This window comes from Rhamphochromis longiceps, linkage group LG20, assembly GCF_057381845.1.
Source record: "Rhamphochromis longiceps isolate RC_006_pf linkage group LG20, R_longiceps_female_GT1.1, whole genome shotgun sequence".
NCBI classification, from domain to species: Eukaryota; Metazoa; Chordata; class Actinopteri; order Cichliformes; family Cichlidae; genus Rhamphochromis; species Rhamphochromis longiceps.
This window is the reverse complement of record NC_140576.1, coordinates 28,122,190-28,194,278: the sequence shown is the minus strand read 5'-3', so window position 1 is coordinate 28,194,278 and position 72,089 is coordinate 28,122,190. Positions and strand designations below refer to the sequence as shown.

Genomic DNA, 72,089 nt, shown 5'->3' with positions numbered 1-72,089 from the left:
TCTGGGGGAGCCAACGTCTTCTTCATCATTATCAGCACATTTTTTAATTTTAGTACAAATACTTAAAAGTGTAGTAAAAGTAATCAAAGTGATAAAGTACAGACTCTGAAATGTACTCACAGTAAAAAGTCTTTAGAGAACATTTCTACTAACTATTTTTGTGCAAAGAGAACAAACAAAAATAACTATTTTTGTTATATTAGTATTTGTCTCCACATCTAAACAGACTCCACACAGCCACTCTGCACCAGGGCAACACAATGTTTGGCTCTAAATTCAAGACAAGCTAATCTGTTTGTCCTAATGTTACACGTGAGCTCTAAATTTCCAATTTAACAGATATTGCAGAGAAGTCCTCAACTTTAAATGTAACCTCTCTTCTTCCTCTCCTGTCCTGCCTTTCTTACATCTTTCACCTTCTGTGAGTGAAGCCATCTCACACTCTGTTCTCTTCCTGGGAAAAACAGCACCTGTAACTTTAGTTGGCAGACAAACTGTGTGAGAAATTGCACAATTCTTTGCTTTGTTTCTGAAATTTGTTGAATTGTTTGAACAATTGCATTTTAAATTACCTGCCACTTAAAAAAAACATTGCTCTCTTTGTGCTCGCTCCTCTTCTGTAGCGCTAGCTTGTTTTCCTCAGTATTCACTATTTTCCACATTAGTACCTCCTGTTGCTAGCCTGTCACACAAACTATATCTGCTGTTGATACAAGATAATTACTTGGATACAAAAGTGGTAATTAATTGGTAAAAACTTACACATTACTGCTCTCCTTGTTTCCACTTTATTACACCACTATTACCACATTATCACCGAGTTGTGTTGCCAGGTCCTTACTCGAATTAGAAAGTAATGTCACCACAAAGTCATGAACCCACAGTCAAAATATTTCCTTTCCACCTTCATTCCTGTCATTAGCTCAAGTGTTTGCATATAAAGAAAAATCACAGCCACCATACCCTGTTTATCCTCAGAATCTAGCAAACTAAGGATTTGATTGCTTTCCTGAGGAAGCAGGTTATTACAAATATACCATTTCATATAGAACATATAGAGTGAAGTATGTGATCTATGTTCCTTCACATGTTCTCATGCCAGGCAAAAAAGAAAATCTAAGGACAAATAAGCAAAAAAACAACAAGTCTGCCAGACAGCCGAAAGGCTGGATCAAAAAAGGCGGACCCAAAAGCAGACTCAACAGAAGGGAAGTTTCACAGGAATGGAAGGTTTATTACATCTTTTTCTCAAGAGACTGAATCACAGGGGAAGGAAAGAGACAAGAGTCTCCTTACTTTGTTTGGCAGAGCTGTGGAGCTTTGAGGGGGAAGGGGAGTGTCCAGGTAAGTGTTGAGGTGTCCAAACAGAGAAGGATACAGGAGGGGAATTCCTTCGACAGGTGTTTGCTGGAGCAGAGAGCCGGGCAGGTGAGTGATCTGGGGAATCCTGAGAGCAGGTGAGTGGTACAGGAGCCGTGGATGTTGCAAGAATGGCCAAAGGGACAGTGATCCAAGGAGTTATTGAAATGTAGGAAAATATGTCCTTAGGCGTGGAGACTGTAGCACAGGGAGACGGAATATTAACATTTGGAAAACAAACTTGAACTCATACATGGAGGCTGATTTACCACTGGGAGTAGCAGACGATCTGGCAAAGAGTGGAAATCAGCGCTGGCCTTAAATGCAGGACTGCTAATTGCTGCCAATGGCTTGCAGGTGAGACTGGGCTGGCCCTGGTGCCAGACTCCGCCCAAGACCAGCGAAGCCAAGGTGGAGGAGCCGAGTGGAAAAATAACAGAAACACAACACTTCCCCAGATAATGGCGAAGTAAGCTTGTTTTTTCTGTACAGAGTATTTAGTGACTTTTTCCACATTTCAGATCCAAACTTGATCCATGAATATCTGAGAACACTGATTGGTTTACCTGCTTGAGTTATCGGAGTCAGCCTCACTGGTTTGACAACAGGAGCTGAAGCAATGTTTGTAACTTCCAGCTGTTTCAGTTAATGAAATATGGCGTGACACAGCATGCGAAAGCATTATCCATAACTATTCATTATTTCAAGTCAGAACTATCAATTACTCCCGAGATAGATTCTATCAGGACCTAACAGCAAATAAAAATCTACTCTGTGCAACTGAGACAGTTGAACTGTCACACAAAGACGTTTTATACACAGCAGTTGCCCTCAGGTTGAATCCTGAGCTCCATCATTGCTGTTGGGAATGTTTTACAGTCATGGGCCACTTTCTTAGAACGCTTTTGCTTTCAGAACTGCCTTAATTCTTCTTGGCATAGATTCAACAAGGGGCTGGAAACAGTCATCACAGATTTTGGTCCATATTTTGACACAATATCATCACACAGTTCCTGTAGGTTTGTCAGCTGCACGTCTATGATGTGAATCTCCCATTGCACTATATCCCAAATGTGCTCTATTGGAATGGGATCTGGTGACTGTAGAGACTATTTGAGGACAGTGAAGTTATTGTGATGTTCAATAAATCAATTTGAGTTTTGCACATTATCCTGCAGGAAGCAGCGATCAAAAGATTAATATACTGTGTTCATAAAGGAGGGACATGGTCAGAAACAATATTCTGGGAGGCTGTGACATTTAAACAATGCTCAGTTGGTACTAAGGATACTACATTGATCTCTGGCATCAGCAAGACTCAATCAACTCTTCAGCAAACTGTGTCTTATTTAATATTTTTCTTTTTTTCTCTGGATCATTCTCTGTAAACCACTGTCATGGTCCTGGGCCATGTTGGCCCAGTATTCTTAGTTTTTGTGTGTTTTTGTATTTTGTTCCCTAGGTTATTTAGTTAAGATGTTCCTTATTTGGTTACCTCCCTGTGTGCCCCTGTGTATCTGTGAGCCCTCGTCTCTCCTTGTGTTTTATTCCATGTTTTCCCCAGCCTGTTATGTCTGTGTTCCCCCCGTGCTCTCTCTCCTCCTGTCTGAACCTCTGTGTACTTCCTGTTTTACTTTGACAGTCTCTCGTCAGTATGCGTCATGTTGTGTTCACTCCTGCCCTGTCTCGTTATGATTATCTGTGTCAGCTGTGTTCCCCGTGTGCTCCCACTTCCCTTGTTAACCCTCTGTGTATTTATGTGCGTGTGTCCATCAGGTCAGTGTCGCGTCGTCAATGTCTTCTCCCCGAACCTGTGTGTCTTTCTGTGTTCCCATGGTCTTCTGTTAGTATTCCCAGTTTAGTTCTGTTCCTTTGTGAAACCTGCAATAAAGCAGTGATTTTGAGTTCAGTTCCTGCCTCCGTGAGTTTTGCGTTTGGGTCCTCATCTGCCTCCACACAGCCAGTTCATGACAACCACAGAATGTAAAATACTCAAACCAACTCGCCTGGCATAAACAAAGTCAAGGTCAGCTAAATAACCTCTCGTCCCCATTCTGATGTTCAGTTTGAGTTTCAGCAGGTCAAATTACCGTGTCTACATGACTAAATGCGTGGAATCTTTTAAAACCGAGATACAACCAGTCTTTTGAGGTAGCAGCACCAATGTTTCCTTTATATTTCCCTCAAATGTTATTTAAATGTCTGCTAAAAACACATTTCTGTAAGTACATTTGTTCATGATCTATATTTTGGTTAGTATAAATTTGACTTTTCATGAACATTTACAGTGTTTATTGCGTCTGTATTTATGTCTGTACAGTGGTGTGAAAAAAGTGATCCCGTTTTTTTTGTATGTTTGTCACAATTAAATGTTTCAGATCATCTAACAAATGTAAATATTGAACAAAGATAACACTTGTAAACACAAAATGCAGCTTTTAAGTGAAGGTGTTTATTATTAAAAGGATAAAAAGTGATTGCCCATTAATCCTAATAAATGGTTGGGCCACCCAAAGCAGCAACAAATGCAGTTAACCATTTGCAATAACTGGCAATAAGTCTTTTACTGCACTGTGAAGGAATTTTGGTCCAGTCATCTTTGCAGAATTGTTGTAATTCAGCCTCACTGGAGGGTTTTTCAAAGATGAACCACCTTTTTAAGGTCATCTGAATTAGATTCAGGTCAGGACTTTGACTAGGCTACTTCAAAGTCTTCATTGTGTTTTTTTTAAGCCATTCAGAGATGGACTTGTGTTTTGGATTATTGTCCTGCTGCAGAACTCAAGTGTGCTTCAGCTTGAGGTCACAAACAGATGGCCAGACATTCTCCTTTAGGACGTTTTGATAGACAGCAGAATTCATTGTTACATTTACTGTCCTGAAGCAGTAAAACAGACCCAGACGATCACACTACCACCACCACATTTTACTGTTGATATGATGTTGTTTTTTCTGAAAAGCTTTTACTTTTATGCCAGATGTAATGGGACACACACCTTCCAAAAAGTTCAACTTTTGTCTTGTCAGTCCACAGAGTATTTCCCCAAAAGTCTTGGGGTTTACCAAGATGTTTCTGGCAAACCTGAGCTGAGCCTTTTGTCACGGGCTGCGACGGCAGACCGTGGAGTTGTAGAGAAAGTAGGGCCCAAACGCGAGACTCAAGTGAAGGACAGTGGATTTATTTATGGCGAGTGGACAGAAACGACAACTATATACAATTCAAGCACTGTGACTCCTGTGGCGATTCCTCCAAGAATCCCACACAGTGCACGTGTCCATAGCAGTGAAAAGGTGACAACTCCAAAAACCCGATTCCACTCTGTGATTTCCCCTCGTGACGACGTTCCTGACTCCCGACTCCTGGTGACACAAAAACACACACAGCTCAGCAGGCAGCCTTTAGTAGCGAAGCCGATCACAACACTAATCTACGGAGGTACTTAACAGGTTCGACTTAGTATAATCCCGCGCCGACTGGGGCTCCGCCACCTTCTTAAATAAGGCGCCCCTCATGAAGCCATCAGCTGCAGCTGGTGAGGGCTAATGGGCGGCAGGTGCGGCAGTCCCCAGTGCGGGAACACTTCCGGGTCGCAGTCCCCTCAGCGACCCCAAAACATCCGGGAGCACCCAGGGAGAAAGGACAAAAAGGGAGAGAAAACCACCATAACATATGGAAAAACATATACAAGAAATACATGAGCTCTGGGTCATCAGACCCAGACCATGACACCTTTATGTTCCTGTTGCTCAGGAGTGGTTTTTGGCTTGGAACTCTGCCATGCAGGCCATCTTCGCCCAGTCTCTTTCTTATGATGGAGCCATGAACACAGACCTTAACTGAGGCAAGTGAGGGCTGCAGTTTTTTGGATTTTGTTCTTGGGTCTTTTGTGATGTCTTGGACAGGTTGTCGGGGTAATTTTGGTCGGCCAGCCACTGCTGGGAATGTTCACCTCTGTTCCATGTTTTCGCCATTTGTGGATAATGATTCTCACTGTGGGGGAGAGATCTCATTTACTTTGTTTCTCATTTGTCCCTGAATTTCCTTGGATCATGACATGATGTCTGGCTTTTGAGAATGTTTTGTTATACTCCACTTTGTCAGGCAGGTCCTATTTAAGTGAATTCTTGATTGGTGACTGACAGGTGTGGCATTAATCGGGCCTGGGTGTGGCTAGAGAGATTGAACTCAGCTTTCCAAAGTTGTGATACATGTTGTACATGATGTTATAGCAGATGTGCTGGTGGAGTGGGGGGCACAATCACTTATTCACACAGCGCCACCTGTGGGCCACCTTCATTTAGAAACTGCATGTTGTGTTTACTTTTATCTTTATCTTAATTTTAAATCTTTTGATGATATGAAACATTTAAGTGTGATGAACATACAAAAAATAGGGAATCAGAAAGGGGGGAAGCACTTTTTCACACCGCTGTATGTACTGAACAGACACCTTAAAATTATTTTTGTTTGTTTTTTTTTACCTACCCTAATATCTCGATCATGGGTGCCTCTCTTGGCTTATTGTCTCTCTTTGTCTTTGTCTCTGTTTTTTTTTCCCTTTCTGTTTTAATGATATGAGTGCTGGGACAATCTGTGGTTTTTGACAAAAACCAGAAGAAAACAGAAATGGCTCCTAGGAATACATGGAGTGTTTTGTTGAGGAAAAAAAGAGAAGATTGTGGTCACATGTTAGTACACACTGGACTGTAACAAATCAGTAATCCTTGTGTCTCTCTCCAGCATGACTACAATAGGGCACACACTGATGCACTTCCCACGAGCTTGTCAGGGGATTGCTATTGAATAATCCATTTGACTTCTTATGATTCTTAGACCAATAGATGTGGAATCATCATGACTGAATGCATATTTTCAGATTTTGAGGCACCACAGCTTTTTCAAATTTAGCGTAGATAGTACAGAATCTTAGGTTGGAGAGTATTTACTACATAAACTATTTTCTGTTGTAATTATAATGCATCAGTGTGCTATGATAATATCACGTTTATCTGTTTCCCTATAGCAGCCATAACAGCTTAGTACAATATGTGTTTTTATTAACTTCTCATAAAACATACTGGTTCAAGGATAAATTACAGGGTTTTTACTAAAATTATAAGAGTTTTATACAGCACCTGAGCCAACTTTTTTTCATTTCTGGTTGCCTGGTTGTGTCTTATCTTTCTCTGTGTCACTGCAGGGTCAGGTAGGGCCCCCTCCAACCGCCGACCTCCACTACCCAGTTTCACAGAGAGAAAGAGAAACAAACATACAATGACAGTGAACCAGGTGCAGTGGAGATAACACACCTCTCAAGGCTTATGGGTATTTTAGTTGTGTTTTAGTGTTTTTCTGTAGGTTACATATGTTTTTTAGGTTCCAATTCTAAAGTTGGAAAATGAATTTTATTTTCATTGCTTTTTAAAAAGCTGTAAGTGCATAACTGAACGAACTTTCACACAATATAATGTCATGTAACAGTATTCATTGTGACATATACATATTCAACACCATAATAACATAATAATTGAAATAGGAAGATATGCTGCACAGACATTTGAGCATTACTATTATCCAGTGTAAGCTCCGTATCTGTGATTCCAACGTGTTTGTTCTCTGTTTCAGAAAGATAAATATCTTTGTCTTAAAATGGTCAAAAAAAAAAAAGATGTCAGAAGACTCCAGACTGAGAGTTGATCTGTGTTTAGCTATTCATCAGTTAAACAATCTTTCAAAAGTGGGGATGATTTATTACTGTGATACCGTTCCCTATGCTTCACTGAGCTGATTTCAAAAGAAAAATCTAAGTGTACGATCAGCTAAAAATGAACCACAGATTACCAGCCAAAGGATTTAATTAATATTTAGCCCTTGTAAACAGCTATGTGCATGATTCTGCCCTAAAACAAACCAATCAACAGGCATTATGCTGTGAAGACAAAGCGAGTAAGACAGAGAAAGAACAGAGAAATCCAAAACACAACTGATGAATGTTTTTGGGAGTATCGACTATGTGCCATGAAAAAGACACAATATACCATCATGAAAACATAATCCCACTAACACATTATGGTTTGGGGCTGTCTTGCACCAACTAAAGGAAAAAAATTCCCAGTTTTATTAAGTTAGGTGATTACTGCAGGTCGGGATGTCCTTAATTTGAAGCTGAGTGAGACTTGCGTTGCGACAGGAACCACCAATAACTGCAAACACTGAAGTCAAAGGAGTTTGCAAAGAAAAGCGTCTGGACTTCTTTAAGTTGCTTGAAGACGTTTCACCTCTCATCCGAGAAGCTTCTTCAGTTCTAAGATCAAATGGTGGGGAGTCCCAGATTTAAGCCTAGTGGGAGTGACCCCCCAAAGAGGGACAAAAGGACCCCTTGATGATCCTCTAATCGCCTGAGCCAAGGTGTGAAACTGGGTGTGGGTCCCAATCAGCCAGGGTTTCAGGTGAGCTCTTTGTGAAACCTGGCCCCACCTTATCATGCAAATTCCTGAGATCAGATGGCCCAGGATGTGAGTGGGCGTTAAGGCGTCTGGGGAGGGATCTCAAAACTGGATTATAGATGGCAGAGAGTTGGTGTCGTAAACCCCCGCCTCTGTTCAAAGATGGTCGCTCACAGTGGACATAGATGGCTTCTTTCACTCCTCTTTCAAACCATCTGTCCTCTCTGTCCAAAATGTGAACATTGGCATCCTCGAAAGAGTGTCCTTTATCCTTAAGATGCAGATGGACTGCTGAGTCTTGTCCTGTGGAGGTGGCTCTTCTGTGTTGTGCCATGCGCTTGTGAAGTGGCTGTTTGGTCTCTCCAATGTAGAGGTCTGGGCATTCCTCGCTGCACTGTACAGCATACACCACATTGTTAAGTCTGTGTTTTGGAGTTTTGTCTTTCGGGTGAACCAGTTTTTGTCTGAGCATGTTGCTGGGTCTGAAATGCACCGGGATGTCATGCTTGGAGAAAAACACTGAAGTAAATCTATTATAAAATGTCTTCAAACAAATAAAACCCTCCTTTTGTAGCCAGCCATAGGCCAGAGATGAACCCAGTACACATGCTGTAAAATAACCTTGAGACAAACACTTACAATAGAGAATGTTCTCCTCAGTATTGTAAAGCAACACACTCCACACACACTACACAGCTATCTCTATTTATTTAAATATTGTAAGGCTGTTGAGCAGACAAGGCCTGTGCATTTATTAAATCCAAGTGTAAATTTAATAAAAAATGCAATAAAAAGCAGCAACTGTCACCACTGAGCTATATATTCATATGTTTATATTTTTTCTCTTTTTGTTTCCATTTCTTTCCAAAATTTCCTTTTTTTACTTTTTTTTTCTTTAAATATTTACACTGAAAATGTGCAGAAGAAAAGGTGGGCGGACTAATGAGCTATAACTGCAAAAAATATGTTTGTTTTTTTTCATTCAAGTCGTTGAATTTGACCTGTCATCACCCATGAGGAACACTTTATTGACTTGGCATGGATGAACAGTAAACTAAGCGTTGGTTCTCACAATCATTGTCACTGTGTAGGCAGAGTGCTGCACACAAGCATGCCTAGAGCCGCTGAGATGTGTCAGCCTTTCTCCCTGTAACACGTAAAAAAAATGTCAAAACATTACATCCTTCAGAATAACAGTACTAGCACCATAATACACCATTAGCGTAACTAATCTGTCTTGGGCAAGTTTCCAACATGCACACAAGTTCTAGGAAGATATCACTCAATGCAGAAAAGCAGAACATTATATAGATTTGGAAAATGCCAAGCAGGCGATATACAGCTCTTTTATTGTGATATATAGACGAGCAATAACGTGGGCTTTGCACAGGCCACATACTGTAATGTAGTCATGACGATGATGAATTTGAATGTCAGTTCATCCAACTGAAACAAAGTGATAAATCACTAATTGAGTTTTACAACTTGACAAAGAGATAAGAGTGACCTTGCACTGGAGTAAACAAGCAAGCGTGTCCCGAGTGTGATCAAAGACACACACATGCTAATGACTAGTGTGTGGATGTGGATGTGCTCCTACATCACGGAAACATAAACATAGCTAACATTCTTTAAATAGTTATAGCAGCATAAATATCCTTAAGAGTTTGATGCATTTTGATAATGTACAGTTAATGTGTTTGCTTGACACACATATGCTTGTTTACGTGGTTGAATTTTTTTCTCTTTAAGTATACTGAGGACAATAAAACAAACAAACAAAAAAATCCCAACAAGCTTGTCTCAGTTTTTGTTTTTTCAACCACACCACATCTCAGTCAGTCAACCCTTCCAGAGCTTCTCTGCATGTTTTGATGATTATTTCTGACACTTTCTCAATCCTCTGGCTCATTTTCAGTCCATGTCTCCATGTCTGTCCTCTATGTAGGTCACACATGCTACTCTAGCCACTAATTTGTCTTATGTCAGATAGTTGGTTCCAGTTAATGAAGCAGAAAGCTTTGCATCTATAGTTTGTTTCTTTTTACCCTTTTAGAAAGAAGAAAATGTTAAGGACAGTTTGTAAAAAAAATAAAAATAAGGACGCTTGTGAGTAGGGATGGGTATCGTTTAGGTTTTATCCGATACCGGTGCCAAATCGGTACTTTTGAAACGGTGCCGGTGCTCAAACGGTGCTCAAACCGGTGCTTAAAGAATGGAGAACACAAAATTGGTCCAAAAACCTCTCATGTTCAGCTGTTTTTTGTAAAAAGATAACAATGTTAGCCTTTTCTGCAGCTATGGGGCATATATGTTATCACTCTTGGCTGGAAGCAGTGCTTAAACAATGGAAAAAACACAAACTTTGTCCAAAAACCTCTCATGTTTAACTGTTTTCCACTTTTTCTTTGGTCATTTTAGCCTTTTTGGCCAGGGTGAAGGGAGTATCTGCCATCAAACAAGAAGACATCATGTAGCTATGATGGTGTTTGCTAGTTCACCTTACATGCATTAATGTAATAACGTGGTTAGCCTACTCAACGTAAATTACACTCGAACAACATTAAGCTACTCACGCAGAAAAGAATGGCTGCTGCTGCATCATCATCCATCATCATTTCTGCTACACTGGCAGGGCTAGGGGCCAGGACTCTACTCTTCATGTTTTTGGGGGATGTTGCATAACAGCCAACCCACCCGCAGTAGATGTGCTCGGTGTGAGGTCTCGCAGCAAGCTATCAAATACGGCGCATTTCTGGGCTTTTAAAAAAAACGCTATGCGTCGCCAGGTGTTTCATCGGATTTGAGGTGTTACCTCCTTTGACAGTATCACAGTATCAGCTTAAAGCACTTGTTGCAGGCTGCTGAGTTTGCATATTTTGCTGTGAAGTACAGCCAGGCTTTTGACCGCTTCGCCTTGGACATTTTTAATCTGTAGCTCTGCTCTAAAAGAACGTACGTACCTGGCCCCGCCTACTATCCTCGGAAACGTAAAATGATTGGCTAGAAGTGTATCACAGCTCAGGAAAAAAAGCACCGAAATAAAGCACCGAAATGTGCGCTGCTTTTCGGTCTGGTTACTACCGTTTATGTCAGAACCGGTGCCATCATGGCACCGGACACCGGTACCCATCCCTACTTGTGAGTGGGTGGCAGAATGGTTCTGTGGTTAGCACTGTTTCCTTACAGCCAGGATGCATTGGGTTCAAATGCAGCCTGGGGCCTTTCTGTGTGGGGTTTTTATGTATTCATCGTGTCTGCATGTGTTTTGTCCAGGTACTCCAGCTTCCTCCCACATTTTAAAGACATGCACAGGGTTAGATTAATTGGTGAATGTGAGTGTGAATGGTTGCCTGGTGCTATGTGTTTGTGATAGATTGGCCACATGTACTTGGGTCTACCCTGCCTCTTGCCCTATGACAGTTGGGAAAAAGCTCTAGCTCAACTACTGTGCTGAATTCGGTAAACAGAAGAAAACAGATTGCTGGATATTTGTAAGCATTCACAGCTTTTCTAAGGTCTTGCCATAGGATGTCAGTCATGTTGAGATCTGGACTTTGACTGGACCATTGCATCGACTTGATTTTTTTTCTTTGCTGGCATTTTATTTATCTGTCAGACACACATTCTACAGCTAGTATAAGTTGTTTGTGCTGATATGCGGTGTTTGGATTTTGCCAATGTGCATTACATTGCCAGACTTGTTCAGTTGTTTTCTGATTGCACTCTAACATCCTAACTGAAGCCAGTAGAGTCTGAGATGTAGTCTGTTTTCTGTTTTCTTTGAGCATTGCAGGGTCTGACCTTGCAGTGAATTTGCAGGAATGTCCCCTCCTGGGAATATTGGCAACTTATTGTTTTGAATGTTTTTCCAATTGTAAATAATCTTTCTCACCGTAGAATAATGGCCTTCAAATCATTTGGAATGGCCTGATGACCATCCACAGACTGGTGTGGAACAACAATTGTTTCTCTGAGGTTATTGTTAATGTCTGGCATTGTTTTAAAACACACCGTAATGCTCCAAACCCCATAACCTCCCCAAATCACTGCTTTTAGAGTGGTGTTCATGCTTATTGATGATCAGCTTGTCAAGTATACAGTATTTGAACTACCAGTGCCTGTTTGCTACTTACCCTCTTAATTTCTGTGGAAGTTATAGCTGTAAGGATGTAAACTTTCGTGTGCATGCGACTGCATCTAATACTACTTATTAGCTTTTTGCCAGTCTACAGGGAGTCCCAGTTCCCTACTGAATCTTTGCAATCATCTGGATAATCATAGTCCTAAACATCTTGATTTCTCAGTGTTCTAATAAGAAACAACTCTCATATTGCATTTTTCTTTCATCTTGCAGTCCCCTGACTCCAAATACAACAGTGCATCTCCAGGCACTCCGTTCTCAGTCTCTGCACGTAACTGGATTGTTTGGTTGCTGCCTGTATTTCAGTAACAGACTTACTGTCTTATAGTTTTGTAAAATTTGCTGTGGACAATTTGCACTGCAAGCATTGAAAGCTTGATTTATGAAGTGAAAATAACTGACAACATTATCCTCTGTCAGTATGTGCAGGTGTCATAAATGAAAAAGCATATGGTGTCCTTATTGTGAATAGGGCTGTGTGTGCTCTTGTCTCTCTACTCTCGTGTAAAATACAACTCTGCTTGAGCACGTCTGGCTCTGTGTTATGAGTAATGTTGGGTGAAAGTTAATTCAAAGTTTCCCACTGAGCTCTAAAATGTTCTGTCTGCTTATCTCCACACCTACACCAGCCAGATCTGCACCTTTCCTTTGTTTCACTCACCAATTCACACACGCATACAGAGATTTTTGTTTTATTGTTATAAATTCTGTTGTGTTTTAATAACATGTTCTGAAGCCATCTCACTGCCATTTCACACTTTTTTCTATGTAATGTCATGGGTTAGCTCTAATATAATCACAACTGGCACCCATCATTTTATCAGATTTTTTACTTAGTATAGTGTTTTTAGGATTTCAAGACCCAGAGTTAATGATTTATGAGAATGATTAAGCCAATAAAGTGACTGGATTTGCATCTCTTTATAAATGAAAGCTCTACAATCTGGGTTTAATCTTTCATAAGTTTCAGTTATTAGATTTGGCAGTTCCTTAAAATTAAGGTGGTGGCTTTCATTTTTAAATAATATACTAGTAGTGGCTTTGCAGTACCTACAAAGCAGTATGAGTTTATATTTCTACTGTAGTGTACCATTGTGCAAAGGTCTTTTTACCTCAGTTTCCTTTACTTCTTAGTATTTTGCTTAAAGGAGACAGACTTTCTTGTTCATTCATTTTCAGTCCACTCTTTGTAACCAATCATTTTCAGGGAAGTATTTTTTGTTTGTTTGTTTTAAGCTACGTAAAAGGTACCCAAGTCAATGGATGAATCATTGTTTTGTCTTTTTATCTTTTGACATTTTGTTACTATTCAGTTCAATTCAGTTTTATTTATATAGTACCAAATCACAACAAAAATTGCCTCAGGACACTATATTTTAAGGAGTAAAGATCTTACAATAATACAAAGAAAACAGAGAAAACCTGACTAGTAATTAAATGAAGAGAGGTGTATAAACACACAGTGAGTGGAGAAGGTGACTGAAGAAGAAATCCTCCAGCAGCCCAGACGTATTGCAGCATAACTAAGGGAGGATTCAGGGTCACCTGATCCAGCTCTAACTGTACACTTTAGCAAAAATGAAAGTTTTAAGCCTAATCTTACAAGTAGAGATGGCGTCTGTCTCCCAAATCCAAACTGAAGGCCAAACAGAAGAGGGGCCTAACTAATAATTAAATGCAGAGAGGTGTTGTGACAAAGTGGGTGAGAACACCATTTGTCCAAAGTCTTAGTTAACATTCTCTTTTTGATTTAGCCATATCTCATATCTATACTGTGTTAGTGCAAAACATCTATCCCAGGTTTGTTTATGTTTTGCACTTTTACAGATATAACATAACATCTTGGTTTAAATCAATTCTGACAAAGTTTGTTAAGTTAAAATGTTATTTATTTTAACTGTTAATTTGTGCAGTCTGAACTCACCTTACCTACCTGTGTTCCAGGAACAAAAGGAGGAAATATGGTTTTATTTCCTATAGTACTTCCTGGTTAATCTGAGGTCACAGGAAGAGACCAGGTGAAGAAGGGAGAATCTTTGTAATTTAATAAAGCTGATTTTAGAGTGCTTGTAGAGAAATGAATTTGTTGTAATATGTATTGACTATACCTTAGAGTTTTATTGCTAGGAAGGAGTAGCAGTATAGGTTTGAGTATTGAAATGTTTGTCTCACCTACCTAATGGAATAGTCCAGGGGTGAATGGACTATTTAAGCAGATGAATGCAGGTGTTTAGGGAAACGACCAGGTCAGTGTAGCTGTGTGCATTTTGACCTTAGTTTAGTTTGGTTTAAGTTCAGTTATGTTTATTTGTACTGAGTTAACTATGGAGCTGAGCTTCTTATTTATTTTTGTAAATATTGTTTGGTCACAATATGGTGAATGAATCACTTTCTACACTGGACAGCATCTGTCTCCTGCACTTCTTTGGCTACTTAAGTCAAGTTCTACCACAGGTGTATAAACACATAATGAGTGAAAAAGGTGACTGAAGAAGAAAAACATTTAGTGCATTATGAGAATCCCCCAGCAGCCTAGACCTATTGCAACATAACTAAGGAAGATTCAGGGTCACCTGATCCAGCCCTAACTTCACGCTTCATCAAAAAGGAAAGTTACTAGCACCCTATAACAAAAACACAGAATTTGCTCCCATTTCCCACTTTAAAAGTGCCAATGCTAACACAGTTTGACAGTCATGAAGTATTATTTTTGCACCAACAAGGTGATTCCAAAAGAGTAATTAGCTGAAAACCTGGAATTGCACTGTGCCCTTAAAAAAATGAGGTAAGTGAAGGATAAAAGAAGAAGTGGCACCCGTAATAAACGATCTACACTATGAACAGTATCTGAAAGTCATGTCCCTGAAAATTCCAGCATCCTGACGCAGGACCTGAGAGACACAGTTGACCTTCAGTTGATCCATCTGCTGTTTGCTGAAGCCCCATCAGAAATGCTGAATCTTTTTTTTTTTTTTTTTTTTTTTTTGCCTGTCCCGTTTGGCTCTTTTGCCATCAGAATTGTTGTCTAAAGGCAAAGAAAGATGCCCAATGGATTTACTTTACCAAATTGACCATCCCAGCCTTGCCGTAATGGTCCATTTGATTCACCTTTTATTGTTTATTTTATTTTCACTTACTGAATACGGGACAGACTTGACTGGGGGAAAGAAGGGGAGAAAGAAAGAGGGAAAGAGAAACAGCTGAGAAGAGGGACGGGGGAGAAGGGCAAAAGACAAAAACCAACAGAACGGGCAGAGAAAAAAAAGAAAAAGAAAAAAAATGCATATATCAATCACCTGGATCACCTGCTGAGAAAGAAAAAAGAAAACAAGCAGAAGAGAACAAGAGTAATAGAATAAACAACATCACAATGATATATGGGAATATGACAGTAAATACTAAATGTTAAACATTATTGTGCAGCACATAAGATCAACAGAACACAGTGTGCTTTGAGGTAGGAGCCAAAAAGGGTGTAGTTTGTGGGTGTGATCACCCGTGTGTACACCTGTGAGCATGGACGCGCTTGTTTTTTTTTTTTTAAAGGTTCCTTCATGTAATAATCTGCTAGAGGGTGTGGGGGGGCCACAGCCCCGTCCTCCAGGGCATGAAGCAGGTATGGAGGAGATCAAAACTCCAGACATCCAGAGGCCCCCAGAACACAAGAGACCAAGGAAGACCAACAGAGGGGCAGCTGCGCCACTGTCCCAGAAAGAGCTGAGGAGAGTCCCAGATGAGGGCTCACTCAGCAGCCGCGGAGCAGAAGCCAGGGGGAGTTGCAGTGACGCACCCGTGAGCTCCGCCGGCAGCCAGCCGTGCCTGAGTGACCGAGCCCCAGGCCGAGAGGCCGGGGGCACCCCACCTCCGAAGTGGCCCGAGCGAGCCCGAGGCTCCAGGCCCCGATAAGCGGCCGCCAAGGAGTGAGCCGGTGTGTACCTGGACGCCCATCCCCGGACACAAAGAACCACCAACGCACCGATGTCTGAGGGAGTCCGCCACTGGCAGGGGAAGTGGTGGTAGGGGGAGATAGGCCTCCAAACCTTGGAGGGCCTGAGATGTCCCCAGAGAGGTGGCGCCTGACACCCAACCTGACATATAGACAGACATACAGGCACACACAGATACAAACATCCATTGCCACCCTCATGCTCTCATATGCACTTACTCCACACTCAACCAACGTGGAGACAGACATAAAGAGACGCTGTACACACGATCACACTCCCCAAGCGTACTCTACAAACCGGGTCTAGGTACCCTTGCCCCTGGAGGGGGGAACTGCACCCAGACCTTTTACCCTTTTCCCTGCGGTGGGGGGAGGCAGACCGCCCCGACTCCGCAGCAGCAGGAAGGCCCCACACTCCAGACCGCAGTCGGACGGCCAACTCCTCCTCCTAGCCCCCCCGCTCCAGCAGGTCGCAGAGAATGGGGGTGAGAGAAGACTCCAAACCTCCCTCCACCCGCTCATTGTAGTGTTGATGCATGTGTGTTCTAAGGTGCAATTAAAACCCAGGAGGGCATGGAGCTACCTGCCAGAGAGCAGCAGGTAAGCGCATGGTCCCTCCTGCTAGCCCTCAATGTCTACGTGTATTTAACATTGAGAGGTGGGCAACGACGCCAGGGGTGGGGTGTACACCCTGATGGTACTTTGGAGTCCGTGTATCGTGCCCACCCCCAAGATCCTATATGTATGTGTAATGAGAGTGTGAGTAATGTGAATGTCTAAGTTGTGGGATAAAATTGAGGCAGAGGCAGCCAGAAGGGGACAGAGGGAAGGGGTAGCCTCCTCTGCACCCTGGTGACATACCCCTACTCCAAGGTCCTGCATGTGTGGGTGGTTGTGGTGGAGCGGGAAGAGGGAGGCAGCTGGAGATGGGGAGGGAAGGAAGGGAGGGGCAAGTGACCCCTCCCTGGGGCCAGCTCCCCCGCTGACCCCAGTAGGCACCCCCATACTCCGCGACCCGCCAGGGAAAGGGGGCCCAGGCCCATCCAGACCGGGGCCCAGTGCAGCAGCGCCTCCCGGCCCCACAGAGCCCGGGACAGTCCACCCAACCCCACCACAGAGAAAACTGCACCCACCCCACCATCCACTCATCTTCCAGACTACATAAGACAATAAACACCCAGGCTGAGATCTTCCTCCACCTCTCCTTTATCTCCCCCTCCTGCAGAGAGAGCTCCTGAGGAGAGGAAAGCTCCTGCAAGATGTGACAATCTCCCCCACCAGTTGAAGAGCCCCCCAGGTGGCTCGATGCACCGGCGGCACCCTGCTCCAGGGCTGGGCCCCCATGCACCCATCCGCCCACAACCCCGGCAACACACCAACCATTACCCAAGCCCCCGAGGCCCGGTCCGGGTCCCAGCCCAGAGACGGAGCGCCCCCAGAACCTCACGCCCATCCCGGACCCACCCAGGGGCAGCCAGGCTACCAGGTCAGTAACCCACGTCCGTCAGCACAGACCCTCCCCTAACCCCGCTGCACGCAACCGCGAGGAAACAGTCACTTGAGAGCCAACAGAGCCCCTAACCGGACATGACCGTTACCCCGGGTTGAGCCCCCCAAGGAAGATGCCTCCAGGGAACCCCTCGACGCCCTAAGCCTGTCCCTACCCCCACACCAATCACAACAGTGAAGGCGGGACCAAACTATGACCCCCCACCCCCACTAGGTGATGGAGCTGATCAAAGGAGCCTAGAGCAATTGATCTGATGTGGTGGCAGAGGCTGTATCAAGACTAATGTAATCTAATAGATAATTTCTATATTGGTTAGAATTAAGATTGTTTTTATTTTTCCAGTTCATGAGGACTGTTTTCTTGGCTATGCATAGGGCAGTGAAAACCATATGGGCGATATTCTTTTCTGAAGTGACATTATCTAAGCTGCCCAGTAGACACACTAAGGGGGAAGTTGGAATGTTACATTTCAGACACTTCGATAAGTCTTCACATATCTCGCGCCAAAACTTCTGAACTGGTGGACAGAACCAAAGAGCGTGGATATAATTGTCCGGTGAATTGGTTTGGCAGTGTGAGCAGTTGTTGGTAGACGTAAAGCCCATCTTGAACATCCGATGACCTGTATAGTGCACTCTATGTAATATTTTGTATTGAATTAATTGAAGACTGGGATTTCTAACTAGATGAAAGGTTTTTAAGCAAATCTGAGACCAGAAGTTTAGGTCTAAGTTAACTGATAAATCCGCTTCCCATTTTGCAATAGGAAGTGATATTGATTCATCTGTTTTAGAAAGCATTCTGTATATTTTGGATAGTAATTTGGGGGTTTTAAGAGTAAGAAATTGAACCACACTTGGTGGTGTTTGTAGTTCAACTGGACCCGGTTTAAATTTCTTTTTTACTATGGATTTAATTTGTTGATATTCTAAAAATCTTTTCTTGTTGATCCCATATTGTGTAACTAGTCCGTCAAATGAAATAAATTCTGTTCCTTCTAGTATATGTTCTAAATATTTGATTCCTTTACCTTCCTTTAGAAATGCTGAATCTTAGTTACAATTCAAAAATTAGAGAACAATTATAAACTTAACCTCTTCAAGAAGTTATTTATTTGCCATTACTGCTGTTTCTTGCAGAACGAGGTCAAAGTGACGCTTCCTAGTGGCTCTAGTGTTAAAGAAATTAGAAAAAAGCTGCTCGCAGGCTTTACTGAAGAATAAAGTTGGGTCTAATAATAATAGAATAATAGTCTAATAATACCTCATTAGACTCATTTTTGCCTCATATACTATATTTCCATTTATGTTTGCATGTTGCTTCACCTATTCCCTATTTTCCTATCAAAATATAAAGAAAGGGTGATCAAGATTTTTGCACAGTTGTGTATATCCACGATAACATCTAGTTTCCAGGATTCTGTGAAGCTTTATTATTTTCTGCATTTCTAAAATCTACATAGGCTCACTATCTTTTCTTATCTTTTCTATTAGTCTTCCAGTCTGTAGTTGTTTATGATAAGGATTAGCCCTACCTCGAGCCATTTTATCATTTCCTATAATTGTATGTCAGTCCTTTTCACCTGTTGTTTTCATTCTTCCCCTGACACACGTGTATAGTGCAAGACTGTTTAAATCACTGATAATACCCTAAGCATTAAGGTGTAAAGTCATCTTCCTTTTTTCCACTACACTGAGAAATGGTTATTGTAATATTACATTTTATGACAAATATTAAGCAAAATAAGACTTTATTTAAACTGTATTTGGGGGATTAAATTAGTGTCCACTAAACAGAAGCAACTGGACTGTTGCAATACAGAAAAAGCACGGTAAAACCTAAAGGCACAGTTTTGTCATGGTTTAGACTACACTTCTCCCTCATTTAATTTATTTCTTGGGGGTTTTTTTTTCTTCTTCCCTGTGTTATTGTGAGTCACCATTTTACACCTCGGGTGCACCATTCATCCTGCTGCCAATTCATTTGTGCACCCCTGATTCACCTACCAATCCTGCCGTTTGAACACTAAAGCTCTGTTCTCCACCAGACCATTCAGGCTGCCAGTACAATAGCTTTTCATGCTTGTTCTTGCTACACAATCCTGTGTTTATCAGTGCCTCAGGTTCTCTTCCTTCTCTCCTTGCCAGGCTTTAGCCAGTAGTTCATCTCCCTCAGTCTGCTACCCTCCACCCTCATCAGTCAACCTGCTGCACTCACTCTGGCAGCAGTATGTCTGCTTGGCACTCACCTGCTGCAGCACCTTCCTGACTGGTCGCATTCCATCGTCAAACAGAATTCCTGCATTGCTGAAAAGCCTTTGAACTGTTACCAGCCTTGTCTGAGCTCTGCATTTAGGTCCTAACAAAGTTTTAGATAAAACAAATGGATAGTATGAGTTTTAAAACTGTAAACGCAGGAGGAGACTTGTTATAATTGTTAAACCAACTGGCTGGTCCTATAATGACTTGTTGAAATATAATTTAAATCAAAAGGCTACTGTTTTTACTGGGGTTTTTATTGTTTTTTGCTTTGTTTTACACAGTGTATTACGTAATCTGCATTGTTGCAAAGCTATTTGATTTTTGTGGTAAAGTGCTAAAAATTTATACTTACAGTATCTTTTAGTTGCCTTTTCTTAAATATTACTAACAAGCTCTGGTTACAAGAACATTTAGCTCAGCTGGCGTTACATGTCTTGTAACACCAGGCGACCTGTTTTTTTTCAGCATCTAGTGAACGTTTAGCGTTGACATCCGTAGGACCTGTACTGGCTATTTATAGTCCAAATGATGTTTTTTCAACATCAAACTATAGATGGTTTTTATACTGCTTCTATATGCTCTGTGGTCCCATGTTTCCAGAGGGTGGAGGACATGTTTTATATAGGCTACCAATTATTTTTTCTGTAGCTTTGTTTACTCTTTTGTATGTGTTTCCAGTTATCATCTGCGGCGGAGAGAATGAAATGATGTTATTGGAAAATGATGTGGAACAATGTGCCACCTTCTGAAATGGGACTAGATCATAAGGTATGAGTGAAGAGTGATCAGCTGACATCTTCAAGATGGCGTGGGCTCTTGACACTAAAACAAAAGTGAGCATCTGCACAGTGGATTTTGAGCAGAAATGTCCCCGGCTTCTCAAAGGGAGTTTGCAAAATGCATGTATTGACAAAGGCTGTCAAGCAGATAGTTCATACATACACATCTGCATAAACTTATCATACTTTCCATCACAACTTCTCTCAGCCCAGCTACAGCCACATTTACTTTCTCTTACAGTCATGAGTTCTTCAAAATAAAACAGGATACCTGCAAAAATGAACTATATATAAATGCATGCAAATGCTCTTTTAAATGATTAAAAACATTGTACTCCTCTAAATACTTTAACTATTATTATTTTACATTTTAACATGGATTTCAATGTTTTTGATATTTCTACACATTTTAATAAATGGCAGTTTTAACCTGGTTACTTAATTGGTTGATTAAATGATTAAATTAAATTAAATTAAATTAAAACATGAAAATGTAAAATAGCAAAAAAAACAACAACAACAAAAACCCCACATGTACCAAATAAATCAATAGACTAACACATAATAAACTGTGTTTGTTTATGGGTAATCTGTATGATGTTGATAACAACAATGTTGATGTTTGTAAAAAAAAAAAAAATATTGCATTTACTAATGATTTAAACTTCCTGTACCTGTCATAGACATTCACAGGATGTTCCAAAAAAATTACTCAGTTCAAATGTTGAATGTCACAATGCCGTTGGTGGTTGGATGTCCAAATTGTGGACGAGATGTCCAGAATTTGGACGTCCAACGGACTGGATATAGACATGACCTGCACATCTGTCTCGTGTCCAGTGTTTAGTGGGATTAATGTGGTCAAATCACAGAATTCTTTCCAGGAGCGCACAAAGCCAGTAGTACCTTTCAGACAGCAGCTATACACCGAGCCTGACAAGGTTTGATACCAAGACATTTATTGTGGGTACTGGATGAAAAGTAATAATTTCAGATTCTTGAATTGGTACTCCCATGTGATTACACAGTGTGACAGCTTGCTATTTACTCTGGATCCATAACAGTGATGCGGACATGGGAGCTGAGGGTTAAAGTCATCAGTTATTGTTTGTTGCCTTTCTTTCTTCTAGCTTGCTTTTTGCCCTCTAAACTTTTTTTATATTATCTTTTTTTGAAGTCCCTGCGGGTGTGAAATATGAACTTTCCCCCAAGCTCTCTCCCCATCTGTCTTTGTCTGCACCTCTACATTTCTCACTCTGATCCCTTAATATTTAATGTTAAAGGCGAATAAACAAGGACAGAGATAAATATTGTTTTGCCCTGCAGCAAATGAGGTGGTTGTTATTATTATTATTATTATTATTAACCTTTATTTAACCAGGAAAAGTCCCATTGAGATTAAAAACCTCTTTTGCAAGGGAGTCCTGCCAAGAGGCGACAACACGTTGAAATTACAAAGTTACATACATATTATAAATAACAATTACATTTTAAAAACATTTTTCTCTGGCTCTCTCAATCTGGACTTAAAAGCATTTAATGAAATAAGATCTGCTATCTTCCAGTCTTTTTGCATCATGTTCCATGTGAAAGGGGCAGCATAAGTAAAAGCCCTCTTTCCCAGTTCAGTTCTGGCAAATGGAACATTGAGCAATAAAAGATCGCTTGAACGCAGGCTGTAAGAAACAGTACTTCTCCGTGTGAGCAGATCGCAAATGTAGGTGGGCATTTGTCCAAGCAGGGCCTTATAAATAAAGATGCACCAGTGAGCAAACCTCCTGGAGGACAACGAAGGCCATCCCACTCGAGCGTACAGATCACAACAATGGGTCAAGGCCCTACAGTTTGTAATAAACCGTAAGGAGGCATGATAAACTGAGTCAATCTTATGAAGACACTGGGCGGAAGCATTCATGTACAGCAGATCACCATAATCTAAAACAGATAAAAATGTAGCATTTACAAGACGCTTTTTTGTCTCAAAAGAAAAGCAAAATTTGTTTCGAAAGAAAAATCCCAATTTTAGTTTGAGTTTTTTCACAAGATTGTCTATGTGAGGTTTAAAGGTCAGAGAATCATCAATTAAAAAGCCAAGATATTTATACGTATGCACCACTTCTATGAGGTTTCCCTCAAGAGTGGACACCAAGGGGACAGTTTGAGGAAATCTCTTCATGTTTGAAAACAACATTAGCTTTGTCTTTTCAGCATTGAGAACCAATTTCAGCTCCAGAAGTGTGTGCTGAACCACGTCAAAAGCTTTCTGCAACGATTCTATTGCCTTTTCAAAGTTACATGTTAATGTAATCTCAGTCAATTCTACACCAGCTTATTTTTAATTCAATTCAATTCAGCATTATTTTATCTATACAGCACCAAATCACAACAAAAGTCACCTCAGGGCACTTTATATTGTGAGGTAAACCCTACAATAATACAACAGAGAAAACCTCAACAATGATATTACCGTGGTGACCCACCAGAGGGCTCCACTCACACCCAGGTCTGGAGGAGGGGGTTTGCTGGGTTTTGGCGCAATGTATTCAGTTGATGTTTGGTGATGAATAAAGTCTGAGGAAAAAGCTAGAGCTCATGTGTCGTCTGTACGTTCACCCCCACATTACCCCTATAAGTAAGTGTTTTGGCGACAGTGGGAAGGCAAAACTCCCTTTTAACATTCTCGTGTTTTTCTAGCAATCTTCCTGTGGTAATCTTCTTGTATCTTTGTGAATAGATTTCCCTGGACCTGTCCTCGTGTTACCTATGAGACTTGGATCGAGCTTTGTGTTTCTTGTGGCTCGGAGGAGAGTGAAGAGGAGCATGTGGCCTGGAGCGTGGTCGGAGTGTGGACCTAGGACCGTGTGTTTAGCAGTGTTGCCTACTCCTCAGGAAGGAAAATCGCTATTGGCTGTCCTAAAAGTCGCTAGAAGTCGCTAAATGACGTCATCGCCTAATTTGCATAATTGGTCATGCTAATGTAATTGTAACCAACGTTGTAGGCGAGAAAAATAACATTGTGGAAAAGACATAAAGGGAGTAAAAAACGTCCTAAATGCATTTAGAATTTATTTAGAACTACAAATTAAATTTCTTTTAGCAATTATTGTTTTTTTTTAATGTCACAATTCCAACCCTGATCCTCTATCCGGGCTTGGACCGGCAAAAGTGACCCGATATAGGCACTCTGGTGGAGTTACTTTGTGTGTGTGTGTGTGTTTATAAGTAGTTTTAAACCTTGTGATCCACAAAACAGCATAAGAGTAAAAGAGTAAAAGAAGAACTGACTGCGTTACAGTCAGTGCGGGAGCAGCGGCTTCGCTCATGCACGATTCATTTGCAGTTCGGACGCATAGGTGAACATCTCCTGCCCTGATAGCAGCTGGGGAGGACTATCCTCCGCCTGTGAGCACTTTGGCACGAGCGAGGTGCCCACCGCAGCACCGCTGCTTGTTGAGATTAAGAGCGATACGTGCTTTCACGTCAAAAAGTCGTCATAAATAAGTCTCCAATAACACCAGAAAAAGGCGCCAGATTTGTCGCTAGTCGCTTTTTAGAAAAAAAAAGTCGCTAAGGGGGTCTGAAAACTCGCTAAATATAGCGACAAAGTCGCTAAGTTGGCAACACTGGTGTTTAGTGCAAGCTTCTTTCCCTGTTCGTGTGCGTTCCCGGAACCCATCTTTTCCCCCACTTTGTGAATAGCTCTCCAGGTGTTTCTGTAAATAAAGACTCTTTATTGTTCCCGACCCAGAGCCTGCGCATGATTCCGTTCGATAACACTATGAGGTCATTAAGATAAGATGGGACCTGATTATTTAAGACCTTGTATGTGAGGAGCAGGATTTTGAATTCATTTCTGGGTTTAACAGGCAGCCAATGAAGGGAAGCCAATATAGGAGGAATATGCTGTCTTTCTAGTCCCTGTCAGTACTCTTGTTGCAGTATTTTCAGGGAGTTTTTAGGACACCCTGAAAATAACAAATTAGAGCTGTGCAGCCTCAAAGTAGTAGATGCATGAACTAGTTTTTCAGTGTCACTCTGAGACAGGATATGTCTAATTTTAGAGATGTTGCACAAATGGAAGAAAACAGTCTTACATATGTGTTTAATATGTGCATTGGAGGACATATCCTGGTCAGAAATGACTCTAAAGTTCCTCACAGTGTTACTGCAGGCCAAGGTAATGCCATCCAGAGTAAGAATCTGGTTAGATTCCATATTTCTAAGATTTTTAGGGTTGAGCATAATAAAATCAATTCTATCTGAATTTAGATGCAGGAAAATAAATATCTTTGATTTATATCTTTAAGACATTCCTGCAGTTTAACTAGTTGGGGTGTATTGTCTGGCTTCATGGATAAATAAAGTTGTGTGTCATCTGCATAGCAGTGAAAATGTATGCTATGTCTTCTAATGAAACTGCCTAAAGGAAGCATGTATAATGTAAACAAAACTGGTCCTAGCACTGAACCCTGTGGAACTCCATAACTAACCTTAGTGTGTGAAGTGGACTCTCCATTTACATGAACAAATTGGAGTCTGTTAGATAGACATGATACAAACCACTACAGCGCAGTACCTGTAATACCTGCAGCATGCTCTAATCGTTATAATAAAATAATATGGTCAATAGTATTAAACACTGCGCTGAGGTCTAGCAGGACAAGCACAGAGATGAGTCCACTGTCAGAGGACATAAGATGATAACTTTTGGCTTTCAAGAATAAAAAGAATCAGGTATCAAACTAGTTAGGCAAGTAAGCACTTTATTAATCTTTTCATGGGTGTGCACGGATTCGTAGAAAGACCAGTAATACTCAGAAAGGTGTCATATTTGAACAGTCATTGCCTGATATTAAAATGGTTGGGCCTAAGGCAAACATTCTCCACCTGCCAAAACATTGACACAAGACACGTTGGGTGTATTATTTACCTGATATGCCCAACGTGAGAAGAGATCCATGTTCCTGGAAATTTTTACCAGTCATGATAGCACTGGTTTTATTTTGTTAGCTATTCTTTATTCATGGCGACATATTTAACAGGAACCCCTGCAAAGGTGATTTTGAGTGCATTGTCAAAAGGTTTTCACATCATTAATGGAATGCAAAAGCTTATGTGGCACTTAAAGCCTCAGTGCTCCTCCTATTTTTTGGTACCCACATGGAGTCCACTTCTGACCATTTGAATTTGTGCATTTGTAATGTGAGCTGAATCAGCAAATGTCTAACTTGGCCCCAGTATAGTCCACATTCTTTTTGAATTTTTAATGTCTTACGCTTCATGTTTGCTATCTTTGCTAGTACATAAATAAAAAGATTCCCAGCTCCACCAGCTCATATGGACTAACCCATAAATATATAAGAGAGAGATAATGAATCTGTTCCAGTTAAGTGACACTAATTGGTGGAAGTGAAGTCGCCAGATGGAGCTGAATGGATCAGCTGTGAGTCAAAGCAGCCATGCACCCAACTTTAACTCTCAATAAACCTATTATAACATGCATATTTATATTCTATGAATTGACAGCAAAATAAAGCCAGAATTGTTTTTAATCTAAAAATTGTTGCTTTTGGTATCTTGTTGTAAGATATTGTAAATAAAAGAATCTGTGAAAATGTTTCAAGTTTTGCAGATATTAAACTGAAACTTGAAACATAATGTGCACCTGACAAGGTAAGTTGTACAACAAAAGTTAGCACTAGGATTTGGCCAGTTAAAACGAGAGACACTTTCATAACACTGAAAACTCTGACTTTAGGCTATTGCTATATAGCTCAATAAGTCATGAATCTCGCTTCATAGTACACCTGCCTCATCTGGAGCAGGTTACGTCCTTGGGAATTGCACCCAAATTATCTACTGGTTTCACTGACCAAGTGTCACCTTTACCAACTACAAAAGTTCTCCCTAACAGATATCTACTTTTGTTGTCAACATAAAAAAGGATTTATTTTAAAACAAGTGCAAGAATAATTCACTGAAAACCAGTTGTATAGGGACCAAATGGCTGCATTCTCCCGCAGCACCTGCCACGGGACACCTCGAGGGACACGGTCGAATGCCTTCTCCAGGTCCACAAAACACATGTAGACTGGTTGGGCAAACTCCCATGCACCCTCAAGTATCCGTGAGAGGATAAAGAGCTGGTCCAATGGACGAAAACCGCATTGTTCCTCCTGTATTCGAGGTTCGACTAGCGGACGAACTCTCCTTTCCACCACCCTGGCATAGACTTTCCCAGGGAGGCTGAGGAGTGTTATCCCCCTGTAGTTGGAACACACCCTCTGGTCTCCCTTCTTAAAGATGGGGACCACCACCCCGGTCTGCCAGTCCAGGGGTACTGCCCCTGATCTCCACGCAACATTGCAGAGGCGTGTCAACCAGGACAGCCCTACAACGTCCAGAGCCTTCAGGAACTTGGGGCGGACCTCATCAACACCAGGGGCTCTGCCACCAAGGAGTTGTTTAACTGCCTCAGTGACCTCGCCTCCGGAAATTGGCGGGTCATTCCCCTCATCCCCAGACTCTGCTTCCTCCTCGGAAGACGTGTCAGTGGGATTAAGGAGGTCCTCGAAGTATTCCTTCCACCGCCTGACAATTTTCTCAGTCAAAGTCAGCAGTGCTCCGCCAGCACTATACACAGTGCAGGTAGAGCACCGCTTTCCCCTCCTGAGATGCCTGACGGTTTGCCAGCATCTCTTCGAGGCAGTCCAAAAGTCTTTTTCCATGGCCTCTCTGAACTCCTCCCACACCCGAGTTTTTGCTTCAGCCACTGACCGAGCCGCATTCCGCTTGGCCTGTCGATACCTGTCAGCTGCCTCCGGAGTCCCACAGGCTAACCAAGCCCGATAGGACTCCTTCTTCAGCCTGGTGGCTCCCTTCACCTCTGGTGTCCACCATTTGGTTCGGGGATTACCACCACGGCAGGCACCAACCACTTGCGGCCGCAGCTCAATGCAGCAGCTTCGGCAATGGAGACGCTGAACATGGTCCATTCGGACTCAATGTCCCCAGTCTCCCTCGGAATGCTGTTGAAGCTCTGCTGAAGGTGTGCGTTGAAGATCTCGCGGACTGGGGGCTCTGCTAGACGTTCCCAGCACACCCTCACTACGCGTTTAGGTGCACCGGGTCTGTCCAGCGTCCTCCCCCGCCACCTGATCCAACTCACCACCAGGTGGTGATCAGTTGACAGCTCAGCCCCTCTCTTTACCAGAGTGTCCAGAACATGTGGTCGCAGGTCTGGTGATACGATTGCAAAATCGATCATCGACCTATGGCCTAGAGCGTCCTGGTGCCACGTGCACTTATGGAGACTCTTATGTTCGAACAAGGTGTTTGTTATGGCCAAACTGTGATTTGCACAGAAGTCCAATAACAAAACACCGCTCGGGTTCAGATCAGGGAGGCCGTTCCTCCCAAGCACGCTCCTCCAGGTCTCACTGTCATTACCCACGTGAGCATTGAAGTCTCCCAGCAGGACAACAGGTGGAGCACCTTCCAGCACCCCACCCAGGGACTCTAAGAAGGCTGGGTACTCTGAACTGCCACTCGGCGCATAAGTGCAGATGACAGTCAGGACCCGTTCCCCCGACCCTAAAGCGCAGGGAATAATGTATTATAATCCAATAACAGTTAATTAACCTTCCTCAACTAAATAGATAACAACAAAATAATAACAGCCTTTAAGGCAAACATTTATTAAAACCAGAGAGTACCATTAAATTTTTTTTAAATAAAACTAAGGCTTGAAAAGCAGTAGCCGTAACCCTGCAGTGGTTTAAAATACGTCTTTAACGCCATCCCCAGGTGCATTTTCAATTTAACTTAAATTTCAACTTTAAAAAAAAAAGATTCATGTGGACGTTGTGATTTCAGAGCACAATCAACTGTTTGGGGGACATTAAATCATGAAGACATTTAAAGGGTTTACCTTGACTGCTCATAAAACAAACGACCCCACCGGTCGGGCTCAGAATTCCAACTAGAACCAACTGTGTTGTAACATGTCATTTGTGTAGCTCAACCAAAGACGATTATTAGTGTTAATGAATCTAGGGCACCTAACTAGGGATGGGTACCGGTATCCGGTGCCATGATGGCACCTGTTCTGACATAAACGGTAGTAACTAGACTGAAAAGCAGTGCACATTTCGGTGCTTTATTTCGGTGCTTTTTTTTCCTGAGCTGTGATACACTTTAGATTCTAGCCAATCATTTTACGTTTCCGAGGATAGTAGGCGGGTCCAGGTACGTACGTTCTTTTAGAGCAGAGCTACAGATTAAAAACACGGGACGGGCCCCCCGTCCCATGAGATACAGACGCAGACCGAATATAACACGTAGAACTCAAACAATAATAATCATCATGATAATAAACTGGAAAATGATAATAATAAACTTAAAGCGCTGGGTCACCGACCCAGGACCATGACAGTTCTTCTCTGCGTGAGTAGCTTAATGTTGTTCGCGTGTAATTTACGTTGAGTACGCTAACCACGTTATTAAATTAATGCATGTAAGGTGAACTAGCAAACATCATCATAGCTACATGCGGCTGTCTTCTTGTTTGATGGCAGATACTCCCTTCACCCTGGCCAAAAAGGCTAAAATGACCAAAGAAAAAGTGGAAAACAGTTAAACATGAGAGGTTTTTGGACAAAGTTTGTGTTTTTTCCATTGTTTAAGCACTGCTTCCAGCCAAGAGTGATACCATATATGCCCCATAGCTGCAGAAAAGGCTAACATTGTTATCTTTTTACAAAAAAACAGCTGAACATGAGAGGTTTTTGGACCAATTTTGTGTTCTCCATTCTTTAAGCACCGGTTTGAGCACCGTTTCAAAAGTACCGGTTTGGCACCGGTATCGGATAAAACCTAAACGATACCCAACCCTACACCTAACTAAACATTTTACATACTTTAACTTTAAAAGTGACCATAAAGTTGCAGTAGAAACAAGGAGAGCAGGAAGGATGAGGTTGTTACATGGGTATTTATGTCTGTCCAATATGTTCAATTACAATTACAGGTTAGTATAACTGCCTTGAGTTTCTGTTGGTTACATTAATTATACTCTATATACTCTATAACTATGCATTAACTGTCTATACTTTGCTTTCTGCTGTGGTGAATGCTGCTCGTGAATTTCATTGTATATCCTGTTTTCAATTTTGAAACTCATAATGTGCCTCACTCACACTGACATATAGAGGTATAGAGAGGAGCATGGGAATTATGACAGTAGGGCATTGGTAACACACTCTACTTCTTAAGCAACTATTATAATACATCTGTATAATCTTTGCACTGGACACACTATTTCCCAAACAAATGTCCCACGTGTGGGACTAATAAAGGTTATTTTATCTTATCTTATCTATGTTGTTTGATATTACAGTTAGTTTACTTTTATTTTTAACAAGCTTATAGGAGATATCCAATGTATGATTACAACAGACTGGAAACAAATCAATAAAATTACCTGTATAAAATTTTTCCTGCCTCATATTCAACATCATCTTTTCAGGCATGTCCAGACAGTTTCCACCACAGCTGTTATTTTCATATTGTTTGCTGGAAAACCTGTTTCAGCTGCTTACATTTAGCACATTTCCCTTTCACCAGAAATTGAAAATGAACAAAATAAAACATTGAAGTATAAGGACAACTTAACAGCAAATAAATAACAAAATTACAGTATGTATTAAACAGTTCAATACATCACAGAATTAAAAGTCAATACATCATATAATTAAAATCAAACAGAAGAGGCCAGAGAAGATGTGTTTTAAGGCTGGGAGACAGGGAGACTTCAATATTGCAAATGCAGTGTAAAAGAGAGTTCCAAAGAAGAGGGACCAGTTAGCTTGCAGCTCTGAAGCCCATGGTGGTCAGGTGAGCAGATGGTACAATGAGACTAACAGAGGAGGAGGATCTTAGAGTATAGGAAGGAGTGGCAATGTGCAGAAGATGACAGAGATATAGAGGAGCGAGATTATGGAGAGACTTAAAAGTAAGAAGCAGAATATTAAAATTAACCTGATATTGTATAGGCAGTGAAGAACTTGACAGTAGTTCTGTGGAGCTGGTTATGGTGTTGACATGATGCTCTTAAAATGCAATTTTTGCCTCTTTTTTTTTTTTTTTTGCATGACTGATGATCATTTTTGCGCTCCACCTTTATCACTCGCTGGATTTCATTACCAATTTCATTCACCTTTTCAAGAATGAAGATCAAGTTGAAGACTCACTGTTTTGACATACTTGAGATCAAGTGCACATTGCGGAGGCACAAGTGCAAGGGGAAATAACAGGACTTCCAACGAAAAATCTAAAAATAGCAGCTGTGCTGACTGATCCAGAGGTGCATGAGATAATGACCTTGAATGTGAGATCAGCCACATTTAAATCAGCCAAGGCTTTTGATATTCATGGACCTGTCCTCACAATTCTTTGATCAAAACCTGTTGAAAGACAAGACCCCATTTCTTTGTGACACTGCCGCTGATTGGATGGGGACTTGTCTGAATTGTTTGCGTAATCTTTTTTTGTGATATTTCTCTTTTCATGTATAGATATCATCAAACTGCCTCAGTGCTCCCACTTTTTGCAGGTTTTACCTCTATTTGAAGACAGTCTTCTAGCACATCCGTTTTACTGTTTCTTACAAGAAACTCACATAATTTATGTGAAATTCTAATTTTATTATGAATAATTGTTGGACACGGATCGGTAAGTTTCTTTTTAGATCTTTGCCTGGTGTTACCCAAGTTGCCAAATTGTCTGTAAAACAAAGTGAAGTGTAATCTCAACGCATCTGTTACAGGAATTAGCGACCCAATATAAGGACCACATGCACAGCTGAGCAATTTGCAGGGAATGTTAAATAGACACATACTAAATTTGAACTTCACATGACAGTTATGCATAAGCAAAGTTAGTGTTTCATTCAAATTGCAGTAGATTCTCTGAGTGTGATGGATAGTAATAGCCCCTCTGTTCAGCCACCTGTGAAAGAACACAAATGCTGGCAGTTATGACTAACAGTGATGAAAAGCTAATGTGTGATCTGCGTCAAAAATGCATCCATAAATCTCAAAAGCAAAAAAGCTTCTCAGAACCAGTTCTTAAAATTTTACCACTCTGGAGAGTTACAGTATGCTTGCAGACTTTTAACCCCTTTTCACTACAGACGCAATATGAGCTTCCATTTATGATTGGCCTGTGCAGTGCACTTTCTGCTGTTTTGCAGCAAAAATGATGGTTAAGTCTGTTTTTTGTAAATCTGAAGACTTAGTGTGCAAACAAAGGGATGTCACTGATATTAAAAAGAAGCTATATGGAGATTTTAAATCTGTGAATCAATATAGCTAAGTAGCAACATTTTTGTCACCATATCACTTTTGGTTTTTGATATTTACAGTTTCTCTTCTCTTTGATGGGATCACTGATGGATTGTTTCATGGGGACTAATCCATACATCCTTGGTTGTGATACAGAATACTTTTCATGGGTTCTCAGCTAGTGCAATTTTGTGTGTGAAATGTATAAATTTGATGGCATGAACAATGCATTGAGCCTGCTGTTATTAAGGTGAGATGATGAAACCTTCTTAATTAATTAAATTAAATTAAATTAATTAAAAGTCAAAGGATTAGTCTGACCTCAGAAGAATCACTGCTTTCTTAAACTTGTTTAAATAATTGTTCATAATTGTTTATTTTCATTTTCATTACCAGAAAAATTTTGTTATGGGTTTTCAAGTCTATTAAAATGCTCTCCATCAATTTTCTGCTACTCATCTGGGTCTGGGTCACCAGGACAGGAGTCTGAGAAGACGTCTTTCCCTCTTCCTGACCACCTGCTCTAAAACACCAAGGTATTTCCAAGCAAGTCAAGAGATGTGGGTTTGACTCGAGGGAGTTTCAATAGCATCCAACTGTCAAGGCTTCTGCCTTTCATCTTTTGTCTCCATCCCTTTTCCTTTGACGTTGTGTTTTGACCGCCACCCGATCCACATTGCATGGGAACCTTACTTCCCTTCTTGAAGGTGTTGGATCCACAGGAGGGCTGGCCCATGGACTATGTTACCTCTGGGTGCGGTAACATAGTCCACTGTTTTTTTATACCATAAATGCCTTGTGAATCACATTTAGTTTGACCTCTTCACCCAGGTGTTGAAAAACACTAATCTTAACCTTTGTGATCGCAACAGAACATGGGGCAGGTGTTGAGTGGATCATCTACCAATCTGAAGGTCAGTGGAGTGATTCTGAGTCATGCAGCTTGCTGCAGCTTGTGGAAAAGGATCCTTAGTCAAGATACTGAACTCCGAGTTAACAACAGTGCATTCATCAGTTTGTCCTTAGGTATAGATAAAAGCATTGTATGTATATTGAATGTGTGTGTTTGGGTGAATGAGACTTGAAAGTGCATTGAGTGGTCAAAATTAAACACCAGTCCATTTATCATTTATAAACCTGTCAACTACGGTAAGATGGCAATTCATAGAATTCGGTTAATTTTGTTCTATGTACAGACAGAGGTCTTCTATCTTTCAAGGCAATAATTTCAATTAAATAGTGTTTTCAGCACAATGCAAAAACTTCAAGGACCACATACTTCTCTCACTTTGAGCATGCAATTATTATTTTTTTTTTTGGCCTGTCCCGTTTGGCTCTTTTGCCATCAGAATTGTTGTCTAAAGGCAAAGAAAGATGCCCAACGGATTTACTTTACCAAACTGACCATCCCAGCCTTGCCGTAATGGTCCATTTGATTCACCTTTTATTGTTTATTTTATTTTCACTTACTGAATACGGGACAGACTTGACTGGGGGAAAGAAGGGGAGAAAGAAAGAGGGAAAGAGAAACAGCTGAGAAGAGGGACGGGGGAGAAGGGCAAAAGACAAAAACCAACAGAACGGGCAGAGAAAAAAAAATGCATATATCAATCACCTGGATCACCTGCTGAGAAAGAAAAAAGAAAGCAAGCAGAAGAGAACAAGAGTAATAGAATAAACAACATCACAATGATATATGGGAATATGACAGTAAATACTAAATATTAAACATTATTGTGCAGCACATAAGATCAACAGAACACAGTGTGCTTTGAGGTAGGAGCCAAAAAGGGTGTAGTTTGTAGGTGTGATCACCCGTGTGTACACCTGTGAGCATGGACGCGCTTGTTTTTTGTTTTTTAAAGGTTCCTTCATGTAATAATCTGCTAGAGGGTGTGGGGGGGCCACAGCCCCGTCCTCCAGGGCGTGAAGCAGGTGTGGAGGAGATCAAAACTCCAGACATCCAGAGGCCCCCAGAACACAAGAGACCAAGGAAGACCAACAGAGCTGCGCCACTGTCCCGGAAAGAGCTGAGGAGAGTCCCAGATGCATGCAATTTTTAAAGGTCTTTTTTTATGGTTCTCGAAGTATAGCAGACAAAAGAAATCACTTGACTTCTGCTTCTTCCATAAATTAATCGCATGACTACCACTTTCACTAACTGCACTGACTGAACCGGTGACGAAGGGCAGTTGACATCTCACCTTCATCAACGAGCAACAATTACACTTTCTTTCACTTCTTTGACAGCTGGCGTAATTCTAAGGTTACCGCCACACATCACTAACCGCAGTATTATTAAAGCAAGGCCAAGAAAAACACTACTGTGGTTACTAACGTGAATCATCCAACATCAGCTCAGACGTTTAGAAAAGTAAGCCGGTACAGGGCATGAGCATATCCATCCAGCTCACAAAGACACTGAAATCACCAATGCAATCGCATTGCAAATCGGCCGGGGATAGGCTGTCTACTAAACACAGTGAGTAACCAAGGCTTCAGGAAAATTGTGAACATGCTGGATGAAAGATGCAGTTCTTTTTCCAAAGTGGAAAAACCTGCACTACTCATCATAGGGGGATATACAGAGGGCTCTTACAGCTGTTGAGTACATTGCTACAAATTTCAGTCACATCTGTCATGCAGGTATACTGAATGAAGTTTAACATTTGATTTTTTGCAGACAAATACAGTGTTTATTCACATGAATTTCAGTGATTTCCTGGAAGCAAAGATGTTTTCATTAACAGAAATGTGACGCAATGTAAAAAGTGAAACAGAACTGTGGATTAAATTTTCTGATAAGTGTATTTTTCTTCTGAAAGATGCACTAAAGGTGAATATGGAGGAACAAATTTGTCATTGTGTAATGATGTGAAAGCAGTGTTTATCTTGCATGAAAATGTTATATGAAGGCTGTGTGCATGCAGGAGTGGTAGTAGGAGGACCCAATGTGCAGACACTCGGAGGCGGAATGTGAACTCAAAAGGGCAACAAAACTAGGAATACAAAAGACACTTACGTGGACAGCACACACAGCTAGACAGTGTTGGTCAAGTTACTTGAAAAAAGTAATCAGTAGCTAATTACTGATTACTTCCCCCAAAAAGTAATCCCGTTACTTTACTGATTACTTATTTTCAAAAGTAATTAATTACTTAGTTACTTAGTTACTTTTTAAAAACACGGTTTACAACCTGAAGAGGTGATAAAGCGATAGATCTTTCAGCCCAATTCTACTTTTTCTATATAATCCATCATACAAAATGTAATCAAATGGAAAAGTCTCTTTTTTTAACTTGTTTATCAGTTTTAATCTTTTAACTTTATGCATCAAGCAAAAATTTAATTATATGCAACATTCTCTGACTTGAATAAATTAGTTTAACATTTAAACCTATTTTCTGCACATTCCAGCACATAAAATAAAATATTTTTTGTGTTTACACTCAGTCTTTCAAATAGATGCAAGTAAAACACAGCAGAAAATAAATAAAGTCAAAGACTCAGCGGTCCTGTTGCTCTATTTTCACCTGTAAAGCAGGAGCAGGGTAGGCGGAGGTTTGCCCTGGTGCAGGTGTGCCGCAGCGGTCAGTGGAAGAATCCACGAGTTTCTCTGTGAATTTCCCATTACGTCGTAGCGCACTCGGTGCTTGCTCGGAAGTTTAGGGGTTTTTTTCGCTGTAAAAAGAAGTTTTCTTCCCACGCACGATGGACGCTAATGTTTTTGTCACTTTTTATAGAATCAAACTCAAAGTAAGGTCAGTGCTTCCACGCTTTAAACGCTGCACGCTCATACTCTCTCCCACAATCGATATGTGATCCATTGTTGATCTGCACACAGCTTTTGTCACTAACGTCGCACTCGCGTTACTTGTAACGCGTTACTGCCCATCTCTGCAGCTAGATAAGGGTAGATCGCGACACCGACAAAATGAAACACAGGGCTTAAATACATAGAGGGAGCAATGAGGGAATATAGGGAAAATAATTGTGACAATTAATGTGCAGTCCTATATAAATTGTTCCAGAGATTTAAAATATAGGATTGCACTTTTTAAATTAAATCTGCAGGAAAGACTAACATACCTTCAGTGCAGGATTGATTCCAGTCTGAATAATAGTAACTTACACATGAGCCTTTAAAGCTGGCAACCACACTGATAAGATCCTGACGATGACCCACAGTAAGTCTGACTGTGCACTGGTCTTACAGTGAAAGTATTCATTACACGTGTGCTTGGAGTTCTTACCTTTAAGCGACTGTGAATTCCTCACTAATGTGCTATTTCCTGTTGCTATTCCTTACACACAGCAACACAGCTTGAGCGTGAGATGACGTTAAAACCATTAGAAAGAAAATCCATCAAACACACACTCCACTAAATACTTTTGATGGTGCAGGGTTGTTATAATTCTGAGTGCAAATGAAAACCTCAAATTGCAGCTGCCAGCTATTTTCACAGTCAAACCAGGACATGATAGCTTTGTAAATAGTAAAGTAAATAACACACAACTTCAGTCATGCATCTAGCAAGCTTCTTCCAACTACGGTTTCTGACTCAAATAATATACAAATGCAAGCAAACATATTAACTGCAATTTGTCTGGAAATCCAAATATGATTAGTGGATGACAGTTATTTGTTTGACAGTTTAGCCTTCAGCAAGAGTATTTTATACATATGCAGCAAGAATCTAATAGCCGTCCCCTATAAACGCCCATCGGCTCTAGACTTCAGCTAGGATTGTCTTCTCATATGCAGTGCACTGTTTGATACACAGCCACACCACAGGGAGCATCTCTACTGGTCTATGCATGGCTGAGCACCATCTTAACCACTGTCAATGTAAAGAACTATCAGCAGGCATTTAGTCCTAATTATGTCCCATCATTGTAATTATCCCGTGTGTCAGTCACAGAGACACGGCAAAAGACTGCAATACAAAAGTGTCCTTACTCATGCAGTCTGTATTCCTATATTTAATGCCATCCATCATTAATGTGATCACTGTGTTACATATGAAGTTAAATCATGTGATCTGGGTCGCCATGCACTCATGTAGTTGCAGTAAGTGTGGTCTTAATATACAAGAACATATAGTATTAATATAGTCAGCTGCATTAAAACTGATTCAGAGTGCTGAGATTGATAGTGTCATTATCAAACAGTCAGTGTAACAGATGTGGCGATCCATCCTCTTCATCTTATTAAAGATGTGGCAATGCAGCTTTCATTATTTAACCTCCCTGACTGGCAATAGCTGCTTGTTGAGTGACATAGGTGACAAGAAGATTCATTTCAAAGGATTCTTCTTGTGTACATCAGTTCTTACGAGTAGATGGAAAATATTTCATACTGTACAACAAACCGCTGTCATTCTCGAAGCAACACATTATGAGTGTGAGATGCGGGTATCTCAGATGTGCTTTAGGCATTCTTTAGCATCTGCATTAAGATGTTTCAGATGGGTCATCCAGTCCCAACTGGTACATATGGACACTTTTAAAGGGCACTTTGGCATCAGATTTAAATACAGTGAGTAACCACCATCTTTAATGCAAAGTTTAAGCTTTTTCAACTTGATTTTCACCATAACGAGAAGAAAAATAGAAGCTATAAAAACAAGTCTAGTGATAACACTGAAGGGTTTAAATGTTCTTTTCCCAAGTATTTCAATCACATTTACCCTTTATCATAAAGGGTAAATGTGTCAAGTGTTGTTAAGGGATGCATTTTAACACAATCCACTTTCTAACCCTGTTAAATCTCTTAAATAATTAGGTGCAGATCTTTTAACTAAGAATTAGATCTAAGTGTTAGAATTTGATCTAAGTGACCTAAACTTGTTTCAAGTTACTTTGGTCTTGTTCTTTGGATCTTTGGAACAAGCTGCCAGCTGACCTGAGGTCAAATACAAAGTATTTGTGTGTGTGTGTGTGTGTGTGTGTGTGTGTGTGTGTGTGTGTGTGTGTGTGTGTGTGTGTGTGTGTGTGTGTGTGTGTGTGTGTGTGTGTGTGTGTGTGTTTGTCTTTAATGTTTACATATAATGAAAAAAATATATAAATAAAATGGGCTTTGCCATCTTGTTCACCTACAACTAACAGTAATTTTTGGTGCGTGAACCTTTTAGTTTATAGCTGAAGAAAAAATGAAAAAAAAAGAAGAGAAAAATAAGCAAGTGAAAGCAAAGCACAACAGTATAAAGTGCAAACTTCCCAAAAAGTGTATGACCCATAGTCTATTGGTTAAAAAAAGATAGCTATCTCCTGGTATCTAATATTAAAGCTGCTGTTACATCAAGCCATCAACACCAGGGACACATTGTGTATATGTTAGTGTTAGTACTGTTATTTGAAAGTATTATTTAAAAAAAAAAGAAAAACTGTTTTATTGTAAAAGTTCTACTAGGGCATAAATTTATGTATTTAAAATCTTCTGTATTCTGTTTTCTTTGCATTAGGTATTGTTACAGTGTCAAAAAAAAGAAAAGAAAGAAAGACACAATTACAACGAAATACAAAACTTAAAAATTGATAACAATCACAGGAATCTTCACGATTCACCTTTTTTCACAGAAATTTTCATTCACAGAAATGATGCAGTGACACATTCAAACATCATTGACAGCATAGGTGATTATAACAGCTGGCTGTTCTCTAAGTTTGCTGCTTTTAGTGGAAAGGAAGCATTAGACAAGACAGGAAAGGAAAAACTGGTGGAAGGAATTATGATAATAGAAGAAATGACAAAGAAAGAAGGACAATCAGAAGTGAAAGACATAAAGAAAATATCACAAGAGATGCTGCATCCAGGTGCCAATAACTCTAACATGCTTCTTAAAATGCAGTGCTATTCACAGTGTGGGGCTAGGATATGATAAACAGCAATCACCTGCAGACAATGTGCCTGAAAAGGAGCAAAAGGTAAGATGCTTTTTTAAAGGGTTTTTACCAGAGAAACTGAATCAATCAAGCAACCATATAGATGTTGACTGGGTACATAAGTCTTCTCTTTCCGCCTTCACATTCTGCCTTCACATTTTAATTATGAAACATTTTCCATTAAAATCCAGTCAGCTGCATATGGAAGCCAGCAGTTCCACTGCATGTGCCGTGCAAGTGATGAGAGGAAGCCAGGTATTGTGTGTGCACATGCACTGGTGTATACTATCCACATTTATTAAGCCTTCAATATTATATGGCTAATTGAACCGACAGAGTGTGAATTCAATAACCAGGCCACTCTGAGGATGTGTTGACCTTTAATGCTGATACAGCAGCCACACTCCATGGATGGATTGTGTTGGACTGTAATCGACATGTGAGAGGTTTAAACAGCTTTGGAGACTGAGGTGCAATAAGCCTCTTTTCAATACCGTATTCACTTACCTGCTGCTACACCAAGTTGGTGTTGTATTGACAAATACGCAGATAGCTTAAGGCACACAGTCGAGTGTTTGTGCATAGGTGTTTGCAGGCGTGTATACTTTTGTTTGTGTTGCAGCATCTATGGGTTTTCAATTTTACTTAGAAATGGATTTCAGATGCATTGTCCAGTGTTTTGATGGGGTAACTGGGATGTGTATGATATAAACACAGGACTGATGGAAGCGTTGAGTGAGTGATGCCTTCAAATAACCATTGTCAGTTTTTAAATTGGTTCTGCTGATGCATTTCTTCTTCTCACTGAGCGTAGAAAGGTGTGAGTGTGTAAAGATAGAGGGGGTGCGGTGGGTAGAGCTATTAAACCAGACATTTAATTTAGCAGTTAATAAAAATACACCAGTCATGACGTAAATGGCCAGGAGTATCAAATTCATGCAGCATAGGCGACATTCACAGAGAACTCAGACGAAGTCCTATTACACTGGAGAATGAAATCTTATTCTCACAGTCGATGCATGCGAAGGCATGATAAACTTCAAGCAACACATAGAGTGATGCCATGAGGCAATTATTATTACTTTAGCTTATTTTACTTTGTATTTGTGTAAGATAGGAGCAAAGGTGGGCTTGGAATATGAGCACAATGTACTTACAGTTTGTAATTTTCAGTTTTCTTGGGAATAAAATATGTTTTTGCACTGTTTCCTGATAGTTGGTAGTTTATCTTGTTTTTACTTGTTTAGACCAACTGAATGCATTATAAACCAATCTTATACATGCTCGGAGACAACTGGAACACAACATCTTTTATGAAATTTTAAATGCAAATACCAGTTTGAGACCATTTGTGTGGATGTATAAAGACTAGAAGTGTTATTTTGACTCTGCAAAAACAGCAGTAATGGCAGAAAAGTCCATTTCTTGAGGAAGTTTTTAACTATCAGAATACACTTCATTTCAGTTTGGAATGATAAAATATATTTCAGAATCTGAACAAGTTATTGCCTACAAAAAAGAAGATAATTTATATTTTACTAAATTAATTATTCTGAAAGTAGAACAGTGGAACTTTATCACAGCATCCATAGCTGCCTCCTTTTCACCAGACCTCTTTATCTGTCATCCAACATCCACTCTGCAATCCTTCACCTGTTCAGCTCTGCTCCTCAAGGCCTGAAACCCATCCACATGTCTCTTTTTTTCCATGTGATGAATAAACATGAAATATGAAAGATGATGGGGTTCTATTCTTGCAGAGTTTATGATTTTAAAATGGCAAAGAAGTTTAGCAGTTTGAGTATTACAGAGAATTTGGATGTCAAGTTGACCTGTTATTTTAATGCGTTTTTTTCATCAGTCTACAACGCCCGGTCTTGCCACTGCCAGGGCATTTACAGCTATTTATCTTACAGAGAGAAGGCTATTATGTGTCGTTTTATCAGTTTTTTCTCCTCTCCAGTTCTCCGTCACACATTTTGTTATGCTGATATTGGTTGTAAGTTTATCCAACTGTGTCCAGAGGCAAACTGAACTCAGGGCTTCCACATTTAGTCACATTTGTACATTTGTCTGGTCATGTCAGACTATGGAGAGCTCTCATTTGTTCAAACAAAATCAGTGTGAAATCAGGACAATCCCATGGGGTCTTTCATGGACCACACAAATTTTATGAAAAGTGTAATGCTGTCCACATTTTAAAATACAGAATGAGTTGTTAGGATGTAGTGTATAATTGCATATCAGCTCTGTAGAATGCATGTTGATTCTTTTGCAAACTCCAATCCACTCAATCCAGTGCAATTAAGCATGCTGTTCTGTAAATGTGTCTGATAAACTTATCGCAGTCAGTTCTCCAGGGTTTTAAAAAAAGCAAGTGATTATAGTGTAATGAGCTAAAGCACGCTGGAGACAAAGCTCACAAATGGCAATTCAATAACCTGTCCAATATATATATATATACACTCAACAAAAATATAAACGCAACACCTTTGTTACTGCTCCCATTCCCCATGGGATGGACGTAGAGACCTAAAATTCATTCCAGATACACAATATAACCATCCCTCCCAAACAGTGGTCACAAATCAGTCCAAATGTGTGGTAGTGGGCACATCTGCTATATTGAGATAATCCATCCCACCTCACAGGTGTGCCACATCAGGATGCTGATCTGACATCATGAGTAGTGCACAGGTGTACCTCAGACTGCCCACAACAAAAGGCCACCCTGGAATGTGCAGTTTTGTCTCACAGCAAAATGCCACAGATGCCACAAGCAATGAGGGAGCGTGCAATTGGCATGCTGACAGCAGGAATGTCAACCAGATCTGTCGCCCGTGCATTGAATGTTCATTTCTCAACCATAAGCCGTCTCCACAGGCGTTTCAGAGAATATGGCAGCACATCCAACCGGCCTCACAACCGCAGACCTCGTGTAACCACACCAGCCCAGGACCTCCACATCCAGCAGGTTCACCTCCAAGATCGTCTGAGACCAGCCACCCAGACAGCTGCTGGAACAATTGGTTTGCACAACCAAACAATTTCTGCACAAACTGTCAGAAACCGTCTCAGGGACGCTCAACTGCATGCCCGTCGTCCTCATCGGGGTCTTGACCTGACTCCAGCTCGTCGCCGTAACAGACTTGTGTGGGCAAATGCTCACATTCAATGGCGTTAGGCACGTTGGAGAGGTGTGCGCTTCACGGATGAATCATGGTTCACATTGTTCAGGGCAGATGGCAGCTGAGAATGTCCCAGTTCTTGCATGGCCAGCATACTCACCGGACATGTCACCCATTGAGCATAGGGATGGGTACCGGTGTCCGGTTCCATGATGGCACCGGTTCTGACATAAACGGTAGTAACCAGACCGAAAAGCAGCGCACATTTCGGTGCTTTATTTCGGTGCTTTTTTTCCCTGAGCTGTGATACACTTTAGATTCTAGCCAATCATTTTACGTTTCCAAGGATAGTAGGCGGGGCCAGGTACGTGCGTTCTTTTAGAGCAGAGCTACAGATTAAAAATGGCCAAGGCGAAGCGGTCAAAAGTCTGGCTGTACTTCACAGCAAAATATGCAAACTCAGCAGCCTGCAACAAGTGCTTTAAGCTGATACTGTGATACTGTCAAAGGAGGTAACACCTCAAATCCGATGAAACACCTGGCGACGCATAGAGTTTTTTTTAAAAGCCCAGAAATGCGCCGTATGATAGCTTGCTGCGAGACCTCACACCGAGCACATCTACTGTGCGTGAGTTGCCTGTTATCCTCTTGTGGTTATCGGACCCGGAGTTAGCAATATCCCCCAAAAACCCCGAAGAGGAGAGTCCTGGCCCCTAGCCCTGCCAGTGTAGCAGAAATGATGATGGCAGCAGCAGCCGCTCTTCTCTGTGTGAGTAGCTTAATGTTGTTCATGTGTAATTTACGTACCACGTTATTACATTAATGCATGTGAGGTGAACTAGCAAACACCATCATAGCTACATGCGGCTGTCTTCTTGTTTGATGGCAGATACTCCCTTCACCCTGGCCAAAAAGGCTAAAATGACTAAAGAAAAAGAGGGAAACAGCTGAACATGAGAGGTTTTTGGACAAAGTTTGTGTTTTTTCCATTGATTAAGCACTGCTTCCAGCTAAGAGTGATACCATATATGCCCCATAGCTGCAGAAAAGGCTAACTTTGTTATCTTTTTACAAAAAACAGCTGAACATGAGAGGTTTTAGGACCAATTTTGTGTTCTCCATTCTTTAAGCACCGGTTTGAGCACCGTTTGAGCACCGGCACAGTTTCAAAAGTACAGATTTGGCACCGGTATCGGATAAAACCTAAACGATACCCATCCCTAATTGAGCATGTTCGGGATGTGCTTGACCGGCGTATACGACAGCGTGTACCAGTTCCCACGAATATCCAACAACCTCGCACAGCCATTGAAGTGGAGTGGACCAACATTCCACAGGCCACAATTGACAATCTGATAGACTCCATGCGACGATGTGTTGCACTGCATGAGGCAAATGGTGGTCACACCAGATACTGACCGGTTCTGGGTCCCCAGACCCCCAATAGCGCAAAAAACTGCACATTCCAGGGTGGCCTTTTGTTGTGGGCAGTCTGAGGTACACCTGTGCACTACTCATGATGTCAGATCAGCATCCTGATGTGGCACACCTGTGAGGTGGGATGGATTATCTCAATATAGCAGATGTGCCCACTACCACACATTTGGACTGATTTGTGACCACTGTTTGGGAGGGATGGTTATATTGTGTATCTGGAATGAATTTTAGGTCTCTACGTCCATCCCATGGGGAATAGGAGCAGTAACAAAGGTGTTGCGTTTATATTTTTGTTGAGTATATATATATATATATATATATATATATATATATATATATATATATATATATATATATATATATATATATATATATATAAAGGTCTTTTTATTTGACACTCAGTAACTCTTACAAGAAATGTAAAAATAGCAAATTTCAGAATCACAAATTCACAATCTACAAACGGTCATGTGACACAAAGATGGCATATAGACAAAAGACTCATCCAACTCATCCATTCTTCTTGACATACAGTACTGTGCAAAAGTTTTAGGCAGGTGAAAAAAAATGCTGTAAACAAAGACTGCTTTCAAAAATGTAAGTGTTAATGATTTATTTTCATCAATCAACAAAATGCAGTGAATGAACAAAAGAGAAATCCAAATAAAATCAATATTTGGTGTGATATTTGCCTTCAAACAGCATCAATTCTTCTTGGTAGACTTGCAGAGTTTTTGAAGGAATTTGGCTGGTGGTTGTTGCGACTCTACAGTACGCAGCGGTAGCATCTCTTCCACAATGTAGCCTGCAATCATTTTTTAAGCTCACCTTCAGATGCTTTCTGTGCTGCTGAAGTAAAATCAAGTTTTGCCTGCTTAGCAGGAGTTGCCGCGGTGTTATCCATGGATGATGAACAAGGATCACTCAGAAGTGTTCGTCTATGCTCTCGTGTCAGGCGCTTCAGTAGATTACTGATGCTATTAACAGCGGCCGATAGTTTTTTCTCCCCAGGACATAGCTTACATTTTACTGTAATGTTCTTGTCTGCTTGTTTCAGAAAAGTGAAGAGACGGGAATATGTCCATTTCAGCAAACAGCCACTCGCTTCAGCCGAGTCCGACATCTTCCGCTTTAGAATACGACTATGCAGCAAACTGTCGCGAAATGACGCGCACCTGCACTACAGCGATGTTAAAGCGGCAGAGTTTACTTCTACGTTTAGAAGATAAATTATTGAAATTAAATAATGATATTCAGCGAGTTTAATTATTTTACAATGTAATGCAAGTACCATTGTAAGTAACTGTAATTAAAATACCTAAAAATGAACAGTAATCAGTTACTCTACTTTTTCAGTGGAAAAGTAATTTAAATACTAACGCGTTACACCCAATACTGCAGATCTTCTGTGGATGTAGGCTTCCTCACATCCTTCCGACTCTTCATGTAATCCCAGACACATTCAATGATGTTGAGATCAGGGCGCTGTGGGGGCCATACCATCACTTCCAGTACTTCTTGTTCTTCTTTATGCTGAAATAGTTCTTAATGACTTTGGCTGTATGTTTGGGGTTGTTGTCCTGATGCAGAATACATTTGGGGCCAGTAAACAATCATTTATATTTCTGAAAGCATTCATTTACAGCATTTTTTCACACCTGCCTAAAATGTTTGCAAAGTACTGTACATGCTAATCAAATCTATGTAATCTGTACTTCACAGTTTTGTTTGTTGCTACAATGAAAAAACATTTTAAAATGCAGTTTAAAGTTTTATTTCAACTTTTTAATTACACCAGTCATTACGGTACACACCATATCACCACACACATAGAGGGAGGGTTCCCACCAAGACCCTGGTTCGTACCAGGGTGGCCGGCCTCTTGGGTGCCCTTTGCCTCTGGTCCTCTGGGACTCTCACCCTTTGGCCGTGAGTACCCCATCTGGGCCCTCCCTCCTTCTTCTGCTGGGATGGATGTGTGGATGTCACTGAGATGTGTGGCCTCGGGTCTTCGGTACTCTTGGGGGCCTGGTTCTCCTGGATCTATCTTTTTCCACACACATACAGGTGCTGTATGTTTGCTTTTCTTATAGGAGTTGTTGCTGATATGCTGTGCATTTCTATGTGTACTCTATCCTTTTATTATATTTCCCCCTATTTTCTCCCCCCTTCCCTTTTTTTCCCTACCTGCTGTAGACACTGTCATACCATATCACACATAATGTAATAACTGAAATAACACAAATACAAAACAGCTCTGATTGGATTAATATATGTTGTGACCATTTGCTTATACAGAGTTTTAGTATCAACATTTGGATTCTGCGAATGGTTTCATTGTTTTGCTTCATTTCTAGTTGTATTTGGGTTTATGCTGTTGGTCAAGTTCCTTTTAATTTTGTATTGTTTTATGTGGCAGACATTTCCTGGTTGCTTTCTTTATGCTTATATTCTCACTTTTAGTTGTTGGTACTTTTTGACATATAGTAGTTACTGTTTGAGTTTCAGTTTATGCTGTTTCCCCTGTGTTCTTTTATGTATTGCTGTGAAGTCTATGTGCTCCATGTTTTCCCTGTATTCAGTGTTTTCTTTTGGTATTAATTTTTCTCTTATGACATCTATTTCATTTTCCTTTTGTGTCATTATCTCACCTAGTTTCAGTGATATCTAGTTCCCAAGAGGTCTCCTTATCCTCAGTGTATATAAAGCCTCAGTGTCTGTTCACCCCAGTCTTGTGTGTCTCTTCTTGTGTCCCGATGTGCTTTTGGTTTGTTTTTAAGCCTGCCTTGTGAGTCCTGCATTTGCATCCTTTTCTATTCCCTGCTTCACACCCCAAAATGGCAATCATTTTTGGGTCTTTTTGAAAGTATTTTCCACTCTACCCACTGTCATCCTGACCCAGTCTTCTTTGAACTCTTCACATGTAATAGATTTTACATTTTAAGAGCAGGAAAGAACAAAATAAAGAATAAAGATAATGATTAAAATGGATAATGATGAGGTAATTCATTTATTATGGAAGATGGGAAAAATAAAGTTTTGTTGCACGGGTCCAAAGAGCCACCATACAATGCTTTTATTCTTTGATCGTGACATTAAAATCTGTGGTTCCATTAGGATTGGTAATGACTAAATCAAATGTCAGTCTGTTCTTAAGCGTACTCTGCTTTGCTACACCTGCCTCACCCTGTTGCTATGCTTTTATACTAACAGCAGGGCTGTCAGAGCTGTCATAGTAGTTGCAAAATTGCAGTACTGAACTAAAACATTATGCATGTGCATTAAGATAATACTATGATTATTATAATTGAAGTAAAAATATAAATGCCAAATGGCAACTGTGCAAATAATGGTTGAAGTTCTTAAAGACGGCAAAAAATGAGTGTAGTTTTGCTACTAGTTTACTTTCCTTATTAATATTTAAGAGTCATAATGGGGAGAAGTTATCTGTCATTTTCGAGTTCAATAACTTTGAGACTGACACCCATTGGTTTGTCCTTGCTAAGTGGAAAACAGCTCGGATAATTTGATTGTCTTCCTCCCCATCTTAAAACATTAAACATTTGCAATTTTTCTTTAGCATTCTTTCCTTATAATTTGCTCTTGATCAAAACATAAACAGACCATCCGTATTGAAAGGTAAAAGGAGCCATCCTCAAAAAAGAAAAATCCCACCTGTTACTGTGGAGTTGTCACTGCTATTGGATACTCTGCTGGAACACAGTAAAGCTGTGGGTTGTGGGATGACCCATAATGTTTTATCTAGGGGTCTAGATTTATGCCTGAAGTGCACTGCCATGTAAATAATTTACATTTGCTGAATATGTACTGACTGAGTACCACTGTTCAAAAGTTGAATAAAGAAACAAACTAATTTTTGCCTTTTTTTAAAAAATTCAGTTCAATTCAATTCTTTATTTATTTGTCACATGTAGTTATAGCTGGTACAACATACAGTGAAATGTTTTTCCTGGCTAAAAAAGTACTCCCCCCGACTGTGCAGACATGCTAAAAAGGATTTTACATAAACTAAAAAAAGGGGGGGGGGAAGAAACAAAAGTTAAAAAGTAAAAAATAATATAAAAAACAATGTAAAAGTCCATATGTTTGTGCTTATAAGTATATATCCATGACGTGCAGGATATTGTACTGTAATAATTTAAATGAAAAAACTATAAAAATATACATTATTTACATAGTACAGATATATATAATAAGGTACGGATAAGGTTCAGAGAGAAAAGTAAAATGCAAATTATGTACTGTGTGTGAGATTGTCCATCATGTCGTCCGGTTTGTGTTTTGGTTGAGGAGTCTCACTGTTTGTGGGTAAAAACTCCTCCTGAACCTTTCTGTTCTTGTTTTCAGGCTACAGAGGCGCTTTCCTGACCTCAGTAGCCTGAACAGTTTGTGGGCGGGATGGCTGGAGTCCCTAATGATCCTGATGGCCCTGGATCTGCACCTTTCAGCATAGATGTCCTGCAGTGCTGGTAAAGATGTTCCCATAGTGCGTTCAGCTGTGCGCACAACCCTCTGCAGGGCTTTCTGTTGCTGTACTGTGCAGTTCCCGTACCACACCATGATGTTGTTGCACAGGATGCTCTCAATGACACCAGTGTAGAATCTCCTCTGTATATTCTTGGAGATCTTAAACCTCCTTAGACGCCTCAGGTGATAGAGGCGCTGTCTGCCTTTACTAATGAGGAAGTCCGTATGTGTAAGGTGCTCGTTGATGTGGACACCGAGGTATTTGAAGTTGGAGACTCTCTCCACAGGGGTTCCATTGATCTGAATTGGGGTGTGAGTTTTCTCACCTCTCTGTTTTCTAAAGTCAATCACCATCTCCTTTGTTTTACTGATGTTCATGGAGAGGTGATTTGCCTCACACCACTTTGCTAGTCCATCCACCTCACTCTGGTAGGCCCTCTCGTCGTTCCCAGAGATGAGTCCCACCACCACTGTGTCGTCAGCAAACTTCACAATGGAATTAGTGGGGTGTCTGGCCGTGCAGTCCGTGGTGTAGAGGGAGTAGAGAAGGGGGCTCAGTACACATCCCTGGGGGGCCCCTATGTTCAATGAGAGTGTATGGGAGTACACATCCCCTATTCTCACTGACTGTGGTCTCGCGGTCAGGAAGCTATAAATCTACCTGCACAAAGATGTACTGAATCCCAAATCTTGGAGCTTACCCGAGAGGGTGTGGGGCACTATGGTGTTGAATGCTGAGCTGTAATCTATAAACAGCATTCTCACATAGTTCCCACATCCCTCATCTAGATGGCTCAGTGTGGTATGCAGGACCTGTGCTACAGCATCTCCGGTAGATCTGTTTGTCCGGTATGCAAACTGCAGTGAATCGAAGTTGGGAGGAAGAAAGGAACTGATAAAGGGTTTCATGAGCCTCTCAAAACACTTCATCACTACAGATGTTAGGGCTACTGGGCGATAATCATTTAGGCTAGCTGGGCGGGTGTTCTTCGGGATCGGAACAATCACTGATGTTTTAAAGCAGGTGGGGACTACCTGCTGAGCCAGAGAGGCATTGAAGATACTAGTGAAAACTGTGGTCAGCTGATCTGCACATACTCTTAGTGCACGTCCCGGTATGCTATCTGGTCCCGCTGCCTTCCTGCAGTTTGTTGCCCTCAGAGCTCTCCTCACATCATGCTCAGAGAGTATCAATGGTGCTGGTTCAGCAGCGGGGGCAGGTGCAGAGCTCTGAATTGCCGCCACAGCAGGCACCTCGAAACGCGCAAAAAAGGCATTGAGGTCGTCAGCTAATTCCGGTTTCATACATCTCACAGTGCTGGGTTTATAATCTGTGATTTTTCGTAGCCCATCCCATATACGTCGGGAGTCACCATGTTGGAAGTGCGACTCCACATTGTCCTTGTAGCGCCTCTTAGCCGCTTTCACAGTCTTCCTTAGACCATAAGAAGCTGCTTTGTAGCTGGTCATATCGCCCAATGTGAGCCCATTTTTATAGGCAGTGGTCCGTGCTTTGTGAGCTCTCCTGACAGTAGAATCAACCCAAGGTTTTTGATTGGGAAAAATCCGGATTGTAGCCGAGGGGATGATGGTATCCACTAGCATTCCAATGAAGCTAATCGCTGTGTCCGCGAACTCGTCAATGTTTGCGGAAGTATCCTGGAATACGTCCCAGTCTACGTCACCGAGTGCGTCCTGCAGCGTCGCCTCTGATTGGACAGTCCAGCGTCTGACCTTTCGCGTCACCGGGGCTTCCTGATGAAGCCTTTGTTTATATTCCGGTGCGAGTAAGATGGCGGCGTGGTCCGATTTCCCAAAAGCCGGTAACGAGATGGCTTTGTAGCCACCTTTAAAAGGGCTGTAACAGTGGTCCAGCGTGTTGTTGCCTCTGGTGGGACAGGTGACATGCTGGTGAAAGTTAGGCATGACCTGTTTTAATTTAGCCCTATTAAAATCCCCCGCCACGATGAGGGCGGCATCTGGATGTTTAGCCTGATGGCCGCTCAACACATCATGGAGGTCCGATAGCGCCTTGTTGTTGTCCGCTTGTGGCGGGATGTAAATCGCAGAGATGATCACAGCAGTGAACTCCCTAGGGAGATAGAATGGCCGACAGAGGATGGTGAGAAGCTCCAGATGGGGTGAGCATGACCGGGACAGGACCGTGATATTCCAAGGGTTACACCATCTGTTATTGACCATAAAGCAAACCCCTCCACCCCGCAATTTGCCGGACTCCGCGGTTCTATCCGTGCGGAAAACAGAGAATGATTCCGCCGGGGTTATCGCGTGGTCCGGCACAGAGCTGGTCAGCCAGGTTTCGGTCAGGCAGAAGATGTTGCAATCCCTGATGTCTCGCTGGTACCTGGTTCTCGCCCTAATATCGTCCAGCTTGTTCTCAAGTGACTGGACGTTGGCTAGCAATATGCTAGGCAATGGAGGACGGTGTGCTCTGGTACGCAGTCTGTTCCGGACCCCTGCTCTTCGACCCCTGTGTTGCCGTCTCCTTTGACTCCGGCGACCTCTGGGGTCATTGTTCTCATTACGGAGGATCTCTTTCGGCCACGACATTGTATCAAGCACCGTAGCAGAGGTAAGTGAGAAGTATTGTCCTATGTCCAGTAGTGTGCCACGGTCATATTGAGTCAGACCCTGTGCAGCACGAGCAAAAAAACCAATGAAAAACATAGATAAAACAAAATAAAAGCACAGTCGTCGCGACTGTGCTTTTAAAACCCCTTTGTAGAACATTACATCAGTTACAATGTAGAATCCATGTTGTTTATAGTTTACAAATGACAAAATGTTTACGCAAAATCATGACAGCGTTTACATGATATCACCCACTACTAACACTACTTCTGAAAAATTACCACTATTTATACAGCACAAGACTTAAGAATATTTAACAGGAGCAGGTTTCATTTTTCCCTGGTTTTACTACCACACTGTTCACCAAAACGCAGCAAACCTTCACCATCTTATCCAGGAGGGTCACCTCGTCACCCTGACATGGAAGAAGTAATCTGATTGGCATGGTGGTATGTTTGAAGCAGGTCCCTTGTGTAGCGCTGGAACCCAGTCACGATGTGTTTCATCGACTGGTTTGCTGCAATAATGCCAAATAATTAGCAACTCTATAAATAGAAGGTAGTTCAGCAAAATCACTCAGTAGGATGTTTGTTCTAATTTGCTATGAGCTCAGAGTGCGTCAAAAATAAAACTAATAGGCTATAAAGAGTGATATGAACATATTTAGAACTTACCGGAATGAAAATGTGTGGAGCACCAACAGATATTTGGAGATGGAAGAGAACTGGATATCTGCTCGTCTCACAGCGGCTAGCCAGACTAGACGCCGTCTTTTGGTAAGGTCCGCCAGGTTGGGAAAGAATAAAAAGATATACCATTCTCAAGCTTATTCCCTTGCCGGTCGTGCGATCTACCACTACAACTGACCGCACAGCAAATATGAACCATGGCTGATGTATGTGCTTTCGCTCCTCTTTCGCTTGAGCTTTGTTTGGCCCAGGAAGATGGCGCCTCAACCAAAAATCCTGGCCACACCCCCTCTCGTGACATCACACTCCAAAGCCCTATATCTTCTTTTACAATCTAAACAAGTGCATTAAATGGTGGATAAATGGTGATTCTAAATTGGCCACAAGTGTGAATGAGAGTGTGAATTACTGTCTGTCTTTGTGTGTTAGCACTGTCCAGAGTGCAATACCATCTTGCCCTGTGACATCAGAGCTGTCTCGATGAGGGTTGTACTCTGAGTGCATTTCGGGGTTGTTGTTGTTTTTTCTATTTTCTTGCTTCCAGTTATCTGAAGATTCACAGCTCTGCATAAGAAACAGCCGTGAATGCATTTTCTGAAGTTAACTCATTCACTGCCAGCCATTGGCAGTGAATGAGTTAAACCCATTGACTCATTCACTGCAATTGACGGCTATAGACGTCAATTGCAGTGAATGAGTTAACAGCCACGTTTTGACACTTTGTAACTTGTGTCATTAGATGCTATTAGCTGTATTTACTGGCTAAAATAACTGGATTTCTATTGGGGAAAATGCATATGAATTTATATAGCGCCTTGAGGCGACTTATGTTGTGATTTGGCGCTATATAAATAAAATTGAATTGAATTGAATTGAATATACAAGTACGTGTATTTTAATTGTGTTTTGGGATGGGGCTTTTGTTTCCTAATACTGCAGTATTTGGGTCCATCTTCATTAATATGAAAACGAAAAGATATTTCACACACACACACACACACACACACACACACACACACACACACACACACACACACACACACACACAAACATATTTTTCTGTGTGCTTTCCATATGTCAGTTTCAGTCATGTTTGTATCTATGTCCCAGTGAACAAAGTTGCATAATCAAAACCCCAACAGAGAGAAAGAAAAAGAGAAGAAAACATAACAGAAGTCATTACGAGATGAGGCTAATTCTCCTCTTGGCTCAGGCCTCTGATGAGATTCTGAGTTGCTTAAAATAACCAGAGTCAGCAGCATCCCACTGTGGACCAAAGTCAGAGAGAGAGAGTGATAAATCAGCAGCCTGATGTGGCAAATGCAGAGTGTAGGCAAGTCACCAGGCTGTACAAATGCAATATGTGTGGTTACATTAGTGGGAAGCATTAATAAGTATCATATTAAATCTTGATACCTTTTGGTGTTACTTATATTTATTTTTATTTTATTCTAAAAATAATCCAAGGAAATTTTTACTTTGGTATTTGGATTGCATAAAGTACTTAATTTCAAGAAAGTAATGAGATCTAAAGTGTAGATGGGATGCAAATATGAAGTGGATGAAAAATATTGTACAGGTCAGTGGAACGAATGTATGTCAGGCACAGGAGAGGGAAGGCGAAGCCACAGAGAGCACAGAGGAATCAGAGCACAGCAGTTCTTGTTTTGCCTGATATCCTCCTCAGTGACACCTTCTTCCTCAGGGTATTGTGACGTCCAGAGGACATGTCTAAGCAACTCTTATCAGGCTTTACAACACACACACACACATACACACACACACACAAACAGTATGATCCCCACTCAGGCCCCAGCTTAAGAAAAGTGTCCACTGTGTGGGTGCATGATAACAAAACTGTTCTATTTGATGCCTTCCTCTTTCAGTACAGATCTGTTACTGTTATTTGTCTATTTATTTGTTGCAGAGGCTTCATGCTCAGGCTAATGGCGTAAGTGTGACCTCTACAGAATCTCTTCAAACATACATATGTGGACTGCATCATTAGGATGCCTCTCTGTCTTCAGATCCCCAGTAAGCTTGGGACCATTCATGGTTCATTTAAAGGCGGGCTATTTCTGTGCTGCACATCATGCGTAACGTAACATGCATGAAGGCATGGCATGCTTTTGGCCTTCATGGCACTTAGATTACATGGCACTGTTGGGACTATATGTGGCTGTAGCTGAAGTGCAGATAAATGTCACTGCAGGTTTAGGCAGCCTGCCATGTGGGTATATGACAGATGAAGGTGACATGGTAAGTAGACGAGATCGGGTTGTTATTGTTGTAATGTTAGAGTCTGTTTGGTTAGAAGACCTGACCTAAAAAAATGTATTCTTTTAGGTTTTTGTTTCACACTACAGTAGACGTGTTTTCCATTCTCAACCCAGAGGGACAGCTCAGGTTGAGCGATTTCAAAACAAAAAATTAGAGAAGCAAGGCTGGGATGGTTTGGTACAGATAAGGATTAGGGCCACACACACAAAAAAAATATGGGCACGTCTTTTTTTCTTCTTTTCCAGAATTCTGAGAAATTATTCAGAAATCTGACTTTTTTCGCAATATTACCCAGTTACACTAGTTTTTCCAGAATTCTCAGATTTCTGGAAAAGAATTCTGAGAATTTTATTTATTTATTTTTTTGTGGCTCTAATCCTCTTCCTTAGTTTGAACATGTACAGAGGAGGGAGAGTGGATATATATGAAAAAGCTTGTAAAAGATGGAGATGCCAGGGTGGGGGAAAAGAGGAAGACCCCAGAGAAGATTCATGGAGATAGTGAAGGAGGGCATGCAGAGGGTTGATGTGATAGAGAAGGATGTAAGGATAGGATGAGATGGAGGCAGATGATCCACTTTGACGACACCTAAAGGGAGAAAGAAGAAGAAAAAGGCAAGCATGTCTGTGTGATTCCCAGTCATCCACATTATGGTAGTCTCAGGAGAAAGAAAGCAACTGTATCAAGAAAAATCAAAATTACCCAGATGCACTAGTTTTAATACCTAATTAATGCTTTACTAATGTGTGAGATATTAATTTATTGTCTTTGTAATCGAAAACATTTACTTTCAAATTTAATATACTTTAATTAAACACATAATTTTGTGTTTTCATCTCATGTATATTGTACTTAATTTAATAATCTATTTTACAGATCTTCATTATATTTTTAATTAAAAGTCCTGGAACAATATTCAAGCTTATTCTAGTCTACTTTTGTTAGAGTAGTTTAATCATGGAGCAACTGAATAAAAGACTACATTTTTTAAACCTCTGAAAATTGTCTAATAAAGTGCAGCTATCTTAAAAGTATGCTACTTCATATAGGAGAGGGTTAAGTGTATATACATCAGGGCAGATATCCCAACAGCAGACCATGATGCCTTTCAGCCATAGACTGTTTATCAGAAATGGATGTATTTATTATGACATCAACCACTGGTTAGTGAAATCCTGTCTTGAAGCCTTAAGCTCAGTCTTTTCATGGTGTTTTGATACAGAATATGACAAGCAGGGTGGATGTGACTGAAAAACAAAGTGACGCTGTACACCCGTGCTACAACAGTATATCCGGTGCGACAACATATCCTGCTTTAATAAAGCTTGAAACTAACAACTGAGACCATAAACTCTTGAAGTAAGGCTGTGTTTGTAAATGGAGTGAGCCGCAGGGTTATTCACACAAACATTTATCATTTTTTAGCTAGAGGATCGGTCACCTGTGCGTCACAGAAGTTATCTTTTATACGCTCTAAGCTTATAGCACCACATGAATGGGATTTTAATACATTTATCTCTTAAAAATGTTTTGTCACAATACATGTAACTGAAGGTTAAATGTTTACAATAAAATCTGGACTATATTAAATCAAACCCTGAATATGTGTAATGAATGCATATGTTCAGGGCATGTTGTTGAATACGCTGGGCAATAGTCAGAATAGATTTAGAGTAGAGTTTTGATAGATGTGGCCAGCAGAGAACACCATCAGGAAGAAGGAGCACTAGAAAACATCAGTGTACAATGGGATGAAGCAACAACTGGAGCAGATGTAGAAGGTACAGTCCAAAGTTGTCCCAGTGGTAGTAGGAGCATTAGGAGGTATAACCTGTCTCCTGCAGATTCCAGGCACATTAGCTAAGATACACTAAAACTGCCAAGCCTCTGGTAGAGAATCTGAGCTTGAGGAACATGCACATGCACCCTCACCCAATTTATTAAAAAAAATGTAAATACAATTTTTATGCCTGTTTTTTTCTCTTGTATTTTTGAATCTATTAGAAGACACAAATTGAGGCGATGCCAGTGTCTGTGGATCTCCAACTTCCTAACTGGCAGACCACAGGCAGTAAGGATGGGCGGACATGTCTCAGCCTCCACCACTCTCAGCACTGGAGCCCCCCAGGGGTGTGTTCTGAGCCCCCTGCTGTACTCTTTGTACACATATGACTGTGTGGCCACTACCAGCTCCACCACCATCATCAAGTTTGCTGACGACACCGTCGTGGTGGGCCTGATCTCTGATAACAACGAGACGGCCTACCTGACTGTATTTTTAATCAACCACATGAACAAAACAAAAGCAATTCTCTGAAATCCATCAGGTACAGGCCAGACCTTTGCAGTTGAACTTTAAACTATTTCAATTTAGGTAGATCCAAACACAATGCGAGAAAAGCTTTTTAACATGTTTAAATTGTGTTTATGATCTTAAGCTGAAGGTAACTGACTTTTTTTAGGCTCGTGAAGACATTTCACTTATTATTCGAGGGTATTTAACCTCCAGCAATGTGGCCACCTTGGAGTTTGAAGGTTGTTGACACATCCTGCCACCACCGAGTAATTATGGTCAAATGAGTCAAAGTGTGAGTGGAGATTTAATATCTCAAGACTGCATTATAGACTGCACTGATGGTTGGTGTCAAAGCTCCCACCTGTATTCATTGATGGTCTCTCTGTTTAAAATGTGAACATTAGTACCCTCAAAGGACTGCCTGCCCTCCTTTAAGTACAAAGGAGAAGTGTCTCTCCATGTTGTGCTGTGCATCTGTGGAGTCGATGTTTTGTCTCTCCCTGTTTTGCGAGTTTCGTGCCTTATTAAAGTAGAGTCAACTCAGGTGTGCATGACTATCCTGAGCTGGATCACTGAGAACCTGAAGATGGAAATAGTGACAAATAAATGAGGAGCAATAAATTAAGTTAGAGGATAGAGGATGTGGTTTTATAAAGGCCTTGTGGCGTGGTCCCGTGTCCAAATTCCTATAAAACCTTGTGCAAATATACTTTTTCTGTTATGTATTGAATGACAAGAGTATTGTATTGGTGCATGTTATATTCCCATTCCATCCATTTTTATTATAGCAGGTAACTAGCACACTATCACCTCGTAACGTGTGACCAACTATTCATTTCATACTAATTTACCCCAGGGGGTGTATATTTCACAAAGCATGGAAAATGCCTCCGAAGGTCTGTGATAAGAGTTCACAGTATGGAGTTATAATGCCACCACCTGACTTTCTTAGCACCTGACTCATTGTAAGTCACATCGCTCCTCATAGTATTTTAGTCAGGCAGCACCCTGCACTCACGGTCAATTACAATCCCTCTGCTGCTTTATGGGGTGTTGTTTGGTAGGAATGCAACGGGTGTTTATGTTCAAGGGCAAGTTCGTGTAGAGTAAATGACACCAATCTCCACCCATCCCCTCCAAACCTGTTTTCCTTTATCATTTATCCACAGATGACTCAATAAAGTTCCTTACTGATTTCACTTTCAACAACTTTCAAACAAACAAAAAACAAAACAGAAAAAACCAACCTGTCCTCGAAAGAAACACAAAGATAATCCTGTTTAACTTGTTGTAAACACTCCTGTCATGTCAAACATATCAGCAGACCAAAAACATGTTAATTAATTCAATTATTATAAAAATTAAATATTTAAAATGAAAGGCAATTCTAGAAAAGAGGTGACAAATGCGTAAATTGCATGAATATTGCTGGTTTGTTTATAAAATCTGCCTAAATAACAAAACATATGACAGTACTTTAAGCACTTCCTGATATGCCTGAGCGCATTCAGGCATTCTTCATAGAATATTTGCATTAACAGGGCAATTTGTATACAGTGTGGTCGTTAAGAAAAGCTTGAAAAGGCATATGCAGTTCCATTTCCTTTTTGCCTTTTCAACAAGAACCTATTAATTTTTGCAGTAGCATGGGATCATGACACACTCAGGAATTACCATCAATGGCTTAAAAAAAATTCCTGAGCACCTTTATATTAACATTAACTTGCTGGGGGTGCTTAATGTTCATATGGCTGATACAGACTTAATTTTGATGTGTTTACACAAGAGTGTGTTGAAAAAAAAAAGAAAAAAAGAGGAAAGAAGAATCCAATATCTATACATTTTCAATGCTAAACCATGCTGAGGGGTTCAGGGTAGGTGGCATTTTCTCTCTTGTCAATACACAGAACCCCACAGGCTCTCAAACACAGTGTCTGCAATAAAAAATAAATAAAAATAAAAAGGGGTGGTGGGTCTATAATTTGCTAAGCAAGATTGCATATTTTGAAAGACCTCATGGGGGATGTCCATGTATTGAAAAGTTTCAGCAAATATGCCCTTGGTTAGATCAGCACCCTGGACAGCAGCCAAGCAAACCTCTTGGATTAGTGAAGCAACATCGACATGCAACATCTGCACAGAGATGCAATTAGGAGTGTCTCGCTGGCATCTGGGTAGTTTTGCTGTCCTGACCTGGTCAATAGTGCTTCTTTTTCTGCTATCAAATGCTCGCTGAAAAACTGTCAAACACTCTAATGTATGTTAATGCGTCCTCCTTTCCATCATCTCTGCTTCACTTTGTTCTGCTGCATATAGAAACACAAGTGGCAGCTTTGGCCTATTTAAACTGCTGTAGCGATAAGAGGTGCAGCTGTGGAGCTGTGTCTGTTATTAAACATCTATTACAAAATGCTAAAGGAGTTGTTTAACCAGTAGGGACAACTCGATCCCCTTAATTCTGAATAATAAAGGTATTAAACTGGAAAATTGAAAGAATTTTAAGTTGGGGATTTGTGCTGTTGATTTGAGCAGACTGGCTGGTTTCATAAATTCCTTCTCGACACCTTCTTACAAAACAGCCGCAGGTGTTATCCCTTTAAAGGTGTGCAGTTGTTTTTACATATGTTTTCACTCTTCTTTTTCCCAACAGGGAAGTGTTACATGTGTCCTTAACAGGCAAGATACTGTTTAACATTTAGATGAATTGCATGGACCCATGACCTCGATTCAGTATCAAGTTCCTTTTATTTAGGAGCAGAACAGTAAGGCTGCAATTTAATACTGACAATAAAAGTACGAACTTTATGCAAAGTTACACCCTTGATTTATTGTTCTGAAAAAGAACAGCTTCATCTAAAGGATGTCAGCTGTGAGCATGACCATGAGCTTATGTGACACTGTCGCCTTCAGAGGGAAAAACACATTTCTCTCACATTCTCTGCTTTGCTCTCATTATTATTGTGCTTTTCCTTTATTCCTCATTCTGTCACTCTTCATTTCCACCTCTGCTTCCTACTGACTCACACACAGTAGCCCTGTCGTGATGCACACTATAGCACTTTGCCATCGTGTTAGATAAAGGGGCAATTTGTTGATGATGCACATTCCAAGGTTGTTTTACCACTCGTGGTGCTTGTCAAAGAACATTTAAAATATACAGCCAGGGCTTTGTGTTGAAAAACATGGCTGCTAATTTATTATCTAGTGTACGTATTTACACATAAATCCTGCTTTATGCTTTGGAGGTGAATCCCCAGAAAATTGAAACCCTATCTAAAGGGTAATGAAAATTTCACATAGATAATAAATGCGTAAATACAGGTTTTTGCTCAGTTGTCAGTTGCAGACATTGAGCTGCTTTATTTATGTGCACCTGGCTTAGATGGCGGTCACTGACCTTATGAATGCCCTTGCCTGCCAGTATTTGATAAAACTAATCTATCCATGATGAGAATTACTCATGCTCATCAGCGGGCTGTACTTTTCCAGCTGACGATTCCAGTTAGAACTCCTCAAAAAAAGAAAAAAACAGACACAACGTTACCCATTTCATACTGGTCCAAAGTCTAAAGTCTGATCTTTTTTGCAAGCCAGAAATTCTAAGTTTATGGGTTAGGGTGTTCTATGAAGATGTCATTTATAATGTAGCAGAACGAATGTCTATGATATTCAGTCACGACCACCTTGGTTTGCAGTGTCCATCCTTCGCATGTCACAAAAACAGCTCCAACATTCCGAAGAATGGGCTCCAAAAGGGTGGAGCTGAAGGATGCCCATCTTTCAACAACTTGATGCTGGCTCGTGTTGTGTCCCTTCTTTGGACCATTGTTGATTGATACTCATCACCATCTAGCCTTAATGTTTCAGAGATGCACAAATTAAGTTAACCGACCATAAAAACGTGACCTTTTTCCAAAACTGGTCAGTCTTCACTCCTGCCAAACATCAAATCGGCTATCCCAAACAAAAGTTTTGGTACTTTAACATATCAAAATTGAAGCAGTAGAACTTATCATTGGCTTTATGATAATAATGGTTAATGTAGCCTCAAATCTACAAATGTAGTTTCTAGGTCTTGGTGACTACTTCTCATACTTCTTTGTAAATTCATTGGATGCTGACATTGCAAACCTACTGCAATGTCAGCATCCAAACATAGTAGCTGTGTAACTGTGTATAGCTGTGTGAGCAGTGGGCACATCCATCCATCCATCCATCCATTCGCTTCCGCTTATCATTTTCAGGGTCGCGGGGGGCGCTGGAGCCTATCCCAGCTGTCATAGGGCGAGAGGCAGGGTACACCCTGGACAGGTCGCCAGTCTGTCGCAGGGCTAACACATAGGGACAGACAACCATTCACACTCACATTCACACCTAGTGGCAATTTGTATTATCCAATCAACCTATCCCCACAAGCTGCATGTCTTTGGACGGTGGGAGGAAGCCGGAGTACCCGGAGAGAACCCACGCAAACACGGGGAGAACATGCAAACTCCACACAGAAAGACCCGGCCTGATGGTGGAATTGAACTCAGGACCTTCTTGCTGTGAGGCAACAGTGCTAACCACCGTGCCACCGTGCTGCCCATCGTGGGCACATCTGTAAGCTAAATAGCTTAATGTTATAATATTCACTACTTGATCTATACCTATTTGTCTTTAGAAAAATGCAACGAATTATTTATTAAGAGCTACTGAACACACTTCCCTTAAATCTTGGCCACTGGCAGGCTTTCAGGAGCTGATCTGACTAAGGCTTAATGTTGTGGGAATTTTTTTTCTTCCTGCGTTGAATAAGTAATGTGTAGGATGTTAATTAAGTGTAAAAAGTCAGAGGTAATATATTTAAATTCCTGCAAAAATATGCACAGAGACTATCATTAATTCCACAATATTCAGGTTTTACTCCCACTCCACTATGCTTTTTGCATGACTACATTATAAAAAGGTGAAAACCTGCAGTAAATGCTGGGGTCAGCCCCACAAAGGAGCTGTTGAGGGCTGTCAGTCTTCGGTGATGCATCACACTCTCTGTGGTGAACATGAGTTGGGACCTTCATACCTTCCAGGGTTGTTCTGATAAATCTGATTGATATGTTTTTGTTACTTGCATTATGAGTTACTGAAACAACATAAATTTGCTTTCACATTATATGTTCAGCTCCGAGCTGTTGCTTTTGACAAATCAGTTCTTTTTCTTCTCCTTTAGTTTCTTGAAGACAGTTTTAGGTGCATTTTGCACTGGGTAATGGATTAAGAAAAGTGCTCAGTGCTGAAGCCTTCCAAATCCACTCTGAATTCTGAGTGAATTTGCTTCCTAATTCAGAATACCTTTAGCTTGATAATATGTCTCATTATTTATGTGCGTCTGCGGTTTTGAAGAACTCTAAGCCTGTCAGTTGTGTCTAACCCTTGTTAACAGCTTTTTACCCTAAAATGTCGGCTGCTGGTATGTGCAGCTTGGCTTCACCCAGAAGTGAAGCATTGTGATGTTGCTCACACGCCAATCTAATGTCACAAACTAGTAGCTGAGGTGCTGGTAGCTGACACACAGGAATTGGTGGTCACTTTGGCAACTGAGCAAACTACTGGTTTCCCTAATACACACATTAGTAACACTGGGGAGCCTTGTCAAGAAGAAGGCTTCTGGTTAATGTCAGTTCATAATAGTTCATAACTGAGCCCGTTTAATGCTGCTAGATGTTTCCAAACTACTGATTTTGCATACGGCTGGATGGATGGCTGATAACTTTATTCAGCTAAATGAGGAGAAAACTGAAGTCCTTTTTTGTTCTCTCAAAAAATTGGTACCTTTGGTTATGGAAAACTTAGGCCCTCTCGCTACTTTTGCCAAACCTTCTATCAGGAACCTTGGTGTAACTTTTGACTCAGCTCTGACTTTGGACACTCATGCTAATTTATTGGTTCACTCCTGTTTTTATCATTTAAAAATATTGCTAAGCTGAGTCCCATTGTTTCACGCTAAGAACTAGAAATGGTCATCCATGCATTTGTCTCATCTCGTTTGGATTATTGCAATTCTTTGTTCACTTGTTTAAGTAAAGCCTCTGTGGATCATTTGCAAGTTGCAAGTTGTTCAGCAGGTCCCTGAGGTCATGTGATCAGGGCTTGCTGGTTGTCCAACATACGAGGCTGAAAACAAAAGGCGGTAGAGCGTTTGTAACTGTGGCCCACAGACTCTGGAACTCCCTTCCTTTAAGCCTGTGATCTGTGGACTCAGTGGTGTCATTTAAAAAACAGCTAAAAACCCATCTTTTTAAACTTGCTTTTGGTTGATTTCTCTTTTTATGTTTTAGCTTTTCTGTGAAGCACTTTGTGATTTTTCTCTTGAAAGGTGCTATACAAATAAAATGTTACTTTACTTACTTTACTATCTGTATATAAATAATGGATATGCAGTCTCAGTAAGAAAAAAGAACACCCTCTAAGGTTTTACATATCAGGACATAGTAAAAAACAATCTGGTCCTACCTTGTAAATGTTAAATGCAAGATCTACAAGTTTCTATATAGCTTGATTATGTAGCGTGCAAAGAAGATGAATAAATATTCATGTAAATATATATATATATATATATATATATATATATATATATATGTATGTATGTGTGTGTGTGTGTGTGTGTGTGTGTGTGTGTGTGTGTGTGTGCGCATGTCTACATCATTCCATTGTTAAGTGCTTATAAACAGACAAGTTTTTGTCATCTGACTATATACAGTAGCATTTCAAAGATATTCTGAATAACAAGATAAATTAACCATACATATCTGTGCCACATGAGCAAAGCAAAAAAGTGCTGCAGGCTAGTAAAAGAATAATAACAAACGAGCACTAAAGTGACACAGAGCTGAGTGAATGAAAAAAAAAGAAACATACAGTTGAATTAAATGAAAATCCGACAAACTCCTAACTCCATCACTGGAATAAATAGTGTTTAAGACAAATAATGGCTTATCCTCAAAAAGTGACGTTCAGGTGAGTGACAGGTAGGTGTTTCAGTGCTGTGCAGAACACACTGGGCGTAACTATTGATGTTACAGGATGTCTAATGAAATGTCAATAAGGTTAGCCACAATAAGCCTCTAAATCTTGTGATCTAATTACCACGAAGTCCGTATGTGTATTATTGATTACTCTCATTGCCGCCATTGACTTTACGTCTCTTTGTGCTGAGTGGTCAATCCAGCCAGTGAATAAACACTTCAAGCTTTCTCTCTTCTGTTATCAAGCGAGCACACATTTGAGAAACAGATCATTACTTTGCACAGACTAACAGTGCAGTTGTTAATTCATTTTAAAAAAAGTTCATATATGAAATAGAAGTACTCACCGGCACAGTTATTAGGCACACCTGTTCAACTCCTCTTTAATCAGCCAATCACATGGCAGCAACTCAATGCATGTTAGCACAAGGTCGAAACAACCTGCTGAAGTTTAAACCAAGCATCAGAATAGAGAAGAAACATAATTATTAGTTGCCATTGATGCTGATGCCAGAGTGAACTGGTATTTCTGAAACTGCTAGTCTACTGGGATTCCCTCCCACCCCCATACATCCATCCATCTCCATGGCTTATAGAAAATGGTCAGAAACAACAAAAATATCCAGTGAATGGCATTTCTCTGGGTAAACAGTGAACAGGTTGAGCAGAAGTAACGCTGATGTTCTTTTTATACATGACTTTTTCTCTTTACTGTACAGCATATTGGTTTAATATCTAAATGTATAGATATTTCCTTCAAAAGACTGCTCACAACATTTGCAACCCCAGCAACTGGATTTCATGCAGCAGAATCCAAGTGCAATACATTCTGGTACAGGGCCAATTTTCATTTTGCTTCTTCATGACATGCTTTCTGTATTCCAACACCTCCATGTCCAGTGAAAACTATGACAAACTAAGATCAAACCACACTCAAAACACCTGATGTGACATGTACTTTTCTTTGATGAAAAATCTGAACTCAAACATCCAGCCATCTGCTGCCTGTTGTGGCTGTGTTTTCTTTATCATTATTCTGGGAAAGAAAACACATGCACCCCCCTCCCAGACAAACAATGATCACTGGGGGCAGCTGGAAGTATTTGCTTTGCCTTCTGAGGTGACTTTATACATGACAAAAGACAAAAAGCTGTTGTTCTTTTACTTTGGTTTTGCTCTAAACGAGCGCTGATGCAAAGACTGCTGGTAAACTGTACTGATATATACTAGTAAATAAATTGACATATATTACTCTTTGTGGTGCAAAAGAGTAAAACCATGATGCCCAGATATATCGCTTAAGATTATTTTTCTCCATTAAACCATAAGTCTCTGTTTAAGTATTGGATATTTATGTGCTGTACTTCTCCCGGATGGTCTTTCCTCAATTTGCATGCTGCCTTTGAACATTAATGTCATAATAGTGAATTACTTTAGCAAGTTTCCATAGTTAAAAGCTGAAGCAATTCTCAGCATATGGAGACTGCTGTGACATATAGGGAAACTATAAAAACTGTAGCTTCTGATTCCAAATATGAGCAAAATAACCAGTGAAATCCCCTGCTGTAGTTCTTCTACAGCTGAAATCGAATATTTGCGTGCATATGCATGTGTGCATAATCAGAAACTGTAAGTGTGCCAGAGTGGGATATTAATTCACACCTGTACCAATGTAAGGCAAATTCCATCAACATATTATTTATTTCTTTTTTACTGTTTGGCAGAGGACCAGACTCAATTCAGTCACTCTGCAGTTTTTAATTTTTCCATCTAATCTCTAAAAAAAAAAAAAAAGCTGTCCACTTGCATGTAAAAACAAATACAAAAAAATGTATACAGTTCAAAAACTCTTTTCCCTTAGACTTTTAGTCTTAATTTTCTTAAGTTACTGAGTACTGAAAAATAGTATTAAAACCACTGTTATCTGGCATCATCAATTTTTCATGGACCAATGTAGTGGATTAAGACCCCCCCTACTGGATGCAAATCATTATTGCAAAAAGGGATTTCCACAGAATTAAATGTCCTCTGTATAGACACGTTAACACTGTGCTTTCAGGAAATGATATCCACTTATTGCAGGTGGTTATTTCTGGCTATGTGAAATTTTGTCCTCAAATAGAGACCACTGTTTACAAATAACAAATGCACAAAATCAAAACCATGCGCAGAGATATGCTGTATATGGACCAACTGGCCGCATTCATTTATGTTCTACCTCCAGTTAAACACTGTCACTTCTTCATCAATATGCCTAATGAGTTCCCACAAGATGGTTCAAGGGTATAATAGTCTGGTGTTATCAGGACTGGACATGAGAGCTTTGACTGTATGGGTATAGGATAATTTCCCAGCAGGATAATGCATTAACCTTTTTATGTATTCTAATTACTCTGTGGACCAGTCTGGCTCCCTGTCTATGTCAGACACATTTAACCTTCCACTTCCACTTACTACAGTCTATGTGGTTTGCGACATTACTATGAACTAATTAGTTCCTGCAGCTTAAGAAATGGAAAGTGAACCCTGCAAGAATAATGCTCAACGAGTGATTATCACTGAAATTCACATTAAAACCTGTTAATGTCTGAAACACTGTGTTATCTAATATATATTTAGGAGACATGAGTGCACAAGTTGAATTTTATTCATATATTATTTTATCCAGAATAATAGTGTACTATAAAAAGACGCGACTAATATTTCAAGTGAAAATGTGTGAAACTGCTTACTTTACGCACCTACAGGGAGTACAGAATTATTAGGCAAGTTGTATTTTTTTTTTTTTTTTTTTTTTTTTTTTTTTTTCTAAATGACATCAGAAACAGCAGTATGCGACATTACGTGATGGCAGAGCTTCAGTTCATCCTTTGTCATTTTTTTTTTTTTTTTTTTTTTTTTAATAAATAGGACAGGGGGAATGAATGAGAGAGAGAGGGGGAGAGAAAGAAAGAAAACCAAAGGGGAGAAGAGACGGTGAGAAGGGGGGGGAAGAGAGACAAAAAAAAAAAAAAAAAAAAAAAAAAAAAAAACTCCTGGGTCACCTGTATGGAGAAAAAAAAACAAACAAACAAACAAACAAACAAACAGAGGAGACAGCAAACAACAAAGAGCAACATAATAATAGAGAAAACAAAGCACCATCACAATAAACTAGCTAGTCATAGATATCAGTATTTACTAAGTAATAAACAATATTGTGCAGCACGCAAGATAGACAGCGCACAGTGTGCTTTGAGGCAGCAGCCAAGAAAGCTTTAGTCCGCGTCTGTGAATACCCATGTGTGCATACCTGTGTGGATCAGCATGCTTGCATTCCAAAGGTTTCTCCATGTAATGATCTGCTAGGGAGTGTGGGGGGGCCTCAGCCCCGTCCTCCAGGGTGTGAAGCGGGTATGGAGGAGATCAAAACTCCAGACATCCAGAGGCCCCCAGAACACAAAAGACCATGGAAGACCAACAGAGGGGCAGCCGCGCCACTGTTCCAGTAAGAGCTGAGGAGAGTCCCAGATGAGGGCTCACTCAGCAGCCGCGGAGCAGAAGCCAGGGGGGGTTGCAGTGACGCGCCCGTGAGCTCCGCCGGCCCCCAGCTGCGCCTGAGTGACCGAGCCCTAGGCCGAGAGGCCGGGGGCACCCCACCTCCAAAGGGGGCCCGAGCGAGCCCCAGGCCCCAGGCCCCGACAAGCGGCCGCCAAGGAGTGAGCCGGTGTGTACCCGGACGCCCACCCCCAGACACAAAGAACCACCAACACACCGACACCTGAGGGAGTCCGCCACCGGCAGGGGAAGTGGTGGTGGGTGGAGATAGGCCTCCAAACCTTGGAGGGCCTGAGGTGTCCCCAGAGAGGTGGCGTCTGATACCCAACCTGACATATAGACACAGACATACAGGCACACACAGACACAAACATCCATTCCCACCCTCATGCTCTCATATGCACTCACTCCACACTCAACCAACGTGGAGACAGACATAAAGAGACGCTGTACACACAATCACACTCCCCAAGCGTACTCTACAATCCGGGTCTAGGTACCCTTGCCCCTGGAGGGGGGAATTGCACCCAGACCCAGGTGGTGTTACCCTTTTCCCTGCGGTGGGGAGAGGCAGACCACCCCGACTCCGCAGCAGCAGGGAGGCCCCACACCCCAGACCGCAGTCGGACGGCCAACTCCTCCTACTAGCCCTCCCGCTCCAGCAGGCCGCAGAGAATGGGGGTGGGAGAAGACTCCAAACCTCCCTCCACCCGCTCATTGTAGTGTTGATGCATATGTGTTCTAAGGTGCAATTAAAACCCAGGAGGGCATGGAGCTACCTGCCAAGGAGCAGCAGGTAAGCGCATAGTCCCTCCTGCTAACCCTCAATGACTAAGTGTATTTAAAATTGAGAGGTGGGCAACGACGTCAGGGGTGAGGTATACACCCTGATGGTGATTTGGACTCCGTGATTGTGCCCACCCCCAAGATCCTATATGTATGTGTAATGAGAGTGTGAATAATGTGAATGTCTAAGATGTGGGATAAAATTGAGGCAGAGGCAGCCAGAAGGGGACAGGGGGGGGGGTAGCCTCCTCTGCACCCTGGTGACATACCCCCACTCCAAGGCCCTGCATGTGTGGGTGGTTGTGGAGGAGCGGGAAGAGGGAGGCAGCTGGAGATGGGGAGGGAAGGAAGGGAGGGGCAAGTGACCCCTCCCTGGGGCCAGCTCCCCCGCTGACCCCAGTAGGCACTCCCACCCTCCGCGACCCGCCAGGTAAGGGGGGCCCAGGCCCATCAGACCGGGGCCCAGTGCAGTAGCGCCCCCCGGCTCCACAGAGCCCTGGACAGTCCACCCAACCCCACCACAGAGAAAACTGCACCCACCCCACCAACCACACATCTTCCAGACTACATAAGACGGTAAACGCCCAGGCTGAGATCTTCCTCCACCTCTCCTGTATCTCCCCCTCCTGCAGAGAGTTCCTGAGAGAAGAAAGCTCCTGCCAGATGTGACCATCCCCCCCACCAGTTGAAGAGCCCCCCAGGCGGCTCGATGCACCGGCGGCACCCTGCTCCAGGGCCGGGCCCCCATGCACCCACCCGCCCACAACCCTGGCAACACACCAACCAGGACCCGAGCCCCCGAGGCCCGGCCCGGGCCCCCGCCCAGAGACGGAGCACCCCCAGAACCTCACGCCCATCCCGGACCCACCCAGGGGCAGCCAGGTTGCCAGGTCAGTAACCCACGTCCGTCAGCACAGACCCTCCCCTAGCCCCGCTGCACGCAGCCGCGAGGAAACAGTCACCTGAGAGCCAACAGAGCCCTCAACCGGACGTGACCGCTACCCCGGGTTGAGCCCCCCAAGGAAGATGCCTCCGGGGAACCCCCCGACGCCCTAAGCCTGTCCCTACCCCCTCACCAATCACAACAGTGAAGGCGGGACCAAACTATGACCCCCCACCCCCACTAGGTGATGGAGCTGATAAAAGGGGCCCAGAGCAATTGATCTGATGTGGTGGCAGAGGCTGTGTCAAGACTAATGTAATCTAATAGATAATTTCTATATTGGTTAGAATTAAGATTATTTTTATTTTTCCAGTTCATGAGGACTGTTTTCTTGGCTATGCATAGGGCAGTGAAGATCATATGGGCTATATTCTTTTCTGAAGTGACATTATCTAAGCTGCCCAACAAACACACTAAGGGGGAGGTTGGAATGTTACATTTCAGACATTTTGATAAGTCTTCACATATCTCGCGCCAAAACTTTTGCACTGGTGGACAGAACCAAAGAGCGTGGATGTAATTGTCTGGTGTATTGCCTTGACAGTGTGAGCAGTTGTTGGAAGATGTAAAGCCCATCTTGAACATCCGATGACCTGTATAGTGCACTCTATGAAGTATTTTGTATTGTATTAATTGCAGACTGGGATTTTTAATTAATTTAAAAGTTTTTAAGCAAATCTGAGACCAGAAGTTTTGGTCTAGGTTGACTGATAAATCTGCTTCCCACTTTGCAGTAGGAAGGGATATTGATTCATCTAATTTAGAAAGTGTTCTGTATATTTTAGATAATAATTTGGGGGATTTAAGAGTAAGAAAATGTGCCGCACTTAGTGGTGTTTGTAATTCAACTTGACTGAGGTTAAATTTCTTTTTTACTATGGATTTAATTTGTTGATATTCTAAAAACCTTGTCTTGTTGATCCCATATTGTTCAACTAGTCTGTCAAATGGAATAAATTCTGTTCCCTCTAATATATGTTCTAAGTATTTAATTCCTTTACAACTCCATTCTGGGAAATTAATCATATTATTGTTTTGTAATATGTCAGGGTTATTCCAGATAGGTGTACGTTTGCATGGGATTAATGAAGACTCCGTTATTTTTAGAAACTCCCACCATGCTGTTAGAGAAAAGCTGATGTTGATACTTTTAAAGCATTCATGTCTTTTGATGTTTGAGCTAATAAATGGTAGGTCTGAAATCTCTAGATCCTTGCGTAGTGCCTGTTCAACATCTAGCCAGGGCTCAACTAAGAAGGTATGTTTTAACCATTCTGAGATGAACTGAAGCCTGTTGGCTAAGAAGTATTGGTGAAAATTAGGCAGATCTAATCCTCCTCTATCCTTGGTTCTTTGTAGCGTTTTTAAGCTAATACGCGGGGGTTTATCTTTCCAAAGGAATTTGGAAATATATGAATCCAGAGATCTGAACCAATCTTGTGATGGTTTGTTAGGGATCATCAAAAATAAGTAATTTATTTTTGGCAAGATCATCATTTTTATAGTGGCGACCCTTCCCATGAGTGATATGGGTAAAGATTTCCATCTAGTCAGATCGCCTTCTACTTTCTTTAGAAGTGGGATGTGGTTTAGTTTAGTTAAGTCTGAAAGCTTAGGAGAGATATTAATACCTAAATATTTAATATTTCCGGATTGCAGTGGGGCAGAGGAAGAATTATGGAAGGAGCAGTTAATGGGGAGAACTGTAGATTTTGGCCAGTTAATTGAATAATCTGAAACTCTTGAAAACCAGTTTATTAAAGTAATTACCTCAGAGAGGTTGGTTTGTGTGTTTTGCAGAAAAAGCAACACATCATCCGCATAGAGACTGATTTTATGTTCTATGTTCTTACATTTTATGCCCTTAATTGTTGTAGCCTGTCTAAATGCTGCTGCTAGAGGTTCGATAAAAATTGCAAAAAGTGAGGGGGAGAGTGGGCATCCCTGTCTGGTGCCCCTCAGGAGACAGAAGCTGGAGGATGTCTGGTCATTTGTTCTGATACGAGCCGTTGGGGAATTGTATAATATTCTTATCCAGTTTATGAAAGAGTTTCCAAAACCAAATTTGTGTAAAGTTGCGAATAAAAATTTCCAATTAACTCTGTCAAATGCTTTTTCTGCATCTAGAGATAATATTATGGCTTCGATGTTTTTATCGTATGAGTAGTCTATTAAATTAAGTAATCTACGAGTGTTTGTTGAGGAGTGCCGACCTTTTATGAAACCAGTTTGGTCAGGATGAATTAAGAGGGGGGTCATTTTCTCTAATCTCTTTGAGAGAGCTTTGCAGATTATTTTAAGGTCTACATTTAAAAGAGAAATTGGACGATAGCTTGAGGGAAATAAAGGGTCTTTGCCTGGTTTTAGCAGGAGACTAATGTTGGCAGAATTCATATTTGGTGGTAGTCTGCCCTTTTCCTCGATTTCCTGCAACATGCTGTGGAATACTGGTGCCAAAATTGTCCAGAATTCTTTGTAGAATTCTGCAGGGAAGCCGTCTGGACCTGGAGCCTTATTATTGGGCATACTTATCAGGGCTTCCTGGAGTTCACTTGGCGTCAGTGGCGAATCCAATTCCATTGCTTGACTGTCTAGTAATTTTGGAAGAGTTACGTTGTCAAGAAACAGATCAATTTCATTTTTAGATGGGTTTATTTGTGGTGAGTATAAAGTTTCATAGAAATCCCTAAAAATGTTGTTTATTCTTCCAGGATCATATATTGTGTTCCCCGATAAATCTTTAGCAGCACATATAGTTGTTTTTTCTTTATTTATTTTTAGCTGGTTAGCTAGAAATCGACCTGATTTGTTACTGTGTTCAAAATTCTGCAAGCGAAGTCTTTGTATAAGGAATTGTGTTTTTTTATTAATAGTTTCATTTAATTCTAGTTTTGTTTTGCATATTTTGTTCAATGTTTCCTGATCTTGGTGGGACGCGTAGGCTTCTTCTAGTGATTTGATGTTTTTTTCTAATTCCTGAATATTTTTGTTTTCTTCTTTCTTTTTGTGTGATGAGAAAGAAATTATTTTACCTCTCATCACAGCTTTCCCTGCTTCCCATAGAACAGAAGCAGATATTCCGGGAGTGTCATTAAAGTCTAAATATGAAGTCCATTCCTTTTTAAAGTATTTAATAAAGTCTTCATCTTTAAGTAGTGATATATTAAATCTCCAGTTTTTACTTGGCGTAGTATTATTCTTGTGCATTAGTGTTAAAGATACAGGAGCATGATCGCTGACAGCTATAGGATGAATCTCAGTGTCTGAAATGTCACACAGCAGTGAGCTGCTGACCAAAAAATAATCCAGACGAGAGTAAGAGTGATGAACATGCGAGAAAAAAGTATATTCCTTACTGGTGGGGTGAAGAGAGCGCCATGCATCGCAAAGACCAAAGTCGTTCATATACTGTTTGATTATATTTGTGGACTGCCAATTACGCTGAGTTCCTGTTGTGTTGAGCCTATCCATTTCTTCATTTAGTCCAAGGTTGAGGTCACCGCCAAGAATGAGTGTGCAATCAAGGTGTTCAGAGAGTGCACTAAAAAAACCGTGGAAGAATGAGGGTTCATCAACATTTGGACCATATATACTAACAATACATAGTTTTTTGTTCAATATTGATAGTTTAATAATTAGAAATCTACCCTCTGGATCTATAACTGTATCGAGTACTATAAAATTAACATTTTTATGTATTAAAATTGCTACTCCCCGTTGTCTAGAATTATAACCGGCTGCAAACACGTTAGGAAACTCAGGTGTTTTAAGTTCATTTAAACCTGTGACAGGTTTGTGAGTTTCTTGTAATAAAACAACATCTGCCTGTAGTTTTTTAAGCTGGTTAAATATTTTTAACCTCTTTCCTCTGGTGCCAGCTCCATTTACATTCCATGTGACAAACCTCAGCATGCCCTTAATTGTGCGTGTATGTTTAATGATGTATGCTGGGTGTTTCGTTTAGACAGGTGGAGAGAATATGGAAACATCCCTTGTTTGTAAATAGAAAGAGAAAAAGAAGTGTGGTGAGAGACTCCATAAGTCTGACTATGTGTGTGAATATTCACTAATATGAACAAGCGTGGCTTGCTTATGTGTCCTGCAAGTCTGTGCGTGCTGTGAGGCTGTTGTGAATGTGCTGCCGTTGAGCTGATGTGTTTGCGTGATCGTGTTGTGAAAATATGGAGAAATAGAGGGTGTTGTTTGTAGGTGAGTGGGGAAGTAGGTGACCACAGC

The 72,089-nt window shown here is 41.1% G+C and overlaps 1 protein-coding gene across 1 annotated transcript; it reads right to left on the bottom strand.

The window, feature by feature from the left end:
* Positions 1-48,375: 48,375 nt before the first annotated feature.
* Positions 48,376-61,748, bottom strand: LOC146645537 (uncharacterized). The gene is made up of 2 exons (XM_085394575.1): positions 59,267-61,748; positions 48,376-59,094 (listed from the first exon to the last, which is right to left on the bottom strand). Exon 2 carries the CDS (start codon positions 50,475-50,477, stop codon positions 48,384-48,386), a length of 2,094 nt encoding a protein of 697 aa, XP_085250701.1. The 5' UTR covers positions 50,478-59,094; positions 59,267-61,748; the 3' UTR covers positions 48,376-48,383.
* Positions 61,749-72,089: the final 10,341 nt, after the last annotated feature.

Coding starts and splice junctions, on each gene's coding strand:
- LOC146645537 (XM_085394575.1), bottom strand. CDS start 50,477: ATGTTCTACAAAGGGGTTTTAAAAGCACAGTCGCGACGACTGTGCTTT.